The sequence below is a fragment of the Diabrotica virgifera genome, chromosome 4 (assembly GCF_917563875.1).
Source record: "Diabrotica virgifera virgifera chromosome 4, PGI_DIABVI_V3a".
NCBI classification, from domain to species: Eukaryota; Metazoa; Arthropoda; class Insecta; order Coleoptera; family Chrysomelidae; genus Diabrotica; species Diabrotica virgifera.
This window is the reverse complement of record NC_065446.1, coordinates 72,983,710-73,055,798: the sequence shown is the minus strand read 5'-3', so window position 1 is coordinate 73,055,798 and position 72,089 is coordinate 72,983,710. Positions and strand designations below refer to the sequence as shown.

Below are 72,089 nucleotides of genomic sequence, written 5' to 3'. Positions count from 1 at the left end.
AAAATTATTTGCACACCCTGTATAAATATTTATGTTAATATTTATATTACGGAATAGAGAAATAAATCAACTTTCAAATTAGCTATGACACAACCCCTACTCTTATTTAAAAAAAATCATCGATTACGTCATCACGCCCACATGGATGACGTCACTCGTATTATATATTATATACATGCCTAAAAGTAATAATTTAAAAATAAAAATCAACCTGTCTGACAGTTTCTCTTCAAATTTGCCCATTCTCGAGATAATGAATTTATGCAAACTAAAACGTCCTCATTTAGACTACAGTGTCGCGCCCGCTTGATTAGCAATTAAAAAACAAAGGGGTTTTCGATATTATATTACAAAAAAGTCTTTGGGATTTCATCGATCGATGTTTAAAAAATATCTACTTACCTGGGCAATATTGAAATTTTTAAATAAATATCCAATTCAGGATTAACAAGCTGAAAATGCGAGCATTGTCATAACGAAAACTTTGTATATTTACGTATTTTAATTCATAATATGGAAAATTTCGATTATGAAAAGTAGTTTAGAATTAATAATTATGTTTTAATGTGCAATTATATCATTCTAATTTAAATGTTATGAACTATAAAGGTAGTTTACTCTTGATCGAAATTCATATTTCTTATATACCTCGTATAAAATTAATAAAATTTTATTCAAGGTGTCCCAAAAGTAGTGGAACGGTCGAATATTTCGCGAACTGAACATCGGATCGAAAAACTGAAAAATACGTGTTCAATAATTTTCAAAAATCTATCCAATGACACCAAACACCAACCTCCACTACACCCCCTGGAGGTGGGGTGGGGAGTAACTTTAAAATCTCAAATGTAAACCCCTAGATTTTCTTGCAGATTTGGATTCGTTACGTAAACGTAAGCAACTTTTATTCAAGACATTTTTTCGAACTGTGGATAGATGGCGCTATAATTGGGAAAAACAATTTATCCTGATACCATGGGTAAATTATAGAAACGGTCTAATATCTCGAGAAATACACTTCCAAATAAGAAACCAAACAAATTTTTGAAATACTTTTCGAAAACCTATCGAACAACACTAAACATGACCCTCCAACTCACCCCCCTGGAGGTGGGGTGGGGGTAACTTTAAAATATTAAATAGCAACCCCCAATTTTTATTACAGATTCGCATTTGTCATGAAAAACTATGCAACATTTATTCGAAACATTTTTAAGAATTGTTGATAGATGGCGCTTTAATTGGAAAAATATGATTTATTAGCGCCATTTATCAGCATTTTTAAAAAATATTTCGAATAAATGTTGCTTAATTTTTCATGACGAATTCGAATCTACAATAAAAAGTGGGGTTGCTATTTAAGATTTTAAAGTTACCTCCACCACACCTCCAGGGGGTGGGTTGGAGGGTCATGTTTAGTGTTTTTCGATAGGTTTCCGAAAAATATTAAAAACCTGTTTTTTGGTTTCTTATTTGGAAGTGTATTTCTCGAGATATTAGACCGTTTCTATAATTTACCTATGGTATCATGATAAATAGTTTTTCCCAATTATAGCGCCATCTATCCACAGTTCGAAAAAATGTGTTGCATAAAAGTTGCTTACATTTACGTAACGAATGCAAATCTGCAAGAAAAACTAGGGGTTTCCATTTAAGATTTTAAAATTACCCCCCCACCCCACCTCCAGGGGGTGTAGTGGGAGTTGGTGTTTGGTGTCATTGGATAGATTTTTGAAAATTATTGAACACGTATTTTTCAGTTTTTCCATCCGATGTTTAGTTCGCGAAATATTCGTCCGTTCCCCTACTTTTGGGACACGGTTGCATCATAAATCTTAGAACAAGAAAAGCTTTTTATGAAGAATAACTTTTATTTGTCAAATTAAAAATAAAAGAGTTATAAATGAAAATGTTCTTGGTATCCATAATTTGAGAAAAATCTTCAAATATTTTTTTCCATTAGAAGGATTTACACAGACACAATACTGGCTAGTGATTTTAGTCAATAATTTTGCCAATTCGACAAAAAAATAATTTCTAAATAGTTAATAATTATTACTAAATAATTAGTAATTTTGCCAATTTCGGCAAAATTCTCAAAAAACAAAAAAATTACCTTCTACAATCACTAGCCAGTTGTGTCGAGTTTAGGGAACGACTAGGTATACATAATATTTTAATTTTATAGCAAATGGAACAGTCCATTTATCATAAAAGGGAGGCCGTATTTATACTGGTATAAACCTTTTTAAAATTGTTAATAAATTATTGCTTTTAAAATATTTATACTCAAATTGTATTTTCGAACATCTTATTTATTTTATATAATAATTAAATTCACTATCAAATGTCATTGATGTTTTATTAATACTTAATTTAAAAGTTAGTTTGACATTCACGAAGTGTCAAACTCAAATGTAAATAACCTATGCTTGACAAATCGAGATTTAAAAAAAAAGTAGCCTACTTCCTAATCAACCATTTGGGCTGACGTTTAGTGCGTCTATAGGAGATAACCGGATTGTGACGTCACATTTTAGACTTTGAGGTCGATTATCTCGAAGACGGTTAGAAATATCGAAATACCGTTTTCAGATTTGGATTTGGAAGAAAAAACTACATAAGTATCCATCGATAAATCTGATTTTAGTATTGCAGGAGCGGCAACGCAATAACACACACACTTTTGCAAATTTATAAACGAAAAGTTTTCGTTAAAAATGGCCGATTCCGCAATTTTTAAATTTTTAATCGCTTATATTATATATGTCAAAAACTATTAACCTAAGAGAAAAGACACTAAAGACCTATTCTGTTTGGAATAATTTAAAGAACCTAAAAAAAACGTTGTTCGATGCAAAAAAAAATAATTTTAGGAAAAACCCTAGTCTTTCCCCTCACCTGACAAGGTCTTATGCTGTTCAGAATCGTCTGTCATTGTTTACATTTCTTCTAATTGACTTACTCAAGCATATACTTAAATTTAAACTTTACAGAAGAAAGTTTATTTTACCCCCTAAACTATGCACTTTTCGATTCACCTGGTAGATATACCTGCAGGGCTTATGCCTGCCATGTCATGGTTTTTAGCCTTGGTGTGCTATGAGTTATCACTATACAAATATTCGATTGATTATATTTTCTCCTTAACCCAGATAATAGAAAAAAAGTTGTCACGAAATCAAGAAATCCATACTTTTGTTCGTCTATTTACAGAAAGCTTACGATAGCGTTCCACTGAAGAAGCTCTAGCAATCAATGAAAAACAGTCATTCTAAACGAAAAAAGTGTTTTGTATTTTTTTTCAGTTGATCTTTTTCGAGTTCTAAACAATTCAAAAACCAAGTAAATCTTCCGACTTTGAATTGGCCGCGACCTAGTCCAGATCTTTACACGATCGAATACTTGTGGGACATAATTGGCAGAATTATAAGAAATAGAAACAGCAGATTTTGAGAATTGGAATGATATTGATTTATTTGTGTTACTGTAATGATGTTATAACCTCTTCTTACGTATTACTAGTGAAAACTTTTTGTGCTATAAAAGTACATCTCTTTTATTTATCGAACATAAGCGAATGAATAAAAAAACAGAATGTTAAGAAACCTACGACTAAGTTTTAATTTTAATATTTTTTAAATGCAACAATATTCCAGAGGCTGTTCCGAACTTTGCGAAAGAAAACACAGTATAATCTTAACACCCGGTATACAATGCCATTTACCTGTTTAGCAACAACATTACCATACTGATATTCTTAAAGAATAAGGCTATAAAATATTAAAGGAATCACTTAAATCGGACAACAAGTTTAGGCAATTCAAGACATCAAAATTGTCGCAATTTTAAGGTCGTTCGTAAATTTTGCTATTAAGTGTAGATTTGTAACATTTTACAACATAATTGTATAAAAAATGAATTAGCTAATCCAACGCTAACGGTCTTTGTTCGTTTCCTTAAAAGAGAATATAACATAAGTCACCAGCTGACCCAAATCGAAAAAGCTGATATCCTCAACTACACGAAACAATCTCGCTCGCGAGACTAAAACTGCAATATATGCATTCACCGAAGCAGAGCTCTTTCTTTTTCTAATTTGTTCCACCAGCCCTAAACTGGATCGAAGAGAACTAGTCGAAGTGCGAGACCCCATTACTCCAAATTACTTCCCTCAATATGTCATTCTTATTTATTGACTTTAGTCTTGTGAGAGAGGCAAGAACTGCGTCCCTCACGTCGTAATTCAGGAAACCCATGTAATTATTGTTATCGGCCAATTAGAAAATTCCTGCGAGGTAAGTTTCTCAGTTTAGAATTTACTTTCGGCCTAGATTTGGAAAATCCAAGCAATCCCAAACGATGGAAAGTTTGGCTCGGTAGGAATTCTTCCGAATCTCTAGTTAATACTTAATGGGAAATATTTTCTGTAACGTCTATAAAGTTAGCGGAGAAGCATTATTTATTAATGGTAAGGTAGATTTAAACTTTATATCGGCGTTATAATAACAACTAAATTAATGTTTTATTATTTATGTTCACTTTGTAATTAAATTTAGTTTAGTGATATAAAACAAATGAAATTTTTTATTGTTTTAATTCTTAAATAAAGTTTTATTACCTACATGACCCTATAATTACTTCTTGTCTTGGTGATTGTTGGCGATCATCACGGTAATCTTTATTCTGTCTGCAGTAGCGAGGAAAAACTGCACATATGTGTCGAATCAGGTTCTGGGGATTTTTAAGCAGGATATTCTTCTTCTTCTTGGACCTAACCTTGCAAATATTTTTTCCACCTACCTCTACCGAAAGTATACTTTTCCGGACCTGATTGTAGGGAGCAAAGTTGTACTTTTCCTCCCTAGGGAGGAAAATATTTTTCCTCCCTAGGGAGGAAAAGTAAAAGTGACGTCATGGTATTTCATTCATGAAATGTAACTTATTGACGCCCTGTACAATATCTATTTTCTATTACGTAAGTTTCTATACATTTTAACGTTTATTTATAAAACACTCTGTATTTTGCAGAATGGTAAAAAACAGTAAATTGTTATTTTGATTTAACAATGTTTACATTATTAATTTGACTTATATTTGACAGTTGACAGTTATATTGTACGTACTTGTTAGTTTTAGTTCTAATAAGTTTTGTTGGTTAGTTACATAAATAAATTAAGTAAAAATGAAAAAATGACTTGTTATTTGAGGAAGGTGGAAAAACCATATGTATAACATGGGAGTAAAGTGCCTTTTCCTCCCTTGAATGATTACTGCCCTCCGCTACGCGTCGGGCAGTAAACTTCATTCTCGGGAGGAAAAGTAGCACTTTCCTCCCTTGTTATACAAATAGCTATTTCCACCTACATCTACCGAAAGTTTACTTTTCCGGACCTGATTGTAGGGAGCAAAGTTGTACTTTTCCTCCCTAGGGAGGAAAAGTAAAAGTGACGTCATGGTATTAAATTAATGAAATATAACTTATTGACGCCCTGTATAATATCTATTTTCTATTACGTAAGTATCTATACATTTTAACGGTTATTTATAAAACACCCTGTATTTTGCAGAATGATAAAAAACAGTAAATTGTTATTTTGATTTAACAATGTTTACATTAATAATTTGATTTATATTTGACAGTTGGCAGTTATATTGTACCAACTTGTTAGTTTTAGTTCTAATAAATTTTATTGGTTAGTTACATAAATAAATTAAGTAAAAATGAAAAAATGACTTGTTATTTGAAGAAGGTGGAAAAACCATATGTATAACATGGGAATAAAGTGCCTTTTCCTCCCTTGAATGATTACCGCCCTCCGCTACGCATCGGGCAGTAAACTTCGTTCTCGGGAGGAAAAGTAGCACTTTCCTCCCTTGTTATACAAATAGCTATTCCCTAAAGAATGACTTTAGGAGAGCATATCTGGACTCACTTCGCATAATGTGATTGAAGTACTGTTGCTTCCGAGATTTGATGAAGTTCAGTACCTCTCGGATTTTCTTCATTTTCTGAGTACACCTTCGTTTGTTTAAACAATATCCGTGGACAGCTCACGATACCAGCTCAGCACCATAAAAAAGAACATAGAAGACGTAACAACATTCTTACCGCTATACCAAGACAGAGGATTGAAGGTGGATCTAGTTTTCCCAATTCTTGCCTTTATCTTCTGTTTTTCGGGTCTGTTCTTCAATCATAATGGTGCCGATATAGTTGTTGCTTCACTATTTTTACTGAAGTGTGGTTGTCGTGGAGTTAAGTTCCTGTTATCTTTTTCTTCTTAATTGTTCGGAGGTTTGCCTTCTTTATATTTATATTGACTTCGTGTTTTTCACTGTGGTACGTGACTTTGTCCAAGAGTACTTGTAGCTCTTTTAGGTTGTCTGCAAGTCCAATGGTGTCATCTGCATATCTGATGTTGTTTAATCGGCACCCGTTTAGTAGAACGCCTTTTAAATTTCGTGCAAAGCTTCGCTAAACATTCTTTCAGAGTAGAATTGTGTCACTATTTATCCACGAATTTCCTATTGGGCGCAAACCCTTTTGACGACCTGGTAAATCGGATTTACTCACAGAGTATTGGTTGGAAGTTGCTGATTGTTATTTGTATTTTGTGGGATGAAATTATACACTGCACTTTTCTTTACCGATTTATGAAAACCACAAACACTACACAATTATTTAAAATTACTTTGATCTTGTATATTACGGAACGTGAGTGATACAGAGAGATAGAGAGAGAAATATAGAAGAAAAACTAAAACTTTTTATGTGCAAGTCAAAAAATGCTGAGGGTGTCTCCTTTAGTTACTTTTTTTGAAACTGTGTAGATGAGCAAATGGTTCATAGATAGGTTTCCAACATTTAAAACAGCTATAAACTGGATCGAAGAGAACTAACAGAAAGTGTGAGACCCCATTACTGCCAATTACTTCCCTCAATGTGATTCTTATTTCTTGACTTTTCCTCTGGGGAAACATATACGAAATGAGGGCATGCGAAGCAGGACGAAGGTGGTCGATGTAGTTAGACGAATTGCGCAAATGAAATGGAGCTGGGTAGGACACGAGGCACGGCAAAACAACGAAAGGTGGACGAGAAACATTGTACATTGGAGTCCACGCGAGCACAGCTGCAGTAAAGAAGGACCATAAAAACGATGGCTAGATGACATCAAAGTAAAAATGGGGAGAAACTGGCACCAAATAGCACCAAACAGAGAAGAATAGAGAACTCATGAGGAGGCCTTTGTCCAGAAGTGAATGTAAACAGGCTAAAGAAGATGAAGAAGAAGAGTATTATTTTTATCGACTTTAGTCTTGTGAGAGTGGTAAGAACTGCGTCAATCGCGTCGTAGTTCAGAAAACCCATGTAATTATTGTTATCGGCAAATTAGAAAATTCCTGCGAGGTAAGTTTCTCAGTTAAGAATTTACTTTCGGCCTAGATTTTGAAAATCCAAGCAATCCCTTTAAATAGTGCATATTATTTAAATGTAATAATTCGTTGAAATCAGGTTGTTAAGCAAATTTTAAAAATATAAAAATATACAGGGTGTTTATTACAATTAAACCTTATAGACTATGCTAGGCTTGCGTGAATCACACTGGTTGAGAGTGAAACAGTTCATTGGTTTAATAAAAAATGAAGCACCCACTTCTCGAGTAGAACTTTTTGATATGTTGTTTAATAAACACTTCTTAATGAAATTACAAAAAGTTTTATCTTGTTTGATTTTTTCCGAAGTGAAAACCTATATGCACTCCCCTATTATCTTCAAATGATTTTTAATATAGTCTACTATTGTCACAAATTTAGTGTACAGGGTTGGTGGAAACTCGAAATGAGTATTTTTTAAATAGAAACATAGAGTTTTTTTAAATGAAACACCCTGTATTTTAGTATTGTAATAAAATGACATTTTATCATACCTTTTTATTTCTTAAGCTTTCCCTATACCTAACTGCTTTAATTTGTGTGTTATTGGCAATTCTTTAAGCCAAACATTAGGTTTGTTCTAGCAAACAGTCAAACTAGTCAGAAACCGTCAGCAAACAGTTGTTCCGTTAGAGAACATAATGCAGTCACCAGTGCTATCCCCTCTACTCGCGCTGGTTTACTATTCGCTGATGGTTTCAAACCGTTCGAAACTGATGCTAGAACAAACCTAATAATTGCAACAAAAATTATGGGAAATTTTATTAGGTTTGCCGTGAAAATATTCAATCATAAAGAATTTTTTAAAATTTATTTATGATTTAAGTTCGATATTCAACAAATTGTTAAAGTAGGTAAAATACTTAAATTTTGAGCATCTAAACCAGGCTTTCAGTGCTTGAGAACCAAAGTTATAGAATTTTTAATTTTAACTGTAAACTAACGTGTCAAATATTTACAGGATAGTAGTTATCATCATCATCATCAGTAGCTCAAAAACCCTTTTTGGGTCCTGCCTTTTTCTAGGATTTTCCGCCATTCTCTTCTGTTCCTTGCTTTGTTCTTCCAGTGGGTAATCTCAAGTGTTTTCAGATCTCAACAGTCGCCTGTCACCTCTTATAACACAATGACCTAACTAATTGACCCACTTACCACCTGTGGGAGTCATATGTTGCCCTAAAGCCACATCCATAGGAATTTTATCCATCCTTTGGATTTTAGGATGTTTATATTTATATAAGACTTTTAGTCTATTTGTAAAAGGTTTCAACCTTTGTATTTTTGGGTGGATCACCATGTACTTGTAACACTGATGATGCTCTTGTTACAGAGCGAAAACGTTTTGTATATATGTTTGTAGCCCTATAGGGGCTTTTAAACTAATATACCTTTTACCAAGACAAAAATTTTTATTAAATTTTACTTGTAACTTTTTCTTATTATCAAAACTAAAATAATACCTAATTATTTCATTGAAAAACTTCCAAAGTTTCTGATATTTCTTCTAAGAGTTAATGCCTTAGATCAAGTGTTCTCTGTACTCTATATCAAGTTACTTATGTTACTGCCGAAGAAAAGTTAATGAAATAATATACTTAATTATTTGTTTCTTGAACTGTCCAAAGTTACAAATATCTGATTTAAACTTTCAAGAACTATACAACAGCGCAGTGATTTTCTGTTTCATTTCAAACGGTTTATTTTTTGACAAAAAGTTAGACGAAATAACGTAGCGGACAGTTGTCGAACTTACTTATAGTCCATTCACTCACGGTAAAATATTGCAAAACCTCTAAATTTTAAAGATCCGCTTGTTGACATGAAATTTGTCATACATATAGCTAACAAATCAAAGAAAAAAAAGTGATAGTGTGCCGATGTGTGCTGTTGCCATAGGGGTGAGTTTCAGCGCTTCCCGTGACTGAAAAGATATACGTTTAAGATTAGTTCGGAAATGGCTAAATTGACTAATTCTAAGCAACTTTTGTTCAATAGAGTTTTTTCACTAAGTCAGTGTTTTTCCATTTATATGGAAGTGAATATGTTCATTTTTCAATAAAATAACCACGTGTTTGAACAGTTTTTCTCAAAAAGCTCAAAAAGTAACTGTTTTCTTAAAAGAATATTCTTAGCAAAAATATAGCTTATAAACAAGGGAAAATGGTGTAGGTATGTAAGAAGTCTCTAGACCCAGTAGTAGCAGAGTTGTAGCTAATAAAAAATAGGTTCATATTCGTCAAATTCTGAATCGAATATTTTAACGTGAAATAACCAAAAAACTAAGCACTTTTGGGGAAAACTCATTACAATTTTTTAAAATATTAAAAAAAGTTTCTAGCATTAAAAGTAAGTAAGTTATGCTCAAAATAAAATTGGCACCTTTTTTATATAATAATTACCCCCTAGTTAGCATTCCAAATGAAATTAACCGTTTCCGTTTCACAAGTTGCTTTACTCGTTTATGTATTGTTTATGTGATCTGTAAGTTCATCAGTTCAAAGTGCTTATTTACAGTTTTTTACTCCATGAAATTTTTGGTATCACTAATAATTTTTAAGTTATTTTTAAAATAAATAATTTTTTTTTGTTCAAAATTCAAAATTATAACAACTTTATTTTATAACCAATTTTTTTCAAAAATAAACACTTTGAATAAGCGCGATGATACTTACTTACAGATCGTATAAATACTAAAATATAAGTAAAGCAACTGATAAAGCGGTAACTATTAATTTCATGTGAGATGCTCATTAGAGGATATTTGAACGCATATTTTTTCACCCCTAAGAAGGGCGAAACTCACCCCCAGAGTAAAGGCACCTATCGGCATAATATCACTTTTTTTCTTAAACATATTAGCTATTTGTACCTATGCCAAATTTCAAGACAATCCACGCGATTATTTAAAATTTGGAGCAAAAACCGTGAGTAAATGGACTATTAGTTCAGTTATTGGCAATTTCAAAGCCTTTAATTGACTACTTTTGCTCAATAGTTCATAGAATGCCGTTGATTCTTATTTGATTGGTTAGAACACTGATAAAAATATTCCGTTGATTAATTTATATAAGACTTGTAACTTCGACAACCAAGATAGTAAGTATTTTATTTGGTTTAGCGCATTGGACGTAATTATAAATTTTTGATTGGTAAATAATTTAAATAATGAATTGTATTTAGTATTTATTCTCATGATTTTTTTTTCGTATATGAACTGTTTTGGTATATACAAAGCCGTTTAGTAAAGTGATAACTGACCGTAGTTTTATATTGTAAAACTGTTATTGTACTGTATAAGGTTATGAAAAAATTAGTTTCTGTCGTATTTCTGTCGTATTTTAGTGTCTGTCGTAAGAATAAAAAACCGCTAAACGCCGTAAAAATGAGTGGCGCATACAATATTCCGGACATGAATATGAATATCTGATATGAATATTATGTGGCGCAAAAATGTATTTTCATTTTGATGCAAAATAAAGTTCTAGTTTTATTTTAAAAAAATTTTTCATGATATTTGCTCAATTTGAAGTAAAACGTGCCACAAAAGAGTAACTTCGATACAGTTTGAATTTTGAAGCTCTTTTGTAGCGCGTTTACTTCAAATTTAGCAAATATTATGAAAAAATCTTTTAAAACAAAACTAGAGTTTTTTTTGCATCAAAATGAAAATACATTTTCGTGCCACATAATGTTCATATCAGATCTTTTGTAGCTGGAATATTGTATGCGCCACTCATTTTTACGGCGTATAGCGGTTTTTTATTCTTGTATCACGAGTTTTTCAAAGTTATCTATAAATTAAATGTATGAAGTTGAATGTAATGTTTCTCGATTACGCTTTAAGCTTTTAATTGGTTGCATTTGTCGCATTATCTCCCAAAAATGATCTAGTGTCCATTGAATGTACACTAGATTTTTTTTCTATTCGAAATAGATTGAAAAAAAATATTGGGATGGCCGGTAAGTGACCTCGGATTGCCCGGTAAAAGATAAAATTTATTTCAGGGATAATGGTTAATTGGCTTATACTTTTGTAGCTTAATAACTTCTAAAAGGCTTAACCGATTTTGATCACTAAAAATGAGTTTGAAACGTGTTGACAAGTATTATCTGATGCATCTAAAAACCGTTAACCGTGATAAAAAAACCGTTTTTTCTCATAAGAAATAGATTTGATCATACTTATGATTCTATAACTTAAAAATTCGAATTTTCCCGGATATGAGGTATACACCGCTAGATGGGCCTAGAGTCCTACAAACGCTCAGTTATTGGCGCAATTTGTAGGTTGAAATTTTGAGTAATTGTTGAAAAACCAAAATTTTTAAAGTTTAGTTTTTCAGTTTTTTGGCTATACTGAACCGTGTGTATGTCTGATCCTGAAGAATTAGACACCATTTGAAAGCTTAACTCAACACTATTGGTTTGTTGTATTTGCGGTTCTCCTGCCTCTTCTTGAACCGCAGACATATAACCCCAAAAAATATGCCGTTTTGTACCTACCAAGTCCTCTAGCTGGCTTATGAGTGGTCAAAAGTCACAAACTACACCGTTTCTGAATCAACCCTGACCCCCTCGGACTTAAATTTTCGAAATTTTTGGAAGTTTTGGGGACGAGAACAAAAAACAGACCCTAAATAAGAAGGGTCGTAAAATCCACAGCCTTGGACCAAAATGGATGGCTGACATAAGGTTGGGTGAGTCTTTTCCTGAACTTTAAGATGGGATTAGGCTCAATTTTCAATTCAGTCAGATTCAGAAAATCGAAAATTTCGTGTATATGATAGTGTCGCGTGTAGGGGGGGCTATGCGCCACTGGCGAGAACTGCAGTTCTCTTGGGATAAATGTACGTTTCTTACTTTATCAAATATTTTGATCAAATTTTCTAAGTTTTACATTCTGCCAATAATCACACGAAGTATCTATCTTGAAATAAAACATAAAATAAAACACATGGAACAATAATACTTATAGCTAAAGACAATATTAATGTCAGAGATCAAACTTAATTTAGATTTTTATTTTATGATATCTACCAGCCGCCATTTGTGGGAAGAAGACTGAAAAGGACATGGCCAGAGGACCTAACTGATTAGGTGTATTGGAGAACCATCGATGGATGGTGCCCAAAGCATGCCAGGATTCAAGACTGTTTGCTAATATTTTCTAAATGCTCTGTGTTGTAATTAGAGTAGATTGTACATTTGCACCTAATAAAATGATAAAAAAATTTTATGATATCTTCTCCCTCCTACTTTTTTTACATACGTCTCCTTTTTCTTCTTCTTTGTCTTTTATAAGCAGTTCTGCTTATTCATTGGTGGATTGATACCTCTATGGAAGGTTGTCACTCTATCTTTTGCGCGGCGGCCGATGCTGCTTCTACCGATTGGAGATTTATCTCTAGCTATCTTGTCCACGCAGGTGGTCTCTCTTTCATTCTGCTTATGTGAGTATTTCAGTCTTTTTTATGCGTGCTCATTCGTTTGTACACTGAGCTTTACATCTTCTTCTAATGTCTTCACTCATCTTTCGGTCTCTTAGTGTATTTCGTGTAATTCTTCTCAGTGCTCTCATCTTTTCCAGTAGTCTCTTTGTTGTGGCTGTGTCAGCACTTGTTTCTGATGCATATAATATCAATGTTTTTGACTTACACTGGCTTTAAAAATTCTGGACTTTATCTGAGTGCAAATAGACCGGTCTCGCCATATAGTGTTATTAATGCACCCGGTCAGTTTATGTGCTTTTTATACTTTTATACTTAATCTCTCATTATTTGTCCCGGTCTTCCTAGCTGTATACTGTTAGTATGGACTTTGTTAAAAAATTCTTTAGAACGAAAGTTGCTTAAAATTAGTCATATTATCCATTTTCGGAGTTGTTTTTAATGCAAATTTTTCAACCCCCTAGAAGGGATAACTGTCACCCTCCAAGAACAAACAACCAACGGCACAAGTTCAACTTTGAAGTGGATGGTAAATACAACCTAAATCGAAATTTTCATACAATTCGGCGTTGACGCTGAAAATTCCACGGTATCGCCGTATTTCCCGATCATTTGCTGGGCTATTAAAAAACATTTTAAACGAAACTGTTTATTTGCACTGATACGTAACTTATGAAAGATTTAGCAGCTAACTTCAGACTCTGTCGGTGTGAACGCCGTAAAAATTCACTCCCAACATTTTTCCCAATCGCGGTAGAGGCCGATGACCTAAATAACAAGCTTGCAGGAAGAATACTCAACATTCAGTTCGAAAACACCAAACTCATCTACAATAAAACAACAAAGTACCTTGGGGTGACTCTTGACAGAACCCTATCCTTCAAGGAACATCTGACAAAAACAGCAGAAAAACTTAAATCTAAAAACAACATCATCCAGAAGCTGTGCGGCACAACATCGGGAGCATCGGCTTCCACCTTGTGATCATCTGCCCTAGGCCTTGTCTTCTCAACCGCGGAATACCGCTCTTCAGCCTGGCTGAACAGCCCACATATAAACAAAATTTATGCTCAATTGAACAATACAATAAGAATGATTGCTGGAGTTATCAAATCCACCCCTACGCAATAGCTCCCAGTACTGATCCACATTCCACCACCCAAAACTACGACGAATACACGCACTCACTAGTAAGTACAGAAAGATAGTAGATAACGAGAGCCTGCCAAACCATCAAGATATAGATGCTGACAAAGGGTAACCGTCTACGCTCCAGACGACCGCCAATAAAAACAGCAAAGGTTGCTGTGGAAAATGACTACAATTTAACGACCAGATGAACTCGAGAATGGATGGAACAGCAAAATAGACTTATAGTCCAGTCGGGTTAGATGAATAACAGGCCTTACCTTGCATTAGGAGCTGCCCCAAATTTTATTTTTCTAATCTTTAGGGAGGGTCAATATTGGTATAAATTTAAAATCTCGACTGAATTCCACCGTTGCGTTAGCCGCCATCTTGATTTTAACGAGAACGGTTTTTGCTCAATATCTCCGCCATTTTCAATTTTTTGACAAAAAGTGTTGAAACTGAAATTGTTTAAAATACAATTTTCTATAATTTCATATATTATAATTTTTTTCGTGCGGTCGATATTTTCCGAGTTATGAGGGGTAAATTGTGACAGTTGGAGCATAATTATTGAATTATTGAATTATCTCGTTTATTATTAGTTTTACAACAAATAGGTATCTATACAAAAATGAAGAGAATTAAATTCTACACAATTTTGATCTCTCTCATTTTTTTGATAAAATTAATATTTAAGGTAGTACGTATGCGGTAATGGCGCGAGCGTAAGACCGGATTGATTTTATAGCAATTGTTTTTGTTCAATATCTACGCCATTTTCAACTAAAATTGTTCAAAATATAATTTCCTACAATTTCTTTTTAACAATTTTTTTCATCCGGTTGATATTTTCCGATTTACATGGGAAAATAGTAAAAAGTGGTGGGGGGAGCATAATTATTGAATTGAATTTTGTATCCGAACTGCCCCAAATTTTATAATTATATCCTTTAGGAGAGATCAATAGTAGTGTAAATTTAAAATCTCGACTGAAATCCGCGGTTGCATTAGCCGCCATATTGATTTTAAATGAGAACTGTTGTTGCTTAATATCTCCGCCATTTTCAACGTTTCGACATAAATGGTAGAAAGAAAATTGTTGGAAATGCAATTTCCTACAGTTTTCTGGCACAATTTTTTTATACGATCAATATTCTCCGAGTTAAGGGGGAAAATAATTGAAGCGGAGGGGAAGCATAATTATTGAATTGTCTCATTTATTATTAACTTTAGGACATAATTGTACATAAACAAAAATAAAGAGAATTATATTTTATACAATTTTTGAAACTTCCACTGAAACATCAACCAAACTAAGTATATAAAAGACATTATATACATTAAGTTCACTTAATTTTATTAACTAGCAGGTTTTATTGGTTGAATTTTTCTGTCGATATTTTAAGTTTTATGTCAGCTAATATATCGTGATGTTCCAACAATTTTTTTTTAATTTTGGACCCTGTTGGGGGAATTTTCCCATTTCCCCCTTGTAGACCCGCCACTGGTTCTCTCGACAAATTGTAGTAAATCGCAATTGCAACAATTTCAGTTCTTACACTTTTTGTCGAAAAGTTGAAAATGGCGGAGATATTGAACAAAAACCATTGCTACAAAATAAATCAGGTCTTACGCTCGCACTTTTACCACATACGTACTACCTTAAATATTGATTTTATCAAAAAAATGAGCGGCATCAAAATTGTACAAAATTTAATTCTCTTCATTTTTGTATAGTTAAATATTTGTTGTAAAACTAATAATAAACGAGATAATTCAATAATTCAATAATTATGCTAAAACTGTCACTATTTTCCCCTCATAAAAAATTATAAAAAATGAAATTATAGAAAATCGCATTTTTAACAATTTCAGTTTCTACACTTTTTGTCAAAAAATTGAAAATGGCGGAGATATTGAGCAAAAACTGTTCTCGTTTAAAATCAAGATGGCGGCTAACGAAACGGTGGAATTCAGTCGAGATTTTAAATTTATACTAATATTGACCCTCCCTAAAGATTAGAAAAATAAAATTTGGGGCAGCTCCTAATGCAAGGTCAAATGCTATCCCGACTGGGCTATTAACCTGCATCACACAAAAACCACCAGGTTTTGACATACCATGCAACACATGAACTATGATGAACCGAATCAGAACCCAACAGGGCAGATGTGGTTGCATGATGCACCAATGGGGTAAACGACCATCCCCATTCTGTGACTGTGGACAACCACAAACCATCTGTCACACCACAGAACAGTGTCTCACAAGATCATATATCATGGCAGGTCAGAGGATTTCCCAATGGCGTCTCGAGAGTCGATAGACTGTTCTAAATAAGCTAGATTTTCGTCTGTAAACCAATGGATTATGTCTTATATGTACAAAATATATGTAAATGTAAATGTGTCAAGTGCCATACCATAAATAAAAAAATCCCAATCGCGCCCAAAGAAGTATAACTTCAATATTAATAATATTGGCCCGACTTCGAACCTAACTAGGACCGATTTGTAGGAGATTTAACGATCTTCTTCTTGATGTGCCTCACACGGCAATCTTCACTTTATCTGCAGCAACGTGGAAAAGCTGCACAGATGTTGTGTTGAACCAGGTCCTGAGGTTCTTTAACCAGGATGTTCTTCTTCTTCCTGGACCTCGCTTTCCAAATATTTTTTATAGGAGGGCATATCTCGATTCATTTCGCATAATGTGTCCAAAGTATTCCAACTTTCGAGATTTGATGGTGGTTAGTACTTCTCTGTTCTTCCCCATTCTTCTATGGACATCCTCATTCGTGACCCGATCAGTCCATGGGATTTTCAGAATTCTCCGATATAGCCACATCGCAAATGCTTCCAATATTCGGCATATATCTTGTTCAAGGTCCATGATTCAACACCGTAAAAAGGGACAGAGAAGACGTACTATCTCAGAATTCTTACTTTTATACTAAGAGAAAGGTTGTGGCTCTTGAAAAAGGCCCCATAGCTTTTCCGATGCGAGCTCTTATCTCTTGGTTGTTGGTTCATTCTTCATTCATAATGGTGCCGAGGTAGTTGTAGTGCCTCACTCTTTTTAAAGGGGCTTGGATGATATAGAGCTGACCTTCTGTTATCTTTTTCTTGCTGTCGATCATAAGCTTTGTCTTCTTTACGTTTATATCGAGTCAATATTGTTGACTGTAATACGTGATTTTGTTCATGAGAACTTGTAGGTTTTCTTGCGGTTGTCCGCAAATACTATGGTGTGATCTGCATACCTGATGTTATTTAGCCGGTACCCGTTCAGTGGGATACCGTTTTCAGTTTCGTGTAAAACTTCAATAAATATTCTTTGAGAGTAAATATTGAAAATTAATGAGGACAAAATGCAGCCTTGCCTCACTCCACGCATGATTTTCACATATTCGGTATGTTCACCGTCAACTCTGAGGTTTGCAGTCGGATTCCAGTAAAGTTTTCTAATTATTTTCAGATCTTTCTTGGTAATTCAAGCCGATAGCAGGTGAAATGCCTACAAAATGAAACAGAAGACAATTCAAACATTTTAAAAGATCGCTACATGGAATGTACAAAGTATGTAGGAGGCTGGCAAGACGCATATCATAAAAGAGATTGTAACGTTACAAACGTCACATCTTTTATATTTTGTTTTTAAATAATTATTTTACCTTATTTTCTTTAATATTTCATTAATAATTATCTTCTTCTATTTGGTTTACCCATTTTCCCCTTTAATAAAAATCGGTTGGCGTCCATTCTATAATAGGCAACCCTATTTACATTGTATCTTCTCTCGTGTTCCATGTTCGTTATTTCAAATTTCGGTCCAAGGTTCGTTGTCATGTCATTTTAATGACAATGACAACCCCCATATCTCATTCTCAAAATGGAGGTGGAAATGTTTTAAAAAGCAAAGCAGCTTCAAAATTAAATCATTTCTATTTCAACAAATCATCTTCCTCTTGGGGTGAGTTACACATAGTTTTTTTAATAATTTCTTACAGTAATTATATTTCTCCGTCTAACAGTTTTTCTAATGTTTTTTTATCTGACCTAACTTCCAATGTCAGACCATGTGTTCTGATATTTTAGTTTCAAATATAATTATCTTTTAATTTACATGTATGCACGTTTAGTAATCAGAATTTTAACTATTCTCATCTAAATTCTATGTAATTTACCCTTGCCAATTACTATTTCTGAATACTATTTGGCAAAGGTATATTTTGGGTTTTCTTCTTGATGATTGATATGTGTCTCTGTTTTATAGTTTTTGGAATAAAATCACCGTTCTCCCTCCGGGAGTTTCAACAACCCTCAAATCGCCGGCGATAGAACAACGAGGACCATGTCATCAGGGCTGCAACCACATAACCAAGACTGCAACGACCAACATCCGTAGGCCTGGTGGAATACAACACCTACAACCCCAGAGCCCGTTGCAGAACCAGCAGCAGTACCATACGACATCAAGAAGATACCATCAGCTACCAAAAGCCATAAGTATAATCCAGAATTGTTAGTTTTTGGCAAGAATTTGAATACATTTGTTAATGCAATTTACAAGTCATTTTATTTATTATATCTTTATGAACAATAAACATGATTAGTTAAAAACTATGTTTTGTTTGCTTCCATTCCAATTTTCAGAGTTCATTCTAAGGTTAGGACAAGACGAACACACACCTGAGTGACTGAGCTAAGCTAAGGGTGTAACGATGGCTATCTTGGTTAGTTGAGGTAATATTTTCGAATATTGTTTCAATTAGCTGGGGTAGTCCATCGCTTTTTCGTTACAAGATAAAGAGACTTAACATAGATGTAATGGGACTGTAATGTGAAACCCGATGGCCCAACTCTGGAGACTGCACTCTTCCTAACTACACAGTTTACTACTCTGGCAATGACAGCCCTCAACATTGAAATGGAGTAGGAATTATAGTTGCACCACATATTAGGGCAGCAGTCAAATCCTTCACCCATTTTTCTGACAGAATGATGCTGCTTCGACTACACGGGAACCCGATTAATCTAAATATAATACAAAAAATATACGCCCGAACCGCAGATAAAGATGAGGTCATTATCGAGGAATTCTATGAACAGCTGAAAAGTTTAGTCAAAATCACCAACAAACATGAAATAACAATCATAATGGGCGACTTGAATGCGAAGGTGGGCCAAAGTAAAGTTGAAAATACAGTTTGAAACTACGGGCTAGGAGAAAAAATGACCGAGTAGACCGTCTTATTAACTTCTGTCAAGAACACAAAATGATACTTATTAACACCCTATTTTAATCCTGCCCGCAAAATATAAACGTGGAATTCACCAGCATATACTTCGGAGAACATCGTAAGAAATCAAATATACTTCACCGCTATACCAATAAGATAGAAACGCAATAAAATCTGCAAAAACATATCCAGGAGCCGATGCGTCAACAGATCATAATCCAGTTGTAAGCAAGCTCGAAGTAAAACTGAAGCGTGTCAAGAAAAAAGCTTGAAGTGAGGGAATAGACATTAAGAAACTCTCTAATCCTAATATTAGAGGAAAAGTGCAAGAATCCCTACACAAAGGATTAAACAGGATAAATGAGAATATATGAAAGAAAAGGAATGGATGACTGAGAATATCCTTCACATAAGATGGAAGAGCGACGGAAGTACAAAAACAAAAATGAACCAAAGTATCGAGAAATACACAAAAAAATAAGAACAAAAATCAGAGAAGCTAAAGGGAAATGGCTGTCGGAAAAATGAAAAGAAATTGAACAATACGAAAAGAAATACGATTAGCACAACATGAACCAGAAAAAAGAAATGACAAATAAAAGAAAAAACAACAGTTCAGCAACGGACATACTTGACACCAACGGAATTTTGAAACCAACAAAGATTCTAGAAACATGGAAGCAATATGTTGAATACCTCTTTGTTTCAGACGGCCCTAATAATTACTAGATTGAAATTACCTAAAACAGTCCTTCCATTCTCAATTCAGTGGTATGAAAAGCAATATGCTCCCTCAAAAATAACAAATCTCCAGGACCTGACAATATCCAGGCTAAAGTTCTAAAACTCTTATGCGAAACGGACAATTCATTCCTAAATATCCTAACCACTCTTTTTAATAATATATACGACAGCGGCAGAATTCCGGAAAATTGGTTACAATCAACCTTCGTGGCCATACCTAAAAGCTAAAAACCAAACACTAAATTATGTGACCAACATAGACTGATAAGCCTAATTAATCATATCACCAAAGTCTTCACCAAAATCTTATATAACAAAATCTACAACACGTGTGAAGCGGAAATCAACGAGTCACAATTTGGTTTTAGGAACGCTTTGGACATAAGGGAGGCAGTGTTTTGTCTGCAAGTATTAGTACAGAGGCGTAGAGATATGGGTGTAGAAGATGTGGGTGTATGGGATATAGGTGTAGAAGAAGAAAAATTTCCTGGCTGAGAAACTTAAACGAGTGGTATAGTTGCAGCTCGGTAGATCTTTACAGAGCCACTGCCAATAAGGTACGGATAGCTGTGATGATAGCCAACCTCCAAAAGAAGAAAGAACTACAAGAAGAAGAAGAAGTAGAGATATGAACAAGAATGTCTACATGAGCTTTGTAGATTATTCGAAAGCCTTTGACAATGTAGGTAAGACATGACCAACTAATTGAAATTCTACAAAACATAGGAATTTATGATAACGACATCCAATAGTGACAAGTCTCTACTGAAATCAGATAGCCAGGGTAAAAGTCGATAATGCATCCACAGAAAGCATTGACATCAGAAAAGGTGTGCGACAGGGATGTGTTTTTCCCCTCTCCTTCTTAATACTTACTCCGAACAAATTTTTAAAAAAGCACTGGATGAAGCAAATGAAGGCATAAAAATTAATGGAGAATTGACAAATAACATCCGATATGCGGACGATACAGTCGTACTTGCCAGTAGTATCGATGAACTTCAGTATCTTATGGACAGGGTAAAAAGAGCGACCGAAGAAAGTGAACTTAATCTTAACATAAATAAAAGAAAATTGATGCTCGTCAGTAAAACCCAAAATCCTGCCAGACAATTGAAAATAAAAAACCAATTAATTGAACACGTTGACTCGTATATATACCTCGGAACAGCCGTCAACTCGAAATGGGATCAAACAACCGAAATACGATCTAGAATTGAAGAGGCCAGAGCATCATTTAACAACCTGAGAAATATATTCACCCATTCCGACATATCTCTCCTACTAAAAATACTGCTTCTAAAATGCTAGGTATTTCCAGTCTTTCTGTATGGCGCAGAGGCATGGACACTAACGGAAACATTAATGAGGAAGCTGAAGGCATTTGAAATGTGGGTGTATAGACGTATCCTCAAAATATCCTGGACGACTCACACCACCAAAGTAGATGTATTGCGCCGAATGGGAAAACAAAAAGAAATCTCTTTCACAATAATTAAGAAACCGAAACTTAAATACCTCGGTCATATTATGAGACATGATAAATATCATATACTCCAACTGATAATACAAGGTAAAATTTAAGGCAAATGGGGACCCGTAAGAAGGATACACTCAAGGCTTCAAAACTTACGCCAATGGTTTGGACTAACTTCGATCGAGTTATTCAGAAACAACGCAAACAAAATTAAAATTGTCCGCAACGGACAAGGCACATGAAGAAGAAGAAGAACGTTGTCAAGTCCTGCTTCTTTTAATATTTGCATCATCTTGGCTTGTTGTACTCGAACAAACGCTTTCTCGTAATCTTCTTCTTCTTCTCCTTAGTTTATTGGCCTCCACCTACTTAGGTATTTGGCCAGTTCATCGTCGCGGAATAAGGGAAACATCCATTCTTCTTCTTCTTCTTCAGGTGCCATCTCCGCTACGGAGGTTGGCAATCATCATAGCTATTTTAATTTTTGAGGCAGTAGCTCTAAATAGTTGTTTCGAGCTGCATCCAAACCACTCTCTCAGGTTCTTCAACCATGAAATTCGTCTTCTTCCGATGCTTCTTCTGCCATCTATCTTTCCCTGCATTATGAGTCGTAGGATACCATACTTCTCGCCCCGCATCACATGTCCGAGATACTGTAGCTTCTTTTCTTTAATTGTAAGTTCAACTTCCTTTTCTTTACCTATTCTTCTCAGTACTTCATTGTTTGTAACTCTATCTACCCAGGAAACCCTCATAATTTTTCTATAGGTCCACATTTCAAAGGCGTTAAGTCGTCTCATTGTCTCTACATTTAACGTCCATGATTCCACTCAATAGTATAGAACACTGTAGACGTAACATTTTGTTAGGCGTACTTTAAGAGCTAATGTTAAATCTTTGCTACATAGGACCTTTTTCATTTTTATAAAATTAGAACGTGCTTTTTCGATTCTGACTTTTATTTTTGCAGTGTAGTCATTATTTTCTGTTATAAGTGTTCCTAGGTAAGTGTACTTTTTTACTCTTTCGATCTGCTGGCCCTCTACTATCAAGATTTCGTTAGTATTATGGTTGTTTTTACTAATTTTCATAAACTTCGTCTTTTTGATATTGAGAGAGAGTCCGTACTCCCTACTACACCTTACTATTTTACTCATGAGTCTTTGCAGGTCTTGTAAACTATCGGCTATTATTACTGTATCATCTGCATATCTGATGTTGTTAACTAAGACTCCATTTACTCTTATGCCGACTGTTTCATCTTCCAGAGTTTCTCGCATTACCTCTTCAGAATAAGCGTTAAATAATAGAGGTGATAGTATGCAGCCTTGCCTGACTCCTCTCTTTATTTCCATTTCTTCAGATGTTTCTTTTTCAATTCTTACTATTGCTCGCTGATTGTAATAGAGGTGTGTTATTAGTCTTAAATCTCTTTCGCTGATTGCTCGCTGATTGTAATAGAGGTGTGTTATTAGTCTTAAATCTCTTTCATCTAGGTTTTTATTTTTTAGGATTTCCATGAGTCGATCATGTTTTACTTTATCAAACGCCTTATTGTAGTCTATAAAACAGACGTAAAGAGGATGGTTAACATCCAAACATCTCTGTGTCAGCACGTTGAAGGAGAATAATGCCTCTCTGGTACCCATACCATTGCGGAACCCATATTGAGTGTCACTAATATCCAGCTCCAGTTTAGAGTGTATTCTGGCGTGGATAATTTTCAATAGAATTTTCAAGGTATGTGACATTAAGCTTATGGTTCGGTAGTCACTGCATTCTTTTGCATTCACCTTCTTTGGCAAACACACAAAGGCTGATGTCAACATTTCTCTAGGGATGATTCCAGTAGTATAGATAGCGTTGAACAGTTCTACTATTATGTCCAGGTTTTTCTCGTTGACCAACTTTATCAGCTCGCTAGGCAATTCATCTGGACCAGCAGATTTATTGGTTTTCATAGAGTTTATTGCCTGACTAACCTCTGATTTGGTTATCTCTGGGCCTACATCTCCCGTTTGGCTATCTACGGATGTACTAGCTTCTCTCTGGTCATGAAATAGTTCCTCGATATACTCTTTCCATCGTCGTAGTTTTCGTTTTGTCTCCATTATAATATTTCCATTTTTGTCGAGCAATATATTTGAGGTTCTTCTATTTCCTATTCCGGCTAGTTCTTTGACTTTTTTATGTAGGTGGAAGTTGTCATATGTGTTTTGCAGTTCTTCTATTTCTTTACATTTTTCAGAGAAGTAGGTTTCTTTAACATCCATTATTCACTTACAATTTGGAGTTAGTACATTGTACAATTTGATTCTTCTTCTTCTTTTCCTTCTTTAGTTACCGGTAACTTTGTTTGGAGTGGGACAAACATGACAAGATAAAAAAAAATTACACTAGGGGCAACTGTCTATCAATATCCAATCTTCTTTTTCTTCTTTGATTTAGTAGACATTTTGATTTGGCATGGGGCAAATTCAACAACTAAACTTTTTTCAACGACAGTAAACTTTTTTCTCTCAGGGGCAACTGCCGAGTAGTACACAATCTTATTCTTCTGCTTCTATTTTAGTTTACTCGCAATTTTGAGTTGGCATGGGACAAATACAACAAAGACACATACTTTTTATTTTTAGGGGCAACTGCCGACCATTACATAATATTATTCTTCTACTTTTTTTGAGTTTACTGGCAATTTTGAGTTGGCATGGGACAAATACAACAAAGACGCAAACTTTTTCTATCAGGGGTAACTGCTAACAATTACACAATCTTATTCTTTTATGTATTTTTTAGTTTACAGGCAATTTTGAGTTGGCATAGGATAATACAATCTTTCTCGTAATCAACCAGACATGCGTATACGTCGCAATTGACGTCTGTGGCGTTGTACTGAAAGGATAGAGGATTATAAAAATATAATGCATGCCAGATTAATTATAAAATAGTTTTCTACTTTCTGTGCACACAATTAAAGAATTATTAAAAAGAAATATAGAAAAATAACTGTTAAAGGAAATACGAAAAATAATGCAATATGCGAAAATCAGAGCGCTTATATGAATGAGAAGGTAAGGTATAACTAAAAAGGGATACAATTAAGAAAGAATTTAATGAGTTAAGTATTTAAGAGAAGGGCCGGCGTAGCCGAGTGGTAGTGTGCTAGGCTAGTGTGCCGGTGGTCCGGAGTTCAAATCCTACCGCCGCGCCGGCAAGAACAACTAGACATTTTTAAAAATGTTTATAGGCCCCAGGTCGACTCAGCCTGAATAAAATGAGTACCTTGGGTAAAACCAGGGGTAATAATAGGCGGTTGAAGCGTAGCATTGGCCCTGTTACCTTCCTTGTATACCGTAGACCCTAGATATAGCAGATTACTGTAACTCTGCTATACTCTTAAAGCCACGTGAGCGATATAAAACGGGAGACTATTATTGTTAAGTATTTAAGGGAGGTTTGAGAAGGTTAGAATCTGTTATGACGGTTATTTTGTCTATAGTTTAAGAACTAGTGAACCCTCCGACTAACGGTCTTCTTGTAAGGCTAGAAATTTGTATAGTGATAACCCATAGCACACCAAGGCTAAAAACCATGACCTGGCAGGCATCAGCCCTGCGCGTGTATCTACCAGGTGAATCTAAAAGTACATAGTTTAGGGGAAAAATAAACTTTCTCCTGTAAGGTTTAAATTTTAGTATGTGTTTGAGTAAGTCATTTAGAAGAAATGTGTACAATGCCAGGCGATTCTGAACAGCATAAGACCTTGCCAGGCGAGGAAAAGATTAGGGGTTTTTTCCTAAAATAATTTTTTTTGCATCGAACAAAGTTTTTTTACGTTTTTTAAATCATTCCAAACAGAAAAGGTCTTTAGTGATTTTTCTCTTAGGTTAATAATTTTTGTTATATAAGCATGTAAAAATTTTGAAAATTGCAAAATCGGGCTTTTTAACCCTAAATCAGTAATTTAACTAAAAATTTCAATGTTACCAAGGTACGTAAATATTCTTTAAACATTGATTGATGAAATCCCTGAGAGTTTTTTGCAATACAATATCGAAAACCCCTTTGTTTTTTAATTGATAATCAAGCGGTCGCGACACTGTAGTGTAAGTGAAGACGTTTGAGTTTGCATAAATTCATTATCTTGAGAACGGGCAAATTTAAAGAGAAATCCTCAGACAGGTCGATTTTTAATTTTAAATTAGAACTTTTTGGCATATAAATAATACTAGTGACGTCATCCATCTGGGCGTGATGATGTAATCGATGATTTTTTTAAATGAGAGTAGCGGTCGTGTGATAGCTGATTTGAAAGGTTATTTAATTGTCTATTCAGAAATATAAACACAAACATAAGTATTTATACAGAGTGTACAAAATAAAATTCTTCTTTTTGACCAAATTAATTTAATTAAAAAAAATATTTTGTGCACCCTGTATAAATAATTTTGTTACTGTTTATACAGCTGAATAGAGAATTAAATAACCTTTCAAATGAGCTATCACACAACCCCTACTCTTGTTTAAAAAAATCATCGATTACGTCATCACGCCCAGATGGATGACGTCACTAGTATTATATATATGCCAGAAAGTCCTAATTTAAGAATAAAAATCGACCTGTCTGAGGATTTCCCTTCGAATTTTCCCATTCTCGAGATAATAAATTTATGCAAACTCAAACGTCCTCACTTATACTACAGTGTCGCGCCCGCTTGATTAGCAATTAAAAAACAAAGGGGTTTTAGATACTGTATTGCAAAAAACTCTTTGGAATTTCATTAATCAATGTTTAAAGAATATCTAACTACCTTAGTAACATTGAAATTTTTAGTTAAATGTCCGATTTGGGGTTAAAAATGGCCGATTTCGCAATTTTCAAATTTTTAATTGCTTATATAACAAAAAGTCTTAATCTAAGAGAAAAATCACTAAAGGCCTTTTCTGTTTGGAATGATTTAAAAAACCTAAAAAAACTTTGTTAGATGCAAAAAAATTATTTTAGGAAAAACCCCTAATCTTTTCCCTCGCCTGGCAAGGTTTTATGCTGTTCAGAATCGCCTGATATTGTACACATTTCTTCTAAATGACTTACTCAAACACATACTTAAATTTATACCTTACAGGAGAAATATTATTTTTCCCCTAAACTATGTACTTTTCGATTCACCTGGTAGATACACGCGCAGGGCTGATGCCTGCCAGGTCATGGTTTTTAGCCTTGGTGTGCTATGAATTATTTCTATACAAATTTCTAGCCTTACAGGAAGACCGTTAGTCAGAGGGTCCACTAGCTCTTAGATTACTAGATTTCTACCCTCATTTGAAGTATGATCATACATATTATTAAAAATTGAAGAAAACGTGCTCTTTTCTAAAATGTTAATCCAGTTCCTGATAAATGAAAACAGATCTCTGTCATTTTCATTTGGACACTCCGTATAGATATAATTTAAAACATTCTTTAAATTAACATTCCCAACTAAATTTATAACAAGCTAATTATAAGTACGTCAAGACGGATTATTGATAATATACTTTATGGATTATAAATTAATCTATATTAAATAAACAAATGAAAAGTGTAAGACTAACAAATTTTACTCAAGTAATTATTCTATTTTCCCAATTTATTATAAAACTTGTAAATTTAAATCGATCAGAACCGAAAGTTCTCACAAAACTTTAGGCATTAATTTTCATACGGATTACAAACTAATTAGTTACGTACATCGCAACCCTTGTATGATGAAGTCAAGACCATCCTTTAAGGAAAATCCCTTATAACCCGAATTTTCCTTCTCTGGATAAGGAGATACTTCATCTATTCCAATAATTACAGTTGGTCTCCATCTTTCGACAAATCCTCGTGGAATACCCAGCTCATTTAGAGTTTTCGGCAACTCCGACGGATGTACAAGTTGAATAGTAAATGAACCGAATATTGAGGAGCAAAACTGGGGTGAAACTTAACATTAAAAATCGATGCTGGCTCGGGTTTTATATCATAAATCTGATCTGCTAGTTTGCATACTTGCATAAAAAGCTTCCTGTGAAATCTGAAAGTTAAATTTTGATTTTAGTCAATATGTGTTTTGGTTTTTTGCCTTCCAATCAATTTAAGATAATATAGAACAAGAGGCAGCGCAAAAAAATCTCTTTAAATTTACTAAAGCTAGATTTTTCACAGTTGATTACTCTGAGTGTGTAGAGAAACATACTGCGGTCGGTCAAGCGAAACGTAGAACAGGGGTTATTGGGAGGGTATCAAAGTTGCTTTCCTACGAAGGTAATTATTTCCATTTACTAAGGCTGAAAATCAGTACACATATTCTAAATTAAATATAAATAAAAGTTATTATAATCGGTCAGCTGTATGACGGGACAGAGCCGGTCGGTCGGCCCTAATAGTCGATTGAGAAAATGAAGCATTTTGGTTCGCAATTCTTTCGTGCAGCATGGATTTACTTAAAATTTTCACAGAAGGTAGGGAATAGTCCAAGGATCATTTTCTATATCATGCCGCTATCATACGCTAAAACCTTTGGGGTGGTTGCCACCCCATCTCGGGGGTGTGAATTTTTTATTACATTTTAACCATGTAATTCGATGGAAACGATGATTCTAAGAAAATTTTTTTTTACATTTTCTTCGTAAAACTAATATTTTTCGAGTTATTCATTGATATGAAATCCATTGGAATTTAATAAAAAACTATGACCTTGACTGACTGTTCTTCACAATGAAAATGAATATCATTATTATGATATGAATTATATATGAACTTACGTGGTTAATTATTCTAACGAAAAAACTAACTACAATGATGCACTACAACGAAAAAAATAATGAGAAATATATCAACATTTTACTTACTTGAAAAGGCAAAACACGCTGGCATTAGACTTCCTTTATGCGGCAAAAAACTTAAGATAAATTTAGTTTTGATATAATCGCTATTCCAAAAAATGGTCTTAGCTAGTGTTTCTTGTTTTAGTTATAATATATATATATATATATATATATATATATATATATATATATATATAATATATCTGTTCCATTATTATCCCAAATTTCATTCCAAAGTCGCCGCTTAAAAAAAACAGCGTGTTCGCCCACAGAGTTTGACCAAAACTGAGGTTCCGGTTCAGATCGACAAAATCGATTTTGTCTCGATCCGATAAAAAGTTATGCGCGATGCTTTTTCTAGCTCCGTTGCGAATGCAGGCAACTCCAAATGTAGGGGATTTCCACAGGCGTCTCAAAAATGAAATTCGTAAAGGGGCAGTAAATGTGATTAATTTAAATAATTAGTAGCGTGACCGCTACACTAGTCCTTTTCTGAACCCCATCTTTGTATTACTAATATGATATATTAGTAATATATTATATGTCCTGTTTATAATATATATTTATCATATTGTGACTCCAACTTTTGATAAACTCGGTTGTGGATGATTTTTAGAAATATCTTTAGTAGATGGCTCACTAAAGATATTGTTCGATGTCCTGGACATTCTTTGGCAATGGATTTCTTTGGCAGTGTACCGAATGTAGACAACAGCCACTCTTGAGGTGTTAAATAAGTGCAATATTATACCTGTTGATTCAACCTATTGATTCATCATTCCAACTTACTAGAGCCACATTTAAAAAACAGACAGGGTCATGTCTATACAAAACGAAGAAGAAGAAGAAGAAGAAGAAAAAGAAGAAGAAGAAGATTCATCATTCAAGAGCTTTAGTTATTCAGTAGGAACCTCAGTCGGTCCATTTATTTGCCTTTCTAGTTTTGGAATTTCTAAGTGCAATTTCTACTTCATATTTTAGGATTTTATGTCCTGTTTCACCATTTACCTGGACAATGTTATTTCTGTTGTCCTCAAAGAATTCTCTTTTACATTCACTCCATCTATTAATTTTCTCTGTTAAATCTATAATAATTTTTCCGTCTTTGTCCTTAAGGGGGGGGGGTATGGTTTGAAATATTTAATTTTTTATTATTTCAAATAAAAGTGCATACTTTCAAGAATACTCTCTGAAAATTTTAAAATAATCGGAGTAAAATTACCAGAGATACAGGGTGTTGAATATCCCTACCTTCGACTCGCGTTGCCGCGGCTTCGCGTCAGCACGCTTGAGCGTAGTGAGAAACGTTAAACAACTGTTCGCCTCCTCTTTTGTAGATTACTCCGTAATTCAAAAAACATATTCCAATGTTCATCACTTTACGATTTGGCAGACAAATCAGAAGATGAAGATGCAGTTGTCAAAACTTTAAACGCATTTTTCTCAAAACTGCTTTTTCAAATGCGGCGGACATTATAACTGAAAAACTACTTGACCGATCTACTTGAAATGCTGCATAGATTTTCTTTAGACATTTCGTGAGGTAACAACGTCGAGATATTTTTCGTTTTGTGCTTATTTTTTGTTCAACAATATTAAATCTCTTGGTTTTCACAAAACATTTATGTGATACCAAAAATTCAAAAATCATTAAAAATAAAAAAAACTCGACGTTGTTACCTTGTGAAGCTCATAAGCTAATAAAATCTTTTTGAATTTTTTGTTTCGTATGATCCAGTGATGAGTTCTGATGTCCACCGCAAAATCCATTTTTTTTTTGAGCTGCCTGCCAAAATTTGTCGCCAATGGGTTCCTGTAATTTCTTTTACTTTTTTATAGATATTAAATGTGTCATACTTTCTTTCATAGTCTTCCAATTCTACACATTGTTCTTTAATCCATGATTCTTTGGCCTTCTTTATTCTTTGCTTTATGTTCTTACCAACCTCTCTGCATTTTTCTGCATTATTCTTCATTTTACGTCTTTCATCCATTAGTTCTAGTACGTCTGGCGTCATCCACACCTTATGTTTCTTTGTAGATTTGGTAAGGTGTTTCTTTCCCGTAGTTCTTATTATATAGTTAAAGATTAAGGCATTCCAAACGTATAGAGACGTGTGGTTGCCATAGCAACCAAGCTAAAATATATCATATTTTGCTGACTCGGTGAAGCGACCCGCTGAATTTGGTTCGATTGTTTGTTCTTGTTTGCAACTTTATCATTGTGCGTCCTACAGCGAAAAGATGCTATGTCTATTGTTAACAGAAGCTTTTATAATTGTAGAATTAAACAAAGATGCCCTAAAAAGGCACCACTAAAAATAAAACTTAAAAGCGGCCTTAGGCCGCTATTATATTAGGCAACTGGTGACGCCACCAAGTTGCTCCACGAGTGACTCATGACGTCACGGGGCATTTAAGTAAATGAGACCTATTAGACTACGGCAACTGGTTGCGCCACCAGAAATTGTTGTCGATCTGGTGGCCGAACCAGTCCACCAGCCGGGTAACCTGGTCTTGTGGCGCCACCTAGCCGGGGATTTATGTTATATGGACCCTATTAGACTGAGCAACTGGTGTCGGCCACCACTAGTTCATTTGTATTGTAATCGAGTGCTTCGTATTTCTTTTCTATTAACTTCTATATTTTCTATTAACAAGCTATATTTTTCTAAAACCTTTTTTGTTGATTTATAAATATGCTATATTAAAAAGTTTTTCTCGCAGATTTAGCCGTTAATTGTTTATTCATTGTTTAAACAATAAAAGCTCTTTTTATATTTTAGAAATATCGGTGAATTCATCACTTTACCTTGATCAAAAATGTTTCTATTTTGTTTTTAACAGGTTGACTGCCAGGGCGGGCGTATACGCCCGCTACCTAATTTTCCCGATATGCCCCGGCGGGTGTATACGCCCGCTATGCACTCGACAAAATTGTATGTCTATATTTGCCAGCGGTCGTATTTAGAATGGTTTTAGATACAGTATACGACCGCTGTGGCATACAAGGCTCGCATATAAATGCGAGTTATAGAATTGCTAGACAAATATTGAAGAAAACTACAATTTTTATTTATTTTTATTTAAAAAAAAAAAATTAAAGTAAATCTACTACACACAAGAAAAAAGGCTACATTATACTATGAACAAATTAATATAACTACTTTGAATGTATATTATAACAATCCAAACAAAAGTGAGGCTTGTCCTCGCAAATATCGCAATAGGTCACAACTTTTTTTACACGATTTTTGGATATTTCTCCACGAAGTTTTTTTGCATAACAGCCTCTACAATATCTTCTGGCTTTATTAAAAGGCCCTTCTTTTTTAAGTAGCTTATGAATTTGTGCTGATTTCATTGACGTCGATTGTGTTGTTTCACTTTCATCATCATTTATCTCATCATAAGTTAGCAGGGATCTCACTAATTCTTCCCGAAACTCTGTAATTTTTACTTTTTTGTTAGCAAGTTGGTTGTATATTATGTGAGAATTTACAACCGCTGTCCCCAGAATGAATTCTATCGCTAGTTTTCGATACCACTTTATTTCGATACCACTTCGGTTTATGAACCACACCACTGCGTCGCTGTATGGCTACGGTTTCTGTAGTGTGCTTAGTAGTGAGAAGAAGAACATCCCTCTTATCTTTCCACTTCAAGACGCATACACCTTTTTCGTTTTCCTGTCCAAATACTTCCCCTCTTTTTAACTTTTTGAGTATGACATCTTTCGGATTTCCACGCCGGTTAGCTCTCAATGTACCAATATAATGTGTTTTATTTTCCAACAAAATATTTGTTAGTTCAAGACTTGTAGAATAGTTATCAGCAATAATAGTTCGTCCTGAATTTAGTAGGTCCTTTGAGAGATTAATGACAATGTTAGTTGGTACAGAAGCGTTGCCCTCCCTTGTTTCCTTTCCAGCATATATGCGTAGATTCCATGTATATCCATTGCCACCGCATAATTTAAAAAGTTTTACTCCGTATTTGTGCGTTTTCTGGGGAATATATTGTTTGAATATCAATCTTCCTTGAAATGGAACGATAGACTCATCTACACAAAATGTACGACCTGGAGTATAAACTTTTTGAAAATTTTTGATAAGTTTTTCTAGTAATGACTGCACCTTGAATAAACGATCTCCTTCTGGACATCTTTCATTATCCGAAAAGTGCCACATTCTAAGAAGCAGCTGAAATCTATTTCGGGACATAGTTTTTGGTATAATAACATTTTTATATAGGTCGTCGTTGCTCCAATACTTTTCCAAAGAAGGCATTTTTACCAGACCCATGTAAGCAACTATACCAAGAAATCTAATCATTTCTTTTTTATCGGTTGGAACCCATCTCTGTAGTCTTGAATCATTGGTAATATCGTTGGAATCACACAATATTTGAGTAGCATATAAGTTTGTTTGATTTACAATCTCGTCAATTATTTCATCATCAACGAAAGTACGAAAACACTTATAAGGCGATAAATCATTTATAAGGATTGCAGCGTAATTGCCACATAATCCATCTTCCGCAGAGTATTCAAATTCGTGATGATTTCCAATTGGCTGCGTCCACGTATGTTCTAGAACATTTTGATTTGCTCCAACCTCATTTTCCTGGATATCGTCAGTATCTGCTAATTGAGTTTGAGCTAAAGTTTCAACATCAAAAAATTCTTCCAATTGTTCAGATGAAATATTGTTCTGTTCCCTTTCCAAATTTTTAGATAACATATTGTCGTCTGTTGCTGTAAATGGAATTCTGGCTGTAGCATCAGCAACTTCTTCTTCCTCCTCAGAGGCATCATCGGGCAAGAGTGATGTAGAACAGCTTGGTTGTTCCAAAACATTCCTCGTACACAATTTCTTTGAAGTGATTTTGGATGATTGCAATTTGCGTTTAATATTTGACTTGGGTTTGGACAATGTTATTTTCTGAGAAAACATGTCTGAAGATGCTTCTATGTCTGAGAAATCTGAACTGGATAATATTTCTTCATCACTGGTTGGCAAAAACATGGGATCAAGATCGGAATCAAGTGAACTAAAGGGGTCAGATTCGTCACCTGAAATAATAAAAAATACGAAATATAGTAACTATGCTTTTTCTCATGAGCATTTTTCAGTGCGACACAGTTTTTCGGTAACTTTCTAACGCATTAAGTTGTATATGACAGAAAAAAAGGCACGTCGGTGATTACTTTGGTAATTATTCTAGTTCTGTGATTATTCTAGTTGTCGATAGATGACGCTATAATAGAAAACAATTTATTTACTAATTATATAATATATCTACGAATATAATCTGTACAATTTATATTTATAAGAATATACAAATCAAAGAAAATACCATATTATAAATGCAATAAAGACAATTGATTTGTTTTTATGCCCAATTGCAAATAAAATTTGACAACTGTCAGATTTAACTAAAATGGCATGTCACTAAAATATATATTATCACGGACTTACCTTTTTTTCTATCGTTAGTGACGCACTGAAAAATCCTCATAAAAAGAACCATAACAAAAAAATTAAAAATCCGTGGATTTCAAAAAAATAATATCTATTTCAAAAATGAATATCGTTATTACCTGACATTTCAGCATCTCTCAAAGCAAGTTCAACAATTTTTCTGCTTCGTTTACTCATTGTTACACAACACATACATCAAACAACAGTCAAAGATATACTGAGTAGTCTGGTCTGGCACTGTGGCACTTCTCTGCTTGACAAGTTCAGACTCGAATAAGCGACCGCCAGTACGACGCCCGCTGGCACCACGGGCATAAATATGCCGCCTGTGCCCGGGCGGGCGCATACGCCCGCTAACGGTTTTTTTGAAAAATTTTCATTATTCTGAATTTTTTTTTATTTAAATAAAGAGTAATTATTTCAGAAAGGCATGTTTAATATTAATATGTGCTTGGCATATGGGGCAATTTTTTTTATTTATACATGGGCAGTCAACCTGTTAATTATGCTGAATCCGAATGTGACGTTAATTGGGAAAGTTAAAAAAATTGAGCTTTTATATATAGGTACAGTATGTCTGCGTAACTTGGAACCATATGGGAAACATTTTTCTTATCAATTTTACGAAAAAAAAATTCTTTATAAAATGCTCTGCATAGTCTATGTTATACGAGGTATGTCAAAAAAATTGTATGTACATAAAGTACCTTTAGATTTCACAACATCGAAAATTGTTATTATGAAAAGTTGTTAAGAATTAAAAAAAACTATGTTTTTGGAGGCATTAATTTTATTACATCATTATAATTGAAAAAAAAATGCAATTTTTTTTAAATTACGGATACCCAACATCATTTTATTACAAATATCTATAAGTATTTTATTATTAATTTTACGAAAAAAAGTTATTTTTTACAAAAAGCTTTATATGGTCTAAAATCTAAGATGCAATCCTAATATATAAACTTTTATCAATTCTATTCAGGTATGTTAAAAAATATGAATTTCGTCCAAGAGAAAAGTACCTTTACAGTTCACAATATTTAAATTAGAAGAATGTAATTGCATATTCAAACATAGCTTTTAATTCCGAACAACTTATAAAACATTTTTCGATATTGTTTAATATAAGGATGCTTTACTCTTGAGCGAAATTCATTTTTTTTTGACATACCTCGTATAAAATTCACAGAATTTGAATCTGATGGTTGCATCTTATATTTTATACTATTAACCTTTAACTACACGCGCTGGCGTACTTTGTACGCCAGATATAAGAATTCTACTGGAAATATATTTAAAAATTTAATTTTTGACCTTGCTTATTTTTCTAACCTATCACTGGAATGTGCTTTACAATTTGGTTTTAGTTTCGTTATAATCGGCGTTCTGGAAAGATCGTAATTTACATTTTATTATTTGTTGTTTCCGGTGGTGGACAATATACCCCAGGATTATATTACTATAAGTCGTAATATAAGTACATATTTTAATTGTTTTTAGTCATTATGGCAAAAAATATATTTTTCTTTGTAAACAATACTTTTTCTCCTGTAAAAAATCACATTTAAAAAAATTTTTTATTAGTAATTTTATTTATCATGGAATCCAGTTATTCCATAATTCCAGTTATAAATCCCAATTGGCTTACTGAAAAGGAACTCCAAGTATTCACTGATGCCGAATAAGGTTTATAACAAACAACTAAGTGTATTTTTTCAAAAAAAAAATTAAACAAATCCGCTGTTTTTAAGTGTATTTTCTTGTGGCGTACAAAGTACGCCACGCGTGTAGTTATGTTATAACTTGATGCGCGGGTAGTTAAAGGTTAAGAGCATTTTATGAAGAATAACTTTTTTTCTTAAAATAGATAACAAACAAGTTTCCAATTGCATTTGATTATTTTTCCAATTACAATTCATTTTATTATTTTTGCTGGTGGTTATTCTCGGCCACCAGTTACCCGTGCTCACAATTTGGTGGGTCCACTAGTTGCGCCATTAGTTGCGCCACCAGTTACCTAGACTAATAGAGCCCTAAAGGAGAGCCTTGAACAATCAAAGTAAGTTTTCATTAGTACATACTAGTACATAGTTTATTAGTTGTAGATTTACCAAAAATTAAACAAATCAGTAATAATATATTGTAAAATTTGTAGTCTTGACTAATAATCATACTATGATGAAAATAAAGACGTTTATTTTTTTTTCAAAGTATTACAATATATAGGGATTAATAATCCCTAGTAATAATCCGTGTAATTAGAATTTTTTTCAGTTGTGATGTCCCACGTATCAGTTGCGGTATCCCATATATCAGGTGTGGTATGCCGTGTAACAGGTGTGGCGTCACTTACATCAGGTGTGGTATCCCGTCTAACAGCTGTGGTAGTCAGTATAACAGGTGTGGTATACCGCATAACAGCAGGTGTGGTATAACGGGAAAACCAGTTGTAACGGGTAACGGGTGTAACAGGTTCAATTTCTGCTTCACACAGAGCATGTACGCCGCAATCAAGTCCATTCCTATCATTCCATCGCATACCTGTGTACCAGTTATATCTCATTTCTATACAGTTTTCCTGGCTTCTTTGGTTGTCTGGTTGGTAGGTCATCCAGTTGAAGTACTCGATCGGGCGCCCTGTACTCGTCCATACCCATCTATTGTTCCGTTGGATTCCTGAAGTCCAAAACCAATATTCCATGCTCTCACCATCTAAAAAAAATACACGCAGTTCAGGCAGCGAATAGCTCAAGTAGTTCATAGTAGTCAACTACATACTCAATGCTATCCAAGTTTATTTACCAACAGTCTCAAATCAAGACAAAATTCAAAGAATTGTACGAAATAAGGAGACTACAAATCAACCTATCGGTAATATACAGGGTGATTGATTAGTGTGATAAAGCTCAGTAGATCCGCTATAGTAATAGATAGCAACAAAGGTTAATAACAAAAATTGTAACCAACTTCGAGCTTCACATTACAAAATTAGTTAGAATGTTACAGTGTGTTCGATAACATAATGGCAGACCAAAATTATATTTTTTAAATGTAGCACTCTACAGGGTGTCCCCGAAAATAGTGCGTTCCTTAAAGGTGTAGGTAGAAGGCACCATGTAGATCAAAAAAGTCTTATAACATTTTTTTCTAAATTCGCCCGTTTGGCCAAAAAACGAAAATACATTTTGGCATGTAAAATAAAATATGACAACTCTGTAATACAAAACGTTAAAGGTACATGGTCACAATTAGAGAAAATAGTGGGTTCCTGTTTATTACTGTTATACCCTTAGAGGATGGAAATTTTTCCATCCTCTAAGGTTATACCTGTAAAGTAATAAAATGTAAATACATATCAATGAAACCCTTGTTAGACCGGACTCTATTGCCGCCCTCGCTAGCGAAATTATTCCGATTCGATTTTTTTTCCACAAACTTACTCAAAAAGAGTTCCTTATAACATATTCACAGGGTGTCGGGCGGTGCCGTGGTAGAAAAAATGTTTAAGCAATTTTTTTTAAACAAATTCATAAAAATAATTTTTTTATTTCGAACAATATTCTTTTAGATAATTTGGGTCATTCTGAGCAAAAAACGCCTCTTGTCATTTTTATCTAAAATTGATTGTTGTTGAGTTATATGTGATTAAAAATTTGAAAAATGCGAAAATGGCCATTTTCAATGCTTAATAACTCGATTAGAAATTATTATTATGAAATTCAAAAAGTGACCAAATCAAGTTTCAAACCCCTTCTTCAAGGTCCTGAAGAGATTTTTATCATTATTTTGTTACAAAGCTGTTATTTTTAATTATTAACAATTAGCGCTATAGTCCAGTATGTATCATCGCTCCCGTTAGTGAAATTATTCCGATTCGATTTTTTTGCACAAACTTACTCAAAAAGAGGTCCTTATAACATATCCACCGTGTGCCGGCCGGTGCCGTGGTCGAAAAATTGTTTAAACAAATTCATAAAAATAATTTTTTCACTTCGAACAAATTTTTTTTAGATAATTTGGGACATTCTGAGCAAAACATGTCTCTTGTGATTTTTCTCTAAAATTGATTGTGGTCGAGTTATACGCGATTTAAAATTTGAAAAATGTGAAAATGGTCATATATAACTCGACAACAATCAATTTTAGAGAAAAATCACAAGAGACCTTTTTTGCTCAGAATAACCCAAATTATCTAAAAAAAAATCGTTCGCAATGAATAAATTATTTTTGTGAACTTAATAAAAATTGTTTAAACAATTTTTCGACCACGGCACCACCAGGCACCCTGTGGATGTGTTATAAGGACCTTTTTTTGAGTAAGTTTGTGCAAAAAAATCTAATCAAAATAGTTTCGCTAACGGGGGCGACGATACAGTTGGACTATTGAGCTAATTGTTAATAATTAAAAAATAGCTGCTTTGTAATAAAATAATGACAAAAATCTCTTCAGGACCTTGAAGAAGGGGTTTGAAACTTGATTTGGTCACTTCTTGAATTTCATAATAATAATTTTTAATCGGGTTATTAAGCCTTGAAAATGGCCATTTTCGCATTTTTCAAATTTTTAATCGCATATAACTCGACAACAATCAATTTTAGAAAAAAATGACAAGAGGCGTTTTTTGCTCAGAATGACCCAAATTATCTAAAAAAATATTTTTCGAAATAAAAAAATTATTTTTATGAATTTGTTTAAAAAAATTGTTTAAACAATTTTTCGACCACGGCATCGCCCGGCACCCTGTGGATATGTTATAAGGACCTCTTTTTGAGTAAGTTTGTGCAAAAAAATCGCATCGGAATAATTTCGCTAGCGGGGGCGACGATACAGCCGGTCTATGTCCATATCGGAATACCCCTAAGTGTTTACAGTGCAACCTGTCGGGGCGCCTCAACATCAAACAAAAGAAGAATTTGTTTCGTTTGTTATTATACTGACATCTGGATATTTCCGTATTGGTTTTATTTTGTACCAAAAGAACGAGTCTTTCTCGAGGAACAAGTGATTATCAAAACAACGAGGAATCGGTAGGTAATTCAAATAGTATATCCGTTACTTTGTAAAGGGTAGGTACTGTTTTCATCGTACGAGATAGATTGGAACATTTTTTGTGTTTAGTGTAAACGCGATTGTGTTTAGTGTCACCGTTGAATAAAAGTGTTTTCCATCCGAGAATATCATGATATGTTGATTGTTTATGGAGAAGCGCAATGCAACAGTAATTTAGCTGTCCAAATTTATGTGCATCGGTATCCCGAAAGGCGAGCTCCTAATCCTCGAACTTTTGTGAATGTTTCTCAAAGATTATTAGAAACGGGTTCTGTTGTACCGAAAAAAAAAAAAATAGCGGAAGAACAAGAAGTATCCACCGATTGAATGTAGAAGACGACATTTTAGATGCTGTGGAAAATAATCCAAATGTAAGCACACGAGATGTGGCTAAAATGGTTGGCGTATCGAAAAACGTTGTTCATAGAACATTTCGGGAACAACTTCTACATCCATATCACTATCAGAGAGTACAAGATTTACACCAAGGTGATCTTCCTCGACGATTAATATTTTGCAGGTGGTTTCAAGATAAACTCATCAGAGAACTTGAATTTCCATCTAAAGTGTTATGCGCGGATGAGGCATGTTTCACGAGAAATTGTGTGTATAATTTTCATAATTGCCACATATGGAGTGACGAAAACCCTAATATAATACGTAGAACAAAAATTTTCAACTAAAATTTAGCATAAATTTATGGGCAGGAATAATCAACAATCGTATGATAGGACCATATGAATTACCCAGAACTCTATATGGAGAGGCCTATCATAATTTCTTGCAAAATGTTTTGCCGGTTCTGCTTGAAGACCTGCCATTGCAAATACGCCGTGAAATGTGGTTTCTTCATGACGGAGCCCCAGCACATTTTACCAGAGTTGTGAAAATCTTTTGGATACCACGTATCCTCGTCATTGGATTGGTAGGAATGGACCCATTCTTTGGCCTCCCCGAAGTCCCGAATTCAATGTAATAGATTTTTATTTTTGGGGACATCTTAAATCGTTAGTTTATGATAACGGAGATGAAATCCAATCCGAAGCTGAATTACGGGAACGAATTTTTGATGCTGCAGAAACCATTCGACATAATTTAGATAACTAGTTCGCGCAGGTGGAGCTCACTTTGAACATCTATTATAAAAAATATTGTCAAGTAAGTATAAACATCTAATTTAATATTATTTCACAAGTAAACAAATCACTGATAGTCCGAGAACACTGTAAAAAACTAATTTAGAATTATTAAAGGTTGTCTGTGGTATTTAATTTCCACTGTTAACTATGTACTTAATTCAGTTAAAGCCCTTAAACACCTTTAGAGCTTAATAAATACATAATACAATGTAGTTTAGTTAAAAGATAAAGCGTTTCTTATTGTAAATAATTAACATTTTATCAATTCGTTTAAAATTATTCCATATTCCACTACATTTCAGAAAAACATTACAAATAATTTTTCTTAGTTGCATTAATAATTGCATTTTGGGAATTAAACCATAGTTACTTAACCCTTAACTACAGAGATCCGGTATTTTTTACCGGCAGGCATTCCCAAAATGTGGATTTCATGGTAACCTCACCACTTACAAGTTCATGTGTCTCTGTACCTCTCGGGTAGTTTGTATAACAATGCTATTCAAAGTGTGTAGTGTGTATTGTCAATATCTTCTTTTCTAGCACACATCAAAAATCTTAACCGGTAAAAATTACCGGATGTCTGTGTTAAGTAAGTATTTTTATATGGGTACTATATTTGTAAATCTGAAATGTTTATATTATTTTTTGGAGTTTTTAGGAAAAAAGTAAAGAAATGGACTGTGGAAGTCATCCTGGACCTTCAATGAAGGTTAAATTTGACGATAAAAATTTTGAGGCCACTTTGCAAAAATGGAATTGCCATTTAATTTTGTGATAATTTTACCCCTTGCCGATTTTTTCTCATGGATGTAAAAATTTTTGTAAATGCTATTTTATGTTTCCTTTGTGATTCTATGTTACGTTTATTTGTTAAAAAAAGTCTAAATTTTTTTTCATAGCATTTATGGCCGTTTGTTTCAATAGACCAAAAATGTTACCAAAATTCTGGTTTAACCCGCCGTTACACGCGTCTTCTGTTGTGCCGTGGTTGCACGCGTATGAGCGTCGCCCTCACCTACATAAATTCGACTTATTTCGAGGAAGAATGAATGTTAACATGTATAAATATAAAATGGGTTGTACTCACATATTATAGAAAGTCTCGTAAACCAATTTTTTTTATTAATTTAACAAAACAAAAGTAAAAATAATATACATAGATCAAAAGCAAGTTTTCTTAATTTTCAATTTCAGCAAGCCACTGAAGAAATTAACGTTCTTTACGCGAATTCATTTTACTAAAAATACAAATTAAAATTAACAACTGTTCTGAAGCTATTTCTTTGTGGCATTTATGTAATTAACTATTAATATTTTGTATTTTGATAACGACGTCCGAGGTGGAATTCGAAACGTCAATAAAATCAATTTTTCAAGTTAAATTGTGGCTTATTTCCCAATTAGAATAGGTAAATTTAAAAATGGGTTCTTAACCAGTGGCGCACCTAGAATTTTCCTCTGGGGGGGGGGGGTTTGCTTGGGCACCGAAAGTTTTTGTATTATTCGTGAAAGACAAGTTACATTTTCCTACTTTCTTTTATATATATTTCTATATGCTCTGGGTGGGATTTTAACCCCCAAACCCCCCGGTCGGTGTGCCACTGTTCCTAACCTAATCCAAACAATAATATTTTAATTAAACCTACCTAAATATTAAATAAAAACCTAAAAGTTTCTTTGAGATAACAGAAACGTGATTTCACCGTGATTGCACGCGCAGTGAGGAATTCCCTCACTTGAAGAGGGATGTCTCTTCTTTCAACTATCACACAGCACACTGACCGCCTGAAATATTCTATAACTTTTTCATACCCTCTCATGAACCATGCTAAAGGCATTCCTGGGTGCTTAAGGTTATCGTATTAGTTTACACAATTTCATTGGTTATAAACAAATATGGTGAGGGATTCCCTCATAGCGCGTGTAATGGCGGGTTAATAGTTATTCTTCAAAAATCTTGTATTATATTATTAAAATCACTCGTTTTACCATTTTTCCCATATTTAGAGACTCCATAAAAACTCATAATGCAAATTTTTTTTGTTTTTTATTATTAACTTTATATTTTGACTCTATTTTATAATGACCGGTAAAAAATACCGGGGATCTGTAATTACGTGCTAATATTGGGATGTCTGTAGTTAAGGGTTAAGGAAGTAGGCGCAAAATTTTGGTCCAATGCTATTTAAATGCACTAATTTTTTTAGAATCTTAAGAAAACTATTAAGTATTTTTGAAAACTTTAGACGCAGAATGAAAGATTGCATTATTGCCGTGCCGAGGGCCGAAAGTCCCTTAGAATAAATAAAAACTTTTTTTTAATGAGATATTTGAAATTAAAAATCACACTAAATTTTCTCTTTTTTTACTCCTGTAACTTATTAAAATAAACATTATAACGTAATATTTCATTCTGCGTTTAAATTTTTCAAAAATATTTTTTAGTTTTCTCAGGATTCGAAAAAATGAATGCACTTAAAATGCATTAGAGGCGATATTTTGCGCTTATGCCCTTAAGTAAAAGTAATAATTTTCGAAAAAGTAGAATTTCGAGCCGTAATCCAAAACCTCAATTAATTCAGATAATAGAAAATGAACCATAATTAAAGCAACAATTATGTTGAAAGTGAAAGTAGGTAACAAGGTAACCCATATTTCAGATGTCAACAACCTCCCAAACAGATGGGCTTGTGCATGGGGTTCCGTTAAATTTCGTAAGTCACAATTGTAGGTGTTGCCAGATTGTTCAATTGTCTGAAAATGAAAATTTGCCTATATGGAGACCAATGTATTTTTTTTTGGAAACGGCTAACTTTAGAAAAAAATGTTATAGGACTTTTTTGTTCTAAATTGTGTAATATATCCATACTTTAAAGGAACGCACTATTTTCGGGGACACCCTGTATATTTCATTTTATATTCGAAATCTTCTTAACTTCCTCATCACAAAAATATAAAGACTTGTTATGTTATACAGGGTACAACAAGTTTAACTCCCTGTATAAATAAAAATGAGCACAAAAGCAATGGTTTATGGATGCCGTATTTTTTATTTATTGTCAAAATTTTTAAAAATGATTGATGTTTCTAATATTCCTTATTTCGAATACAGGGTGAGTCAAAACGCAAGTATCTACATTATGTTCTCAGTATTTTTAAATAGAACACCCTGTATTTTATGTCACTATCGAAAAGTACCATTACTGTACCTTTAATTTTTGATATGATATTTTCAATCTCTAAATTTATTAGTTTTTGAGATATTTTCATTTATATCAGAGCAAATTATTAATTGTGAATAAATTTTTTCAAATTGTAAGTACTTTTTGTAATTTTCAAATTGTCTGTGACTGAATTATCTAAAATTGAAAGTCCACCTTAATAAAATTGTTTGTGTATTGTAAACTGAGATTTCACCATAATTATTTTGTGTGTGTGTGTGTTGTGTTATTCTTATAACAGACAACTTAAAAAGATTAGAACTATGCTTACTGAGTTAGATGCCGCCTGTAAAAAAGTTGGTTTAAATATAAATTTTGGTAAAGACACAACACATGACAAACCTGGTACCAAACGAAAATCCAAAAGTCGACGTCAACGAAATAGCATTGGTCCATAAATATAAATACTTAGGGCATGAAATCCAAATTGCCAGGGACAATCAAACTACCGAATTACAGAGAAGGATCACCTTAGCATGGGCCGCATATGGAGCTCTAACAGACATCTTCAAGAGCAACTTGCCAAATTATTTGAAAAGGAAGACGTTCAACCAATTTGTGCTTCCAGTCATGACTTACGGCGCCGAAATATTATCGTTAACTCAGGCCACAGCAACGAAACTTAGAGTGGCCCAATGAAGAATGGAACGGTCACTACTTGGACTGACTCTGAGACAGAGTCAGAAATGAAGAAATCAGAAGAAGGACAGGCGTCACAGATGTCATAGTGCGAGTAGCATGTCTGAAGTGGAATTGGGCGGGTCATGTAGCCAGAATGAAGGACGGGAGGTGGACCCAAAAAATTACAGTGTGGAGACCAAGAGAAGACAGAAGAAGTAGAGGTAGACCACCTACAGGATGGACAGACGACGTCAAAAGGATTGCTGGGAATTGGTTGCAGAAAGCCCAAGATCGACAAAACTGGAAGAAATTAGGGGAGGCCTATGTTCAACTTTGGATGCAGAAGGCTGAATGATGATGGTGATGATTGTGTTATTAAGAGGCTACAGTAGCGATCAACAGGTAGCAACAAACGCGGTCCAAGATTGCGGCTGTAATTTTGAATATTTTGTCGGGATGTTTGGCACACATGTTCGTAATATAATAAGGAATGGCGGTACAGAGCCCAATTTGAAAAATATATTAGTATGTGGAAATTACTCTGTACTAAAATACAATATTAAAAAAACGAGCCTGTACCGCCATTAAGAAGAACAAAATACAGTAGACTCCCGTAATTTCGGCCACCTCGGGACTGGACCCTAGGCCGAAGTTTAAAGTGGCCGAACTAACCGATGCCTACCTAACAAGTGCCCGTTTATTGTTTGTAAGGATCTAGCAAACACAAAACACTTGCATATTCTGTAGAATACACACAGAGAGATACTCTGACATATATTTAACACATGAAAAACAGAAGGTTACAAAACACTACAAAACAATACTTACAGAATACTGAGTATGCCTAATAAAATTTAAAAATATTACTCTACATTGGTGGTTTGGCTTCGTAAACACTTGTGCTATTTTTTCTTTTCTAATGATTTTTTATGGGCAAAGTCACGCCACTTTTTTTAATAAACATTACCTCGATGGCATTTGCTCCTTTTTGCTGTTCGACATGTTTTGCTAATCGATAGAGGTAGCTGCCAGTTGCAAAGCTGCTTTACCTTCAGCGTGGCTTATTTTATTCTATTCAACTTCCTCTTCTATCTAAGCAGTATCTATGTCGTTATCCTTCCCATTTTCCTGGCGAATAACACTCAGCGATTTCGTCGTCGTTCAAAACCTCGTTGTGTAGCTCCTTTCAGAGTTGATCCATTCAAAAACATCTTCTTCAACAATGGGATCACAGTTTGGTAGTTGCTAAGGGTCGTGCAATAGAGCTGCATTGACATCAGGTTCGTTAACAAGAAAGTTCTTTGACTCATCTGCTGTTGTGTTTGCTTGGTCAATCTTATCTTCTATATTTGGCCAAAGTTTTCTCCAAAACTTTACAAAAGTCGACGCTGGTATTTCGTCGTATAACTTGGCCGACATATAAACAACATCCTTCATATTAACTGCCCTTCTTCAGCACTTCTAAGTCTAAGGTGTCACCAGTCTAGAGTTTGGAAAGTACTTCAGAAAGCAGTTTTCGACAATACTTTCTCTTGAAGCACTTAATGGCCCCTTGATCTATTGGCTGTTGAACACTGGGAACAGCAGCCTAATTTCTTTTCATCGTCAAACTGAATATGAGTAAGTGAGTTGTCAGGAAGTAGAAGGGCTTTGATGTCAGTTTTAATTTTGTCAAATGTTGTTTCACTTTGGGAACAAATTCGTAAAAGAAATATTCCCTGAACAAATATGTGTCCATCCACGCTGATTTCTGAGACCGATAATACACTGGGAGAGTTTCCACTTTTATGTTATTAAACGCTCTCAGTTTTGCTGCTGTGCCAAAGACAAATAGGAGTAATTGTGGATTTCTGAAGCATTTGAACACAAGGTGACCGTTATCATCCCTTTGCTGTCAAAGATTAAGTTTAGGTCACCGATAATTTTTAAAAATCTTGCAGAAAAATTGATGGCCGCTATAGGCAGAGAGCCGGCCGGACTCGGACTAAGCGGAGACCGAACTAACCGAGGCCGAACTTACGGGAGTCTACTCTAATAAACTTTCTTCAAAGAAACTTTTTTGTCCCATTTTTATTTCTAACAAGAAATCGAACATATTATAACTTATAACTAATTAGGCAAGATACAGAAATTGTAACTGTCATTTTGACAAACCTGCGTCAGATTTTCTTTAATAACTGTTCTGTTATCTTTGTCGATATCTGTTCAGTGCAGTAGTGTGTTATTTTAAGAATTCGTTATTGTTGTTTCAAAGGAAAGTCATCATCATCAATGGTGCTACAGCCATTTGAAAGAGCCTCGACTTTCCCAAGTCTAGTACGCCAGTCAGTCCTATCCATTTCATAGGAAAGTAGTGTTTATTTATAGATAATTTATTATATTTTTGTGTAATAGGACTAAGTTGTTCGCCTATTTGAAAATAGTTATTTTCCTAACTAGTGCGGAAAGCGATACTTTCACGCACGAGACTGCCGTTATAAAACGCCACAAAAATAGAGTTATATCAATTTTTATTTAGAAGTGATAATACACAATTTAATTCTTTGACAAGGTTGTCAAAACCAAACTTTCAATATAATGGGTTACCACGACGACGATATTGGTTTTCATGACGACTATTCAAAACCATTGTAATTGTCTACTGATCTGACTTTTAAATATTATATCAAAATAATTTTATTTCATCGAAATATCGCGCTAATTTCATTAAAACATGAACACAATAAGATACATTTGAAATAAATTAGTAAATAGTATCTAAATATTAGTTTAGTGCATGTATTATAATATATTATAATGCCATATTACAAGGTATTTTACTTTCCCGCACGGCGTGCGGGAAAATTTACTTTCACGCACGCCGTGCATGAAAGTGCAACTTTCGGAAACGAAATGCGTGCGTGAAAGTGGCTCTTTTAGCACGGCCGTAGAAAAGATAGATTATTGTTAATTGTGAGTTTTAGTTATATGTAGGTAGGTAAGTATATTTTACGTAAAAATATTTCGAATTCTAATACGAGTATATTAAGTTTTAGGAGGATCTCTTATTCTAAAAATATTATCAATGGTTTAACAGAATGGGAAAAGTTAATCAAACTAAAAATAAAGTGAAAACTTCCAAGAAAAAGTCCATTAAAAAACGTGCCAAAATTATGCGAACATGGAAATTATGAACTAAATAAAACACAGCTCTTGCTTCGCTTCACAACGAAATGCTTATTTATTATTATTATTTCGTGCAAATACCTATATTAACATAAAATTCTCACCCATTTTGGTTTATTTTTATAAATATTTATTTTTTAATAACAAAATTGTTTTCTTTTCCTTCCATTTCGTGCGCCTATGACTTAAATTGTCAAAATATTGATCTTAGATACTGTCAAAGATTACCACTGTTGCCAAAGTTTCGCAGACATTACGAAAAAAGGTATGATACTAAGTATCTCCCGAAGTTATATTGATGACGCGCTACTGTTTGCTCTTAAATAGTTAAGATGAATTTTAGTGTTGATGAAATGGTAGATATTATGATCTGTATATGGGGGGAGTGCAGTAAAAATGCGTTATTATCAGGAAGAATTTATTATGAACGGTTCCCTTAAAGACGACAAACAGAAAGCTGTGAAAGTTTGAAGGATCAGTTTAGCCGCACTGGTTCAGTGAATCTAATAAAATGGAGTCATTTTTTTGGGCTTACGTTAACATGGGAGCAGTCGCGAAGTTAGAAAAAATCTCACATTTTATCCTTTTCCGTGATAACTTGATGAACAATTTTGTAACATATCTTTACACTCGTAAGTGCCTCGAGGAAAATTGTTGTAACGCGTGGAATTTTTTTTTTAATTTTTTTTGAATTTTTTTTAAATTTTATTTCGTGGAATAAATTTTAAAATTTTCGTATTTTATGGAAAGCCATAATTTGGTGAGAACCAATTAGCTTTAAAATTGTTAGAAATATATATTTTTAATATAACAAGTAAATAGAAATATTATAAAATAGAAGTTTATTTTAAATTCGTATTTAAATTCGTATTGTTAGATTTTTTCTCTACGCGCGACTACTTACGTGGCAGAAGTGAGCGCGACTGCTCCCGGGTTAAGAATGTATTAAAAAATACCTTAAACAACGAGGAATGAGATGAAAAATAGAGTACAAACTGTATTTCGAAGTGTTAAATGTACAATGCTTCGTAGTGTAAGTTCATTAAATGACCGTTTTCAGGCGTGCATAAATGTGGTAGGAGGTAATTTTGAAAACCTTATATAATTAAATATTTAAAATATTTTTTTATTAAAAGTATCTCTTGATTTTTGTTTGTGTTTTGTTTTGTAAAATTTATTGCTAATAAATTATTTTTATTTCTTTATTTGTTATATTTACATATACAAAATTAGTTTTAATTGATTAAAAAATGTTGCATTTTGTGGTTGTGTTTTTTTTTTTGTAAAATTTATTACTAATAATTATTTTCCTTCCTTTTTTAGTATATTGTTACATTAATTACCGGATTCATAATCACTAGACGTAAACTTTCAGTTTAAGACCATTCTGTAATGGTTTACTTACAATTTGAAAAAACTTAGAAGTAGTCGAGGAAATGAAGCATTTTGGCTCGCAATTTTTTCGTCCAGCATGGATTTACTTGAAATTTTCACAGAAGGTAGGGAATAGTCCAAGGATCATTTTCTATATCATGCCGCTGTACGCTAAAACCTTGGGGGTGGTTACCACCCCATCTCGGGGGCGGGAATTTTTTATTACATTTTAACTATGCAAATCGATGTAACAAGTGATTCTAATAAAAAAATGTTTTCTACATTTTCTTCGTAAAACTAATATTTTTCGAGTTATTCCCGCTTGAAAATAACAGTTTTTCGATGGAAAAATCGACTTCTTTAGAGGGTTTTTTGAGAATACCTCGAAAAATATGCATTTTATCAAAAAAATTGTAGATATCAAAATTGTATCTTTTAGTAACACAAACCAAATTATTTTTCTGTAATATCTTTGAGACCAATAGAAACCGAGATACGGCATGTTAAATGTTAGCTTTTTTCGTCAAATGCATAATTTGGAATATTCAAAGTAAAATAACGGAAAAAACTTGCATTTTTCGAAGAAAACTTAAATAATCTTTTTTTAAGCACACAGCTAGGTCACTGAAAAAATAATAACAAAAAGTTTCTAGCCTGAAAATTAAGCGACTTATGATCAAAAAAGGTCGGTACCTGCTTTTCTCTATAAAAAAATCAGTGAAAACAACCCCGAATCTACCCTCCTAATTAAAAATTGGTCTTCACCTTTCTGTAATTCCTTTTATATTTATATTATCAATACACCCAAGAAGTTTGACCTATTTAAAAGGCCTAATTTTAGAAAAATTGGAATTAAAAAAAAATTAATTTTTTGGAATTTCCCATTTTCACCTTTTACTTCAAAATATCTCCGAAAATACTGGAGATGCGAAAAAAATGATGGATTACTAAATTGTAGCTTTTTTAATAGCTAAAATTATCTTGTGCATAGATTTTAGTTACTGTGAACAGTAAGCGAGATATAGCTGTTTAAAGCCTCTATTTACGAGCATACACCCCCTTATTCGAGCCCTTTAAACCCACCCTAATTAAAAACTAAGGGATCTTACGGAATATAGTTTACACAGTCTTATAACTCTTTAAAAATCCTACAAAGTAATTTTTGAAAAAACTTTTTATCGCCAAAAATGAAGGAGCTATGTTTATAAAACAATTTTTTTTTTGAAAAATTCGGATAGTCCCCTTATGGATAATTTTCAATATATGTATAATACCACAGAACCGGTTCGTATACTGGAAGATGACTAAAAAACTATTTGTATTTTGTATTTGTTCATATTTGTATTTTTTTAGCTTATTAAATAAATTTTTTTGTAATTCTTTAATTCTACTTTTTTTCTGTATATATCTATTAAAATATCTACTTATAAAAACTGTAATGTTATTAAGGGTAGTTTTAAGGGTTGAAATATTATGACATATCCTAAAGTATAAAACAATCATTATTTTAACCAATCAAAACCAAATTTTACCCATATTAAAGTTTACAATATTATTATATAATTTTTGACAATAAGGGGTAGTTTACACCCCTAAAAATAATCAACACCCTTAAGCATGATATAGAATATGAAGTACAGGGTGAGATGATCCTAATCCCAAATTTTTATATAAATCGATGCAAGCCGAAATTATTCTTTTAGGATAAGTAAATTTTTTATATATTGCTCCTACATGGGTGGTTTTAAGTGTTGAAATATTATGATAGTGTATCTTAAAGCATAAAACAATCATTATGTATTTAATAGGAACCAAATGTTGACAATATTAAAGTTTAAAATGTTATTTTATAATTTTTTACAATTACGGGTAGTTTTCATCCTTAAAAAACCAAAAGCGTACAACGGCTCAATATAGAAAATGAACTAGAGGGTGTAATGAGCCTAATCCCAAATTTTTGTACAAATCGATGCTGGGCGAAAAAATTGCGAGGTTTTGCTATTTTTTCAGCTTCATTTCCTCGACTAACGCCATTATTAATAATTTGCTCCGAAAAATAAAAATATCTTATGCACGGTTGCACCAACAGATCTTAAGCTTAAGTCGAGAATATCATAGGAATTAATATAATATAATTATAATACATTACAATAAGAATACCATAATATAATAATAGATATAATTAATAATAAGGTAAGAATCTAAAATTATGGTGCAACGTAAGTGATACTCAAGGAGGCCCTATCTATAAGTAGAGCTTAGCTGAGCTGCAGCTTAAGATCTGTTGGTGCAACAAGGAATTAAAAACTTATAAATTTAGACATAGGAAATGTTTTATAAAAATTAAAGTACAGTAATAGTACTTTTCGATAGTGACATAAAATAAAGGGTAGTATTGCATTTAAAATTACTGAGAAAATAATGTAGGTACTTACGTTTTGACTCACCTTGTACTCGAAATAAAGAAAATTAGCAATATCAATAATTTTTAAAAATTTTGATAATAAATAAAAAAATATGTAGAGCATCAATAAGTCATTTTGTTGTGCCTATTTTTATTTATACAAGGTGTTTTTCACGATTTTCTTAGAAAACTGGTTATAACTTTGTAAACACCCTGCATAACATAACAAACCTTTATATCATTGTGATGGTTAAGTTAAGAAGATTTCGAATATAAAATAAAATATAGGGTGTTCTATTAAAAAAAACCATGTTTGATCTGCCACTACCTTATCGAACACCCTGTAGTAGTTTAATTAATTTTGTAATGTGAAGCTTAAAGAAAGCTACAATTTTTGCTATTAACTTTTATTTCTATCTACATATTACTATAGCAGATCTACCGAACTTTATCACACTAATCAATTACCCTGTATAGTGACTTTAATGCAAAAGTCTCTAACTGCACAGATATTAATGGCTTAAAGTTGAATGTTAGGCAAAGTTTGAAGGAACTAAAGGCAAGACCTCTTGATTGAGTTTTCTATCGCCAATTATACTTATCATTAACACCTGATTTAATTATCACATATGCAACTCCTCTTGAAATTTGCAGAAATCAAGACTACTTTGAATTAAAATAATAAAATATATACAAACAAAAGTGCAGGTCTGATCATGGGCAATCCTCTTAGCCCATTAGTTTTTTACTCTAGAAACAACAATTTCCAAACATCCCGTATTTAAACAATTCGTATATTAGTGAAGATACGTAGATGATATAGTATACTAAAATCACAATAAAGATGCACTAGAAATAAACAAACCAAGGCACTTGAATATTACGAGCACTCCCAGTTCACGATTTACAATGTATATAGGGTGAGGCAGATAACTGGCCTATTAGAAATATCTCGAGAACTAAAGGCAACAGAATCATGAAAATTGGAATAAAGAGGTTTTGAAGGATGGTCTATTAAATGAAAATATTTTCATGTCTTTGCAACTTCCGGTTATACCGGAAGTTGCTTATAACTTTGTTTTTTAAATGGGACACCCTGTATATTTTTACATTTTTGGATTCTCTTCGAGGTCTTCTTTTTTAAGATATGAGGTTTTGTAATATTATATAGGGTATTTTAAAAGATAATTACGTTTTTTTATTAATTTCGTAGCAATATTCACACCCTGTAGAATTGTAGTAGTTTGACATCTAAAACTCTACTTACGTTCAAATGATTTTTAATATATTCTACTATTGTCAAGAATCATTAGTATAGCTAAATTTTTAATTTTAGTATACAGGGTTGGTCGAAACTCGGAATGAGTATTTTCTGAGTTTTCTTAAATAGAACACACTCTATTTTTGTATTGTAGTGAAATGATATTTTATAGTACTTTTTTATTTCTTAAGCATTCCCTATACCTAACCGCTTTAATTTGTGAGTTATTGGTGATTCAAGCTAAACATTAATTGCAACAAAAAATACGTAAAATTTTATTAGGTTTGCCGTGAAAATACTCAATCCCAAATAATTTTTCAGAAATAAATACATATTAATCCAGACTGGTCCTTAAAATTACCAATAATGGTTTAGCTATCAAAATACCTACGTAGTTAAGATTGTTGGTGCGATTAACAATTAAGCACAAATTAAAGCAGTTAGGTATAGGGAATGCTTAAGAAATAAAAAAGTACCATAAAATATCATTTCATTACAATATTAAAATACAGGGTGTTCCATTTAAGAAAACTCAGAAAATACTCATTTCGAGTTTCGACCAACCCTGTATACTAAAATTAAAAACTTACTACTAAAAGCTATACTAATGATTGTTAGAGTAAAGAGTAGAGTAGAGTAGAGTTTTAGATGTCAAACTACTACAATTCTACAGGGTGTTAATTTTGCTACGAAATTAAAAAAAAAAACGTAATTATCTTTTAAAATACCCTGTATACTATTACAAAACCTGATATTTTAAGAAAGAAGACATCAAAGATAATCCAAAAATGTAAAAATATACAGGGTGTCCCATTTAAAAAACGAAGTTATAAGCAACTTCCGGTATAACCGGAAGTTGGAAAGAGATGAAGATATTTTCATTTAATAGATCATCCTTCAAAACCCCTTCATGCTAATTTTCATGAGTCTGTTGCCTTTAATACTCGAGATATTTCTAATAGGCCCTTTATCTGCCCCACCTTGTATACATTGTAAATCCCAAATCATGAACTACAAAGTTTATACATTGTAAATCATGATTCAGGAGTTCTCCTCGTAAAATTCAACGTGTCTTGGTTTGTTTATTTCTAGTGCATCTATATTGTGATTTTAGTATAGTATCCTTAACCCGCCGTTACACGCGTCTTCTATTGTGACGTGGTTGCACGCGTATGAGCGTCGCCCTCACCTACATAAATTCGACTTATTTCGAGGAAGAATGAATGTCAACATGTATAAATATAAAATGTGTTGTACTCACATATTATAGAAAGTCTCGTAAACCAATTTTTTTTTATTAATTTAACAAAACAAAAGTAAAAATAATATACAGAGATCAAAAGCAAGTTTTCTTAATTTTCAATTTCAGCAAGCCACTGAAGAATTTAACGTTCTTTACTCGAATTTATTTTACTAAAAATACAAATTAAAATTAACAACTCTTCTGAAGCTTTTTCTTTGTGGCATTTATGTAATTAACTATTAATATTTTGTATTTTGATAACGACGTCCGAGGTGGAATTCGAAACGTCAATCAAATCAATTTTTCAAGTTAAATTGTGGCTAATTTCCCAATTAGAATAGATAAATTTAAGAATGAGTTCTTAACCAGTGGCGCACCTAGAATTTTCCTCTGGGGGGAGGGGGGTTTGCTTGGGCACCGAAAGTTTTTTGTATTATTTGTGAAAGACAAGTTACATTTTCCTACTTTCTTTTATATATATTTCTATATGCTCTGGGTGGGATTTTAACCCCCAAACCCCCCGTTCGGTGTGCCACTGTTCCTAACCTAATCCAAACAATAATATTTTAATTAAACCTACCTAAATATTAAATAAAAACCTAAAAGTTTCTTTGAGATAACAGAAACGTGATTTCACCGTGATTGCACGCGCAGTGAGGAATTCCCTCACTTGAAGAGAGATGTCTCTTCTTTCAACTATCACACAGCACACTGACCGCCTGAAATATTCTATAACTTTTTCATACCCTCTCATGAACCATGCTAAAGGCATTCCTGGGTGCTTAAGGTTATCGTATTAGTTTACACAATTTCATTGGTTATAAACAAATATGGTGAGGGATTCCCTCATAGCGCGTGTAATGGCGGGTTAACAGGACCTAACAGGCAACTTGACCAATTTTTAACATACATTAATTTACTCCACACTGATATTGAATTTACAATAGAAGCAGAACAGATTCAGTACATAAATTGTTTAGATTTAAAAATTACCACACCGCAAAATAAACATGAGGCCTCGGATTTCATAAACCTACCCATACTGACACAACCATACCTACACAATTCACCATCCCATCCTATACAGCATAAATTAGCAGCATATCATAGCATGTTACATAGATTGGCCGCCATGTCAAAAAAGAACTTTGGGATACAAGTGAAAAACATCATTTAACAAATAGCAGTAAACAATGGTCACAACGAACAAACAATTAACACAATTTTAAACCAAAAACGCATAAGAACGCCCTGAAATTAGTCTATGAACTACCACAGAAAAAACCCAGTACTTTCTACTCTATCAAATATACGGTCAAGATATAAACAAAGAAAGCTAAACACATAAAAAGAAAGGAGTAGCACTAGCTTTTAGAACTAAGAACAACTTAGGAAAATACATTAAAAACAATAGTAGAGGATCCAATATAAGGTTGATTTGCACCGATCTGTTTAATGGATATAAATTATTGGATATGTAATTTCGCATATTAGTCCGTTCTTTAACGGTAAAATATTGCAAAATCTCTAAATTTTAAAGAACCGCTTGGATTGGCATGAAATTTTGCATACACATAGCTAACAAGTCAAAGAAACAAAGTGATGTTGTGCCGATATGTGCTTTTGCCCTGGGGGTGTTTCCCCCCCTTTATGGGGTGAAAAAATATTCGTCCAAAGAAAGTCAGGAAATGGATAAACTGGCTAATTTTAAGTAACTTTTGTTCTATAGGGTTTTTTCACTAAGTCAATACTTTTCGAGTTATTTGGCAGTGAATATGTTCATTTTTCCAACAAAATAACCACGCTTTTAGACCGTTTTCGCAAACAACTCAAATAGTAAGAATTTTGTCGAAAAAACATTCTTAGCAAAAATATAGCCTGTAAAATTTTTTAAAAACTGGTGTATATATCACGTCTCTACATCTAGTAGAAGCAGAGTTATAGCTAATGAAAAATAGGTTCATATTCGTCAAATTCCAAATGGAATACTTTAACGTGAAATCACCAAAAATGAAGCACATTTCGGGGAAAACTCATTACAACTTATTTAAAGTGTTTAAAAAAAGCTTCATTTTTGTTTTATAAAAAAAATTTCTAGCATCAAAATTAAACAAGTTACGCTCAAAATAAAGTTAGTTCCTTTTGGTTTTCGTAAAAAAATCTTTTGACCCCTGTATAGATTGTTTATATGATCTGTAAGTTTCATCGGTTCAAAGTCCTTATTATTAAAAAGGCTGTAGTTAAAAGGGGTTGAACGAGTTACTGATCACGAATGTATTCAAATTTAGAAACACCAAATCTTAATCAATTTTTGTCTAACAGAAAAACAAAAAAATACATGATATTAAAAAAAAGCAAATCTGACTTTTTTTGTTTTTCGAGATTTTTGGTATCTCTAACAATTTTTAAGTTATTTTGAAGAAAAGCATATTTTTCAAAATTTAAATTTTTAAAAATTTTATTTTGAAACCAAATTTTTTCAAAAATAAGCACTTTGAATCGATGAAACTTACAGATGGTATAAACACCACATAAGTAAAATAATAGGTGGAGCGGTAACGATTAATTTCATTTAAGTTGCTAATTAGGGGGTGGTCTTCCCGATTTTTTTGTTGCAAAAACAAAAGGGACCAACTTTATTTTGAGCGTAACTTGCTTAAATTTAATGCTAGAAACTTTTTGTAAAAACAGAAATAAAGCTTATTTTAAGCACTTTCAAAAAGTTATAATGGGTTTTCCCCAAAAAGTGTATAATTTTTGGATATTTCACGTCGAAATATTCTATTTGAAATTTGGTGAATATGAATCTATTTTTCATTGGCTATAACTTTGGCTCTACGAGATCCAAAGACCTAACGCGTACACCATTTTTTTACTTTTTTATAGGCTATATTTTTGCGAAGAAAGTTTTTTTTTTTTTCGAAAAAGTACTTACTTTTTGAGTTATTTGCAAAAAACGGTCTAAAAGTTGTGGTTATTTTGTTGAAAAATGAACATATTCACTCGCAAATGACTCGAGAAATGTTGACTTGGCGAAAAAGCTCTGTAGAACAAAAGTTACTTAAAATTAGTCAGTTTACCCATTTCCGGACTTATTTTGGACATATATTTTTTCACCCATAAGAGGGGGTGAAAGTCACCCCCAGGGCAAAAGCACACATCGGCACAATATCACTTTTTTTCTTTGACACGTAAGTTATACGTATGCCAAATTTCATGTCAATCCAAGCGGTTCTTTAAAATTTAGAGCAAAAACCGTGAAAGAATGGACTATATTCACAATTACAAAAAACACGAGTTGCCCTTTCTAATCTTGTTCTAACTATAATTAATTAATAATGAAAAAATGACGTTTTTATTAATTTTAAAATAAAATTTTCGACACGGGCAGATATCATTTCAGATTTTTTGGATCATTCTAAACAAAAAAAGTCTGTTGTATTTTTTCTCTAAAGTTGATCGTTTTTGAGTTATAAAAAATTAAAAAATTTAAAACTGAAAAAAGAACGAAAAATAACAATTTTCAAGGCTCAAAAACATAAGTAAAAAATATAATTTTTGTAATCATCAAGTACACAAATTTAAGTTCAAACCTTTTTCTATCAGGTCTCGATAAGAATTTTAGCCATGATTATTCTAAAACATATTTGTTTATTATTAATGAGGAAGGATTATTATGGGGAGACGGGCATTAACAACTAAAAAACGATGTTTCAAAATGAAATAAGTCCAAAAGACTTATCAAGAACTGATAGAATAAGGCTTGAACTTGAATTAATGTACTTCGTTATATCAAAAATGATATTATATACTTACAGTTGGAGAGATAGAAGCGGATTTTGTGCGTAATAAGTAATATGGAAAAACCATACGGGGATATGTTGAATTAGTTGTGTACATGACTTTCACCAACGACCGGAAACCAGAGTTGGGGCCGAGGGTAGTTATAAGGGGTCAAAGTCGCGGATTTTATTATTTTTTTATGACGCTCATGATCGAGACAGTGCACCAAAATTTGGGAATAAGTAGGTCATGACGTAACTAAGTAAAATCTCTAGGGGCGGAACGCTGCGTGGCCGACAAAGGGGTGGGGGTAGGGGTGAATATAAAAATTATAAAGGGCTTTTTGCGACGTTCGTGATGGAGATAGTGGACCAAAATTTGAAAATAAGTAGATCATGACATTACTAAGTAAAATCCCCAGAGCCGGAAACCAGAGTTGGGGATGAGGGTAGTTATAAGGGGTCAAATTCGCCGTTTTTATTATTTTTTTTGTGACGCTCATGATCGAGACAGTGCACCAAAATTTGGGAATAAGTAGGTCATGACGTAACTAAGTAAAATCTCCAGGGGTGGCACGCTGCGTGGCCGACAAAGGGGTGGGGCAGGGGTGAATACAAAAAAATATAAGGGGTTTTTTTGTGACGTTCGTGATTGAGAGAATGTACCAAAATTTGGGAATAAGTAGACCATGACTTAGCTAAGTAAAATCCTCAGAGCCGGAGACCAGAGTTGGGGATGAGGGTAGTTTTAAGGGGTCAAAGTCGCAGCGTGTATTATTTTTTTTGTGACCCGGCACAACATTTGTCCCTCACACAGCGTTCCGCCCCTGGAGATTTTACTTAGTAATGTCATGATTTACTTATTCCCAAATTTTGGTGCACTATGTCGATCACGAACGGCAAAAAAACCCTCATATATTTTTATACTCACCCCTGCCTACCACCCCTTTGTACCCCAAGCAGCGTTCCGCCCCTGAAGATTTTACTTAGTTACGTCATAACCTACTTACTCCCAAATTTTGGTGCACTACCTCCATCATGAGCGCAAAAAAAATAAAAACCGCGACTTTTACCCCTTATAACTACCCTCGTCCGCCACTCTGGTTTACGCCTCTGGGGATATTACTTACTTATGTCATGGTCTACTTATTCCCAAATTTTGGTGCACTATCTCAATCACGAACGTCGCAAAAAACCCATTACATTTTTTTATATTCACCCCTGCCCCACTCCTTTGTCGGCCACGCAGCGTTCCACTCCTTGAGATTTTACTTAGTTACGTCATGACCTACTTATTCCCAAATTTTGGCGCGCTATCTCGGTCATAAGCGTCACAAAAAAAAATAATAAAAAACGGAATTTTGACCCCCTATATCTACCTTCCTTCCCCACTCTGGTTTCCGGCTCTGGGGATTTTAATTATTTATGGCATGGTCTACATATACCCAAATTTTGGTGCACTATCTCAATCACGAACGTCGCAAAAAACCCCTTGTATTTTTTATATTCACCCCTAACCCAACCCCTTTGTCCGCCACGCAGCGTTGAGCCCCTATAGATTTTACTTAGGTACGTCATGACTTACTTATTCCCAAATTTTGGTGCACTATCTCGACCATAAGCGTCATAAAAAAAATAATAAAATCCGCGAATTTGACCCCTTATAACTACCCTCGGCCCCAACTCTGGTTTCCGGCCGTTGGTGAAAGTCATGTACACAACTAATTCAACATATCCCCGTATAGTTTTTCCGTATTACTTATCACGCACAAAATCCGCTCCCAGCTCTTAGACTATTATGTTTTTGAGCCTTGAAAATCGTCATATTTCGTTCTTTTGCAGTTTTAAATTATTTATAACTAGGAAACTATCAACTTTAGAGAGAAATTACAAAAGACCTTTTTTGTTTAGAATGGCCTAAAAAATCTGAAATAATATCTGCCCGGGTCGATATATTTTTTTAATTTATAAAAAAATGATTTTTTTAAAATTATTAATTAATTATAGTTAGAACAATATTAGATCGGGCGACCCTTGTTTTTGTAATGGTTAACATGCTAAATTACATATCCAATCATTTTTATTCATTAAACAGATCGGTGCAAATCGATCTTATACTGTATCTTAGACTACAATAAGAGAAAAGAGAAAGTAATTACAGAGCGGTGTATACAAACTGACTTGTGGTGAATGTCCAAAAACTTACATTGGCCAAACTGGCAGAACCTTTAACAAACGTATAGCAGAACACAAAAGGGCTTTCAATAATAGAAAAACCGATTCTACGTACGCACTTTACCTTCTACATTCTAGATCATAATCATTCTTTTAATGAACAATAATATATATTCACTCCGTCACTATTACAGAAATGACTAAAAATAGAGCTATTACTGATCGAGGATGATATTCAGGTAAGAATATTTGACTTGTCATATTTGTGTTTATTGTGAGTCAAATTGACGATACTTACAACGTTGTTTCATCAGTTCGTAAAGAAAGGCATTTTCTTCCTCTGATTCAATACTGACGAGGCTCATGTTACGAGATTTACAAAATACCGCTGCATCATACCAATTTCCCTAAAAAAGTAAGTCAAATAATACTTGCTTCATCCAGAAATAAACGTTTATTTTTTTTGCGTTTAATTTTTTTTATTATGTAACTTACCTGAAAATCAAATCCCAGATCGTACACACTGTTACGAAACTTTGGCAGATTTCGTGCTGCAAGATCTGTATTTTGTAATATTTGAATACCTGAAATATACAATAATAGTAGACGTTAAGTCATTACATTACTATATTTTATAATTTATGCAATGTTTTAAACACAATGTTTTTAAAATTTTTGCCCCTTAGTATTTTTTCGATAGGCCAGTTTTTATCTAGATATGTTGAACCATTGTAAAATCCAACACTATATTTGTGTAAATGATTAAGTAAGATTATAGAGACCTGTAGTTTAGGGATGGGAAAAACCTAGCGGTTTTGACCTAAAACCGGTTTTTTTACTTCGCAATAACCGGTTTTACCAGTTGTTTTTTGTCCCGGTTATAACTGGTTTTTCTTTTTAAAGTAAAAACCGGTTATTAGGTTTTTACGGTGTTAGGTTAGGTATTATTTTGTTAGGTAAAAATTTTTCCATTATGTCCAAGACATTTGTACTAAAAATACCATAAGTTTTTCTGTTTTCCATTAATGAGAAAAAAAATGAAAAATGCCATTTTTTGACACTTAATTGTTTATAAATAAAATATTTTCCTGGATCAAGTAGAGAGTGATCGTAAAAACATAGGGATCTATCTCAAAATCAAAATAAACTGCAGACTAAAATACTATACGACATCGATTTCACAAAATATAAGGCATGAGTAACACTGATGACACCTGGTTCAATGAGGAAAAGATCTTAAAACTAGATTTGGAACGATCGATGAAGAGAGTTGAAATCTCAAACATGATCTGTGATGGCTAAGATCATCTAAAAACCGATACTGACAAAATATTGGAAACCTGGCGAAACTATTGTAGAAATTTATATAGAAATAATGAGATACCAGCAGAAAATCTATGGTTCTTTTACTACTCTAGAGATCCGACTGTCTTGCTTTCTAAAGAAAAATACGCAATTAAATCGCTAGTACGACTTACTTTAAATCGCTAGTACAACTTGATCAGAAATTCTTAAGCCAATTCAGAGCAGAGAGAGGTTTTAGATAATGATGGATTTCGTCACCTGACATATTCAATATTTATGGTTATCATGTCATTAGAGGATGGGTAGATGGAGTACATTAAAATTAATAAAGACAAGATGAAAGTAATGGAAATGTAATAAAAATAAAAAATAATAAAAAATCAACAACAGATTATCCGATAGCTTCGTGGTGAATAAGGGACTACGACAGGGATGCAGCTTATCGCCCACACTGATTAAAATCTATATAAATGAGGTCTTGAATAAATGGCGAAAATAATGTTCTAGCATGGGGTATAGCTTAACACATTGCGTGCCACCTCGCTCATATATGAGAGACACTGATGTTCTGCCAGGGGCCACGTCGCTCATTTTTGATATACACGTACGACTGACTTTCATTGACTGACATATTGCTTATATGCCGTGGCCCCCGAGAGTATTATCCCCAGTAGCACGAAATGTTTTAACGACGCGACGACTCAACACTACATATACACACTACATTTTTCTGACGATGAAGTTGTGATTGCCCAGGATAAAGGTGATCTACTTTTTATGAATTTATGACACACCGGATGTTTCGAAAATACAAAAAATGGGGCCTATACGTTAATATGGAGAATACCAAATATATGCGTATATAAGGACAGAAAAATGAGTTACACCTAGAGTAACTAGTTAGTATGGTTATCGTGCCAAGCTTTGATTATGTATATGTACCTAGGAACGAGAATCTAACAAAGTGGAAGAACAGAATTCGAAACAGAGAAAAGAATTATAAAAGGAAAGAAAGTAATATGAGCTTTGAAATTACTACTTTGGTCAAAAACCATATCAAAAGAAAAGAAAACACAGCTATATCTTTATAGCATCTTTAAAAGCGTGATACTGTATGGATGTGAAACCTGGCAACTAAGAAGTCAAGTAAAGAAGTTTTCTGAACAGTGCACTGAATTGAACGTACAAAAAAAATAGTGGTCTAGATCTTCGATTTTAGTATAAAATATAATTTTAGTATAAAAATAAGTCAGTGAAACAATAGACAAAGTAAAATATCATCACTATCTATGTAAAACTATTCAGTATCAGAATATTTATATCATTTTCAGTTTTAAATAAAATTTATTTATTTCTTACTTGGCAAATTCTTGACAGGGACTTCCTCCTTAGGTTCATGGGAACTTTCCCATTTTAAGCTAAACTTGAATTTTCCTTCAACGGCATTTTCCTTCCATATTAATACGCACAAAAACAAAATTACTGAAATTTTATTAGTCATCTTATTTGAGTAGCACTACATAAAACTATGTACGAACAATTTCGTTCAGTTATTATATACCCATGCATCGGGCTTCGCCTTTAGCCTTTAACCTAAATGTTTTGAAAACACGCTATTATATTTTTTGGAAAACACGCTTTTCGCAAATTGATTTTTTTTATTAGACCATTCGATGAAATATGTTTAAATCTTTTTATCAAAATATTTGGTAGACCCTTGACCCTATCTTAATTTTATAGATACCAACTTTTTAAAAAGGTATTGTGGAAAATAAGTTTTTTTTATTTATTTTTATTTAATGTCGTCCGAACCACTGGGGTTATAAACGACAACAATCGCAAATACATTATTAAAATTAAACAGTGATTACAATATTAAGTAAATACATATGAACTAACAAAAAGGATACATGGAAAATTTGTGGTACAATTAAATGTATTTTTTCTTCAAACGTCAAATAATGATGACCTTACTTATCTAACTTGATCCTGTCAAAGTTTGATGTCTCCGCCGGCAGCAGTTTTTTTTCCCATTTCTTTACGGCGGAGGGAAAAATGTTGTCATGGCAACAATATGAAACATGTCACAAAGCAAAAATACAAATGTCATTAACAACAATTAAACATCATTTTTATTTATAGTAATATTAAAAGTACAATTAGTTAATGAGGCATTTTCAAAATTGAAACCGTGCAAAAATGTTCCCGACTCTTGATACGCATTGGTAATTGTTGATGATACTGATGGTCGAGCACAACTTTCAGCAATCATTCCCGATGTGGGCGAATCATGAGGGTTTAAAATTTTTTGAGCATTATCGTTCTTATTTCTTATTGAATCCTCTATATATCCTTCGGCAACCGTGCCTGATTTCCAGCCCCCATGTCGTTTGAGGCATTCTAGATTTCCGCCTCCATCAATTAAAAGTGTTGCTGAAGTTCGTCGTAAAGAGTGACCCGTGTATGCGCTTGCATCGTTTAAATTTAAATAACTAGCTACTTTTTGGGCTACTGCGCTGATCGAATGTATTCCTATGACGCTTCGGTAACACTTTCCATTTTGGTACTTGATAAAAAATCGGTTTTCTGTGAAATTTTCAGGCCGCAGTGATGCATACTTTTTATACAGTTTAATGTAGTTTTGACCAATTATCGTAAAAGATCTAATTTGTCGTGTTTTACTGTCTGGGGTTTTGATAATTATTACATATTCTTTATCCTCAATGTCCACAGTCTTCATTTTTACCATTTCGTCGCATCGACAGGCGCCGGTAACCTCAATTAACAAAACAATCTGAAATATTTTTATAATTTAGTAGAGTATACTACATGCTTTGCAATATAATTTTTTTTACCTTTAATCCTAAATACAACTTATCTGTCGCTTCAAACAAAAATTTATCAAACTCGTCTTTAGTGAAAACTTTAGACTTCTTTGCAGTATATCCTTCGCTTGTCTTTTTCAGAAAGGCACGTAACTTTAAAAATTTGCTTATATCCACATTTTTTCTAATAACTAACTCGGATTTTATCATAGAGTATCGTGAGCACATTGTAGAAGATTTCCATTTATTTTCATTTTCCATTATATTAAAATATGCCAGTAAAACGTCTTCGGTAACTTGCCGTACTCCTCTTGTATCGCAGCACTCTTGGAAGTGCTTGTACGCTAACCGATACTTTATTCCGGACTTGGAGGGCCCCAAACGTGCTACTGCATCATTAGCCGCGGACTCAATTTCGTTTAGGTTTTCCATTTTCGCACTAAATTTGCGCTTGCGGTTGCAACAACAATAAGATGTCTTTAATAATTGCAAACAACTGTCAAACAACTGTAACCAGGGAGACGCAAATCCCACCTACGACTTAATTATTTTAATTTCTAACATCTAGACGACTTTGATAGTTGTCACAGTTAATTTCGAGTAAAAATAGCGTATGAATTGTACTATTTATGGTTGAAAATTGCTACGTTTGAAAAAAAAAAATAGTATACTTTATTCGGCAAAGAAGCGACTTTTCTTGACTTGCCCTCTATTACGCGCCTCACATCGTTCGGCGCGTAATATCGGGCGCGTCAAGAAAAGTCATGCTTCTCCGCCTCATAAAGTAATATACTATTATTCCTATATCCGTTAAAAACTTGATAATATTGTTGATATTTTTATCGTCTCCGAGAAACTCAGATATGTCTCTAGGAAGGTTAAGTTTACTTTTCGTTTGCTGGTATTTTTGACAGTCGGATAATATATGTTTAATTGTTACATTTGTTTGACACTGCTGGCAGAATGGGTCTATTAGTTTTTTTGTAGAGATGTGTATGACGGGTGTGACCAAGTCAGAGCCGAGTTAGACCAGGGCGCATCTGTAAAAATATTAGTACATTTGGACGTTGAGAGGTGACTCAAATTTTTTTGCAGAAATTGCTTGAAAATAACTCAAATAATAATATTTGAGTTATCCTCCCTCTCAAAAAGGTCCGGAACATTGTTTAAATAATCAAAATGTCAAAAAATGAAGGAAAAATTCGATTTTTTTCTTCGTTTTTTGATTATAACTTTAAGACTATTCATTTCCGAGAAAAGTTGTATTGACATAAAAGTTGTGTAATTAAATTTCCTACAATATAAGGTTGGTTGAAAATTAAAAAAATAGTCACCCTTGTTGCAAAATAGCAATAATTGGGAAAAAACTATACAAAAACAAGTATTGCATTTTACGTTTTTCAACCATTTATGCTAAACTTATGACCTTCAAATTTCACCCAGAAAAACTATATGATACAGTTAAACAACACTGTAAATTTCATTAAGATCGGTTTAATAGATTTTGCAAAATAAATTTTGCAATCCAGCTTTCGCAAAAAAATTCATTTTTTCAAACTGTTACAGGACTGAAAATAAAGCAGATAGCAAGTTGAATTTTTTTTTTTGCTTATAGAAGTGTACCGTAACTTTCATTTGAAATTTGCAAAACTAAAATCGATTAACCACCACGGTGTCAGGAATTTTTTTAAAATAAACATTAATTATTGGTGTTGCGCGCAGGACACCGGATAGTTTGCTCTGATTGGGCATTCCAATGACCTTTGATAATTATTGATACATTTTAATTTTTATTACATTTCGATATAAATAAATAAATTTGTTTATTGCAAAATAAAAACCCATACTCTATCCTTTGAAATATCAATTTTTTTAGCAAAAACTTTCTTTGTTCATTTATTTTAAGTTGAGAATAAAAGTTTAATATTTTTAAACATATACAATTGTTTAAACAATATTTCACAAACAATAATAAAATTAGTTTGATTTTTGTGGAATTAAAATATTAAAATACAACAAAATATAGAATAAGAAAATAATATATTAGATGAAGATTGGAAGAAATTTTGGTGGAAATCAACTTCATGTGAATCGAACACCGCTGTCCTGCGCGTAGCACCAATAATTAATGTTTATTTTAAAAAAATTCTTGACGCCGTGGTAGTTAATCGATTTTAATTTTGCAAATTGTAAATGAAAGGTACAGTTCACTTCTGTATGCAAAAAAAATTTCAACTTGCTATCTGCTTTATTTTTAGTCCTGTAACATTTTGAAAAAATGAATTGTTTTTGCGAAAGCTGGATTGCAAAATTTATTTTGCAAAATCTGTTACACCGATCTTAACGAAATTTACAGTATTGTTTTACTGTATCATAAAGTTTTTCTGGGTGAAATACGAAGGTCATAAGTGTAGCATAAATGGTTGAAAAACGTAAAATGCGAATACTTGTTTTTGTATGGTTCTTTTCGCAATTATTGCTATTTTTCAACAAGGATGACTATTTTTTAACTTTTAACTAATTTTATATTGTAGGAAATTTAATTACGCAACTTTTATGTCAGTATATCTTTTCTGGGAAATGAATACTTTTAAAGTTATAATCAAAAAACGAAGAAAAAAATCGAATTTTTCCTTTATTTTTTGACATTTTAATTATTTAAACAATGTTCCGGACCTTTTTGAGAGGGAGGATAACTCAAATATTATTATTTGAGTTATTTTCAAGCCATTTCTGCAAAACAATTTGAGTCACCTCTCAACGTCCATCTCAAAACAGATGGGCCCTGGACTAAGTGAAGATAACTTGTTTTTTCCTAGGTAACGAAAAGGCCTTTTTTTACAGCCTTGCCTTTAATTTGTTTTAGTTTTTCGGAACACTGCGACCACTTGTTTTGCCACGCACAACTAACTACGTTTTTAAGACACAATTTCACATCACTTGGCACAATCTTATTTAGATGAACTTGATCAGTTGTTGCTGCTTCTTGAGCTAGGCGGTACACAACCTCATTACCGTGTACTCCAATATGGGATGGAACCCTGATAATACCACGTGTTTGTGTTCCTTTGCAGCATGTTAAAGTTCTTGATAAATGTCTTTATGAATAATGTTGCAGGAATATATATGTTTTGAATGTCACAAAGGGCGTTTATGGAGTCCGTTATGATTGTGTAATTTCTCTGGTTCGATTTGTTAATGAATTTTAAAGCTTCAAGGATTGCATACAGCTCTGCATTGGAAATAGTCCAGTTGTTAATAGCAACTTTATACAAATTTAAATTAAATTTAGCATTATGGGTATTGGAAAAAATTGCTGCTCCCACTCCGTCGGCTGTTTTTGATGCATCTGTGTATATCTGTTGGTAGTTGCTAAATCTATCCATAATGTCTTTGAAATGATTTAATATTATGGATGGATGGGATTCATGTTGATTAAATCTTGACAGATCAGTAATAATTCGTGGTTTATTTCCAGTCCACGGAGGAGGAGGGTTTTCGGTAGGATGGTATATGGTCGGGAATGTTACATGATATTTTTGCAGTAATCGGTTGATTCGTTCATAGAAAGACGGATCGCATTGAGGGTGAGATGAGAAGTACTTACTGAAACGATTTGTATGTACATTATGGTAAACTGGTTTATCTGGAGAGGATAGAACTTCACAAGCAAACGACAAACTCAAAAAATCTCGTCTAAATTCTAGGGGGGTTTGCCCTGACTCACTACATATACTTAGTATGGAACTTGTTCGAAAAGCGCCCACAGCGATTCGCAAACCTGTATTTTGAATGACTTCCAGTTCTTTAAGAAGAGATTTCGTAGCTGAGTTATACACCACAGCCGTAGTCAATTTTTGATCGAACTAAGGATGAAAAAGTTCGTAGAAGAGCTGACGTATCGCTGCCCCAGGAGATGCTCGATAGTGTCTTCAAAATATTAATACTTTGTTGGCAAGTACCTTTCAAATTTTTAATGTGAGTTTTCCAATCCAATGTTTTGTCAAATGTAAGACCGAAAAATTTTATTTCTTTTACAAAGATAAGATTCTTACCATTCAACGTTAAAAAGGGATTATCCTCTTTTCGCTTTTTTGAGAAAAGTAGGCATTTTGTTTCTTCGCTAGAGAAGTTGAGTCCTGCTTTATCGGACCATTTCTGTAGATTATAATGTGCTTTGAAGGATTCTTTGGGTGGATTCTGGATTTGTTCCTCTTAGTAGGAGAACCATGTCATCCGCATACAGTCTTCCTTTAACTGGCTGTTGACATTGTTCCAAAATATCGTTGATTGCAACAAGAAATAAAGTTACACTCAACACTGAGCCCTGAGGGATTCCGTTTTCCTGGATTCGAGTTGATGAGAGTGTTCCATTTGCTCTTACTTTAAATGTTCTGAGATGAAGAAAATTTTGAATAAATTTTAGAAATTGTCCATTAATACGCCAGGAGTGAAGCTTTTTTATTATACCATATCTCCATGTGCAATCGTAGGCTTTTGTTATAGCGCAGAAAATAGCTAGGCAGTGTTGTTTGTTAATGAGTGCTTCGTGAACTTCGGATTCAAGATCAGCTAGGTTATCAGTGGTTGATCTATTTTCACTTAAGCCATTCTGCTTCGGGATAAGCAGTTTTTTGTTTCCTAGGAACCATGTAAGGCGCCGGTTTATAACCTTTTCGAGCAGCTTACAAGTTGATGAGGTTAGGGATATTGTTCTATATGATTGGGGATCTGTTTTAGGTTTTTGAGGTTTGGGGATCGGTATAATATATGATTCGGACCAAGATTTTGGGAACTAGTGTTGTATCCACATTTGGTTTAAAACATTAAGGATGTATGATCTAGCGTTTTTGCTTAGTTTTTGGAAGAAAATGATTGGTATATCATCCGATCCTGGAAAAGAGTTTTTTTATGCCAAACAATGCATCGTCCAGTTCTTTTGGTGAAATTGGAGAGTTCATGTATTCATCCGTGTTCTCTGTGACGATTAGCTCTTTTTCATTTCTAAATTTGTATTGAAGAAAACTCGGAGAGTAGTTGCTAGTGCTGGAATTTTGTTCGTAAAGGTCAGAAAAAATTTCTGTGATTTCTTCCGTTGAGGTAATTAACTTGTCATCATGTTTTAAAAGACCATTTTGAGCGTTTTGCTGTTTTACAGCTAGTTGACGAATTTTTCCCCAAAATGCAGAAAGAGGGGTGGAGATATTGATGGATGCCACAAAAGATTTCCAGTTTTTTTTTGGTTTGCTTAATCTTATACCGCGATTCAGCTCTTAATTTTTTATATTCTATTTGATTTTGTGTAGTTGGACATCGTCTGAATTTGTTAAAAGCCCGCTTGTATTTTTTGATGGCTTTGTCAAACTCATTATTCCACCACGGTACTGGTATGTGAGTTTTTAGTTTTGGTTTTTCCCACTGCTTTGTACCCTGTTTCCAAGAGTACCCCGGAAAATTGAAGATAAATTAAAGCTCTATCTGAGGTATTAGGGTAGGAAGGTATGGCAGTTTTTGGTCTACTTCACCTGAGAAGAGTGTCCAATTTGCCTGGATTAATTTCCATTTTGAGAGAGGGGTTGTTGATGCAGTTTGGAAAGGACGTGTTATAAGAAGAGGAAAGTGATCATTACCGTACAAGTAGGGGTGAACCTCCCAACTTAAAGATGTTTCTAGGATAGGATCGCACATGCTCACGTCGATAACTGAATGTTCTCCTGTTTGTATATTGAATCTTGTGGGTTTCCCTGTATTCAAGATGCTAAGGTTCTTACTGCCAAGTAATTGTTCTATTATTTTTCCTTTTGATGATCGAAATTTAGAAACCCAGTAGGGGCTGTGACTATTAAAATCTCCTAAGAGTATACGGGGAGATGGGATCTGCTGAAGTAGTTCCTCAATTACAGCCGTTAAAAAATTTTCACTTAATGGGATATAAATGTTGCATATTGAGATTTTTATATCACTATTAATAGTGACTTCAACAGCTTCTAAAGATGTATTTAAAGGTATTGGTTCTGCTTCGTACATTTGGTTGATATATATTGCTACTCCACCACTTGCCTTATCTGTATTGGTCCTGTTTTTGTAAAAGCATTTAAAACCTTTTAACCTAGCATGGAAAGAATCTTTGAATGAGTTTCTTGGAGGCAAATAACTGACGGTTTTTTTTGATCAATTAGCTTTTGTAACATTTCGCAACGGGTATGGTACCCGTTAAGGTTCCATTGTATTATAGATATTAATGTTAAGTATTTAAGGATTCTTGAGAGGATAAGAGTTCGCTCCCCATTAGTGTCGGTTAATCAGGTTGATAAATTTGATGGTTTAATTTCCTCTTAATGTTTGTGATTTTCGTTTTAAACTTTTTTAAGCATTGAGGGTATATAGTGCCAAGATCATTAAGGAAACCTGGTACATTGTCTGTATATGTTTTAGGAAGATCCAGTATGTTTGCATTTTGTGAAGCTACTTCAAAGAAATTTAAAGTCTGGTTAAAGTTCAGTGTAATTTGGTTTTTGTTGTCTTCAAACATTCGTTGTAATGGTTGCATTTCATCGTGAATGGATTAGTCCGGTTTAATTTCCTTTGCTTTGGGTTTTTGAAATGTGGGTTGTTTTTCGAGGTCTTCGTGCGGCGGTGTGGATTCCGACATTTTTCATTTAACGGAAACCGTTGGAGATTCTTGGGTTGCCGTTTCAGATGTTTTCGTGGATTCAGTGAAAATACATTTTACTTACTTACTTTGTGCTTTCTACCTTTAGGTGAAAGGCTGGTAGGTCTACCGTTGAGTTTGGCATTGTAGTCTCCATGCTTTCCGATCTTGTGTTAGGTTTCTTGCACTTCCCAATGTCAACACTTTCTTCTTGACTTATTTCCTGATTTTATCTACCCACATAACTATTGGTCTTACTTTTTTGTTTTTATTCTGCACTCTCGTTTCGAACACTCGTTCTGTTAGTTTCTTGTTCGACATTCTACACACGTGGCCGAACCATTTAAGTTGTCCCTCTACTATTTTTTCATTATTGGTTCTAGTTTTAGGTTTTGTCTTATTGTTTCGTCTTGTATTTTGTCTGTCCTCTTTCTGTTTGCTATTTTACTCAGGAATCTCGTTTCTATAGTATTGACTCTGGATTTTTGTCTCCCCGTCAATGTCCATGTCTCGCTGCTATACATGATTGCTGGTTTAACTACTGATTTAACGACTGCCGTTTTTACTTTCTCCGGTATCTCTTTTTTTCCCAAAAATGTTGTTTTCATAGTGTTAAATAAGCTTCCGGTTCGTCCCATTCTCTCGTTTATTTCCATATCTTGTTTACAATTTGATTCAATTATTACTCCTATGTATTTAAAATATTCCACTTGCTCTAGTTTTTTCCAGTCTAATTCTATTGCATGTGCCTTCCTCGTATTTGAAATTATCATTGTTTTTGTTCTCTCTGTATTAATTTTCATATTTATGATTGATAGTTCTTCTAGGATTTCAAGATTGTTCTGGTAGTTTTCTCTGTTTTCTGCTATCAATACCATGTATTCTGCAACTAGTAGATCCGATAGTTGAGTCTGTGTCATTTGCCAGTATCCTAATGTTAGTCTTCTCATTATTCTCTTGGCTTTTTTTATTGCTTAATTCAGTACCGCTGAGAATAGCATTGGACTCAGCACGCATTCCGGTTTGACGCCTTGAGTTATTGTAAATTCTCTGGATTCCTCGTTATTGGTTCTTACTGTATTTGTATAATTTTTGTACATATCCTTTATTACTCCTATTATGTGTCTGTCGACTCTACTTTCTTTTAGTGTCTTCCATACGCCCTTTCTTTGGATTCTTTCAAACGCCTTTTCCAGGTCGATGAAGCATATTATGCATCTCTCTATTCTTCTTGATTACCTTCTGACTTACTTGTCTTATTGTGAGGGAAATACATTTTAGAAATCTATAATTTGTATGTGTATTTTCTTATCGAGTTTGTTTATAGTTGAAATTGTTTGTTCGTTTGACAGGCCTCTTAATGCCATTATTTATGGAATATAACATCATTTAAATGCCCGCCGCGATTTCGCTGAGTCGCGCGCATGCGAAATGACTAATTTTTCATAGTTCTGACGCATAAATCATGCTGAATTTGACCAATAGTCTGCTCAACGTCGTTTATAAGAAAATATCGAATTAGACAAGGCGAAAACGACGGGTTCGAAGGGAAAATATTCCCATGAGATTTTTTTGCATAATCACATTCGTGAGACATCCCAGAATAAGGTTCGAGAAGTCGCCCACGTGAAAAGTGGGCCAATTTTTTTTAACAATTTTTTTTTTAATCAAATTGCGAGATTCAATATTTTTGGCCCGAACATTTTTTTCTTTAATTTTTTGGACCATTCTGGACAAAAAAGGTCTTTTATAATTTTTCTCTAAAGTTGATAGTTTTCGACTTATAAGCAATTTAAAATTGAAAAAAACGAAAAATGGCAATTTTCAAGGCTTAATAACTCGGTTAAAAGTTATTATTATGAAAGTCAATATATGACTAAATTAAAGTTTAAAGCCCCCCCTACAAGATCCTGAAGAAATTTTTGTCATTATTTTATTACTAAGCTGTTATTTTTAAGTAATAATAATAAGTGCCATGCACGTGTGCGGCGGCAGTAAATGCTGAGTACGAGAGAGAAGCCATTCCAACAGTCCAATTGTGCATCTTAC

The 72,089-nt window shown here is 33.5% G+C and overlaps 2 protein-coding genes across 2 annotated transcripts; both read right to left on the bottom strand.

The window, feature by feature from the left end:
- Window positions 1-31,440: 31,440 nt before the first annotated feature.
- On the bottom strand, window positions 31,441-34,318 carry LOC126883542 (piggyBac transposable element-derived protein 4-like). Its single transcript, XM_050649179.1, has 2 exons — window positions 33,937-34,318; window positions 31,441-33,408 (listed from the first exon to the last, which is right to left on the bottom strand). The coding sequence occupies exons 1-2, from the start codon at window positions 34,007-34,009 to the stop codon at window positions 31,802-31,804; spliced, it is 1,680 nt and encodes a 559-aa protein (XP_050505136.1). The 5' UTR covers window positions 34,010-34,318; the 3' UTR covers window positions 31,441-31,801.
- Window positions 34,319-35,999: 1,681 nt separating this feature from the next.
- On the bottom strand, window positions 36,000-62,161 carry LOC114324755 (uncharacterized). Its single transcript, XM_028272587.1, has 4 exons — window positions 61,923-62,161; window positions 59,754-59,842; window positions 59,557-59,665; window positions 36,000-36,532 (listed from the first exon to the last, which is right to left on the bottom strand). Exons 1-4 carry the CDS (start codon window positions 62,062-62,064, stop codon window positions 36,060-36,062), a joined length of 813 nt encoding a protein of 270 aa, XP_028128388.1. The 5' UTR covers window positions 62,065-62,161; the 3' UTR covers window positions 36,000-36,059.
- Window positions 62,162-72,089: the final 9,928 nt, after the last annotated feature.

What these genes read in the sequence shown, in the direction of transcription:
- LOC114324755 (XM_028272587.1), bottom strand. Translation starts at nt 62,064, where the DNA reads ATGACTAATAAAATTTCAGTAATTTTGTTTTTGTGCGTATTAATATGG. An exon ending in CCCTGTCAAGAATTTGCCAA is followed by an intron (nt 59,843 to 61,922) that starts GTAAGAAATAAA and finishes TGTATATTTCAG; the next exon opens with GTATTCAAATATTACAAAAT. An exon ending in ATCTGGGATTTGATTTTCAG is followed by an intron (nt 59,666 to 59,753) that starts GTAAGTTACATA and finishes TTACTTTTTTAG; the next exon opens with GGAAATTGGTATGATGCAGC.
- LOC126883542 (XM_050649179.1), bottom strand. Translation starts at nt 34,009, where the DNA reads ATGTGTTGTGTAACAATGAGTAAACGAAGCAGAAAAATTGTTGAACTT. An exon ending in GAGAGATGCTGAAATGTCAG is followed by an intron (nt 33,409 to 33,936) that starts GTAATAACGATA and finishes TTATTATTTCAG; the next exon opens with GTGACGAATCTGACCCCTTT.